The sequence below is a fragment of the Ixodes scapularis genome, unplaced genomic scaffold (genome assembly GCF_016920785.2).
Source record: "Ixodes scapularis isolate PalLabHiFi unplaced genomic scaffold, ASM1692078v2 PGA_scaffold6__148_contigs__length_123643588, whole genome shotgun sequence".
Lineage (NCBI taxonomy): Eukaryota > Metazoa > Arthropoda > Arachnida > Ixodida > Ixodidae > Ixodes > Ixodes scapularis.
The window spans coordinates 59,419,300-59,491,388 of record NW_024609881.1 but is presented as its reverse complement, the minus strand read 5'-3'; the positions used below and the strand labels follow the sequence as shown (position 1 = coordinate 59,491,388).

Here is a 72,089-nt window from a genome sequence, read left to right as displayed (position 1 = left end):
GATTCTCGTGCAGCAGTGCGAGAAGAGAATGCACAGCATGTGGTCAAAGATGCGATCTCCGACAGGTAAAAAAACGTCAGTTTCCGCCTTGGCAGCTGCAATAAACAATAATTTTAAAGCAAAACAAATTCTCCAAGCTTGCTGTATGTGCTGTTGTTCGCTGCAAAAATTACTCTCAAACATGTCTTCTTTTTTTTTTTTTTTTTTTTGCGGCGCAGTTTTTGGACGTTTGTTTCCGGGTTGAGCTGAGTCGCAATTGCCGTCGACGTTGGCGTAACCACACGTTGCATTATGGGACGTTCCCTATAATGGCGTCACGTGTGACGTCACGAGGGTAAAGTTTTCCCGCTAAATTTAACGGGAAGATTTTTCCGTAAGTCTAATGAGGAAATTTTCCCGCTAAATTTAGCACGTAAGTTTTTCCGCTGAATTCATCACAAATATTTTCCCGCTAGAATTGGCGGAAAACTTTTCCACCAAATTTACCGGAAAAATGTTACCATCGTGACGTGACGTCACACGTGAAGCCTCAACCCGGAAAAATGTTTCCGCTAAATTCAGCCGTAAAGTTTCCTGCCAAATTTAGCAGTAAAATTTTACACTCGTGACGTCACAAGTAACGCCACATGTGACGTCAAGTAAATGAATATGATGTCACGTGAAATTTAGCGGCAAACTTTTTTCGCTAAATTTAGCGGGAAAATTGACGTTATGTGACCGCAACTTCAATTCAGTTTCCTCGCTAAATCTAGCGGGAAATTTTAGCTAAATTTATCGGAAATTTATGTAAAATTTCACGCTAAATGGGAGGAAAGGGTACGGAGGGTGAGGAGGGGCATGGCCTACCCTCCGTACCCTCTTATCCATCTCCTCAAGATCTGCGCTGTAATTCGGCATTAAAGAGAATTGTAAACGCCTTTAATTTTTTTTTGTATAAATTAAAAATTTTACCTCAATTGAGATAAAATATTCTACTAAAATTGTCTTATGACAATAAGACTATAAATATTACTTTTTGAAAGCCTTACACAGGATACTAGGGCGCCTGAGGCAAGCAAGTTATCATCGATGCGCAGAGAAGTCTAGCTCGGAATTTCGCACTGTTCCAACTGCCCCTGCTGCAAGCACTCTAAACCTAATGTCTCGTTTTAAGACCTCCTAACTTTGTTTCGTGCTTGTGTCAATGAAAACTTGTACACACCCTCGGAAACACAGTGCTTCCTTAATTTAACTCCGACACGAAGCTGTTAACGTTTACACTTTTTGTGCTATTCCTTGGCCTACGGTCGAATTGTGTGGTGAAGTCTTGACTTTCCGATCACCACCCAACCTGTCGAGTTATCTACCTAACGTCCCCGAATGACACCAACTTGTTTCAGAACAATGTCGGCGTGTAAATCCTGTTGGTTTGGCGGAATGTCAAGCTAAATCTTCGCAAGATGGAAGTTCGTTTTATGCAGCACTGCATGCGAGAACCGGATTTTCCACGCCACTGTGTATATCTAATTGTGAAGCTTCTAATGGCGTCCTTATTCGACAGAGATTTCCTCCACAGAGAGAAGCAAACGTCATTGTGTTCGAGGTCACATGCGCCACTTCACGGATGCTTGCTCATCCCGGTACTCCGCCAAGAGGCGAGGATTGCCCCATGGTTCCGGCAATAAAGGAAGATGGCGTCGAACGACAAGTTCGTTGGCGTGTGCAAAAGCCTTGTGGGAAGCTTGAACTCGCCGCGTCCTTACACCAAAAGCCTCAACGTTGACGGTGCCATATTGCTCTTGCGGTGGACTCACACGACAAAGATTTTCTCCAGGTAGAGGAGCATATGTCACCGTGTTTTGAGGTTATGTAGGTCACGTCACTGACGGTTGCTATTCCCCGTACTCTGCAAGGAGCCAAGGACAAAGTGTTCCATTCCTACGGACTGTCCCATTGCTCCGGCGAGAAAGAAGGATGGCGTCGAAGGGTGAGTTCGATTAGTTTTTTAATGATCGTGAAAAGCATGGCGGATGCTTGAAGTCGCTGCATCCTTAAACCAACAGCGTCAAATTTGAGAGTTCGGCGTTGCTCCTATTCACGTCGTTGAACCAAAATTATTCCCAATATCAGACTGTGAACCTTGGCGTTGTTGGTGCAAGAAGATGATACCTTCAAACTCCTACCACGCTTTCAAGACGCAAGATCGAACTCTTCGTTTGACGCAATATTATTTTCTTGACGGAACGGTAGGAAAATTCCCAGCTCTCGGCGGGGTGGCTTAGAGGATTAGCAAGTATTCTTGACATGGAGCACATGGCGCCGAAACGCGATAACATCTGCTACTTTATGTGTAGAAAACCTTTCTGCGAATACACGTAATATGTGGTTAGATGTTTAGGCAGTGTAAAGTTTAAAAAAAGTTGTGTATTTGCAGGCGAGCTGGTGCGTATTAATCACGATGTTGAAACACTGACTATTAGCAGTGCCAGTAATAAAAAAAAGGAAAAGGGACGAGCGGGATTCGGATGCACGAGCGCGGACAATACCGAACGATTCGTAACGCTTTCTGATTAAATCAGTTTTTTTTATAATCCTACCATGGCGCAGTCGACACCGACAAAAATCACAGGTACGTTCTAGCTGAGGCACACGACCCAAGCTTGCATTTTATTGAACGCCTGCCAAATTGACGCAAGACATGGCCGACTCTACAAACGATATCGCGGAGCGCTTTGAACAGCTTCAAATCGCCTACGAGAAGCTTGAAACTGATATGAGGACGATCAAAGAGCAGGTACGTCAAAGTCAAGAACAACGCCCGACCACGGTTTCAGTGCCGCAAACACCAGACACAGTCCCACATCTTGAGCATACAACAGTCACAGACGCATCAGTCTCGAGAGTCCACGAGGCGAGCAGCCGAGAGCCTGCGATCCCTAGCATCAACGAGCTTCTCGCCATCATCTCAGGGACTCAACAACGGATCGTGGGGTGCGTATTGACAAACTCACGTCCCATCTGAGTCCACTCTACGATTGACACGTCATCCGCCATACCCATTTACATCGGAGATATAGAGGCTAACGTTTCTCATTGGCTTGAAGAGGTCGATCGCGTTGCCACTATTGCACATTGGACGTCATCCGTCACCATCCTGAATGCGTTGACTCGACTCAAAGGACCTGCTAAGGACTGGCAGACAGTATATGGTAAATCAATCCGTGATTGGGAAACGTGGAGGCAAGCAGTCCTCGAACGCTTCAAGAGGAAGGTGACCATGCAAGACTTCATCGAGTATCAGGCCCAACGGAAGCTCCTGCCCAGCGAAACTCTTGTGCAATACATTCACGCCAAGAATGCCATGCTACAAAAGTCGCCGTATAAATCAGTGCCAGAGGACAGAATCTCATTGATCTTGCTTGGCATTGCCGATGAAAAATCGGCGAACCCTCTGGCGTCCCACAATTGCAGGTCGGTGCATGAACTTATTGTCAGAGCAATGTGCATGGATAGCCGACGTCCACTCAAAAAGAGCAACTACGCAAACGAGGAACACCAAGAGCTGTCCCGGAGAAAAGCTGCAAGCTTCGAAGATAATACACAGCGCAACACATTTAAAAGCTACAACTGTAGCAAGCCGGGACACTTCTCAAGAGAATGTCGCATTCCGAAGACACCCGCCACTCTTCGGCCGCAAGAAAGACGCAGCGCACACAGTCCGACGGCGTCCTCTCCAAGACGTTTTGAGCAAAGCGATGACGAACGCTGAAGCCGTACCACCATGTCAAGGAACCTTCATTGCTTCCTACGTTCAAGCGGGGACGACCTACCCATTGTTCGTGGCAGAATTGGTTCAGAAAAAACTGTGAAAGTGTGCATCGACATGGGCGCAAACGTCTCGATCATTCGCTCAACAGCTATTCCGCCCAACTCAAACATCATAGTTCATCCTAATAGATCTGATATAAACGTTATTGGAACACGAGTAAGACCCGAAAAAGTCAAAGCTAGGACAATCGCGGTAGGCACTACTCAAGTTTGGGTACCTGAGGTGTTCGTCAAAAAACTACCTGCCCCTGTCGACATCCTTCTTGGATCAGATTGGAGACGACTTGCCAACGTGTATATTACCTTTCACCCCAGCAACGACGTTACGGTATTTCATCTGCCTCAACGAAACATGCTTGAACATTGTTGTCAAAGCATATGAAGTGAGCTAGCGGGTGAAACACTCATTGCATTGTTCTGTCAACGCGAAGTTTTTATTGCCACAATTCCTGTGAGTGCAACAAAGCACGGCGATAGATTTGTGAAACTAGAAACGCGACCCAGTGCCCCAAACACCAAACCTCTCAAGCACATCGAAGTGGCCGTCAAAGAAATGACTCAAGATGTATCGGTCGATCGACAAAACCAGCTTCGTCACATTCTACTGACATATCGCTCAGCCTTTGTCGATGGCGAGAAAAAAATAGGGCTATACCCCCATTCTGAACACTCGATTGATCTAAGAGAATATATACCAGTCACATCTTACCCGTATACATGCTCTCGTGCTGATAACGAGCTTCTCAAAAGGGAAATCAACGTTCTACTACATCTTTTCGGCTTCTCTGCCATCTTAGCCACCACGTTTCCTCAACGTACCTTGCTGGCTCGTGACACTGATTTTATCTGGACTGAAATTCACGACAAGATCGTCAATGACGTGAGGAGAACATTGACAAGTCTTGCAATAATCGGGAACTTCAGGTACGGATGCCCAACAAGAACTTATGTCGACGCCAGTCACACTGGTTTCGGAGCCCTTCTTGCTCAATTTCAAGAAGAGGGAGAACAAGTAATCGAGTATGCAAGCCGCAGTCTCAATGAACACGACTCGGAGCTCAATTCAAACACTCTCGGATTTGTGGCTCTTCACTGGGCCGTCACCGGAAAATTCGCCATTTTTGTTTGTGCAGAACCTTGATTCACGGTTGTCAGGGGCAACATGAGCCTTACGTACCTTGTGAAACAGGGTACAACCAACCGCAGATTCGCCAGGTGGACACTCGACTTAGCGGAATATGAATTCGATCTTGTACACCGGTCTGGAAAACTCAACGGAGCAGCAGACGCGACGTCGCGATTTGACATGCCGGACACAGCCCTGGAAGGCCTCATCAACAACAAGGCGGCTGGATGCACACTGAAGTGCTTGGCGATTGTGCTGAGTCAGGACTCCCACTTCAGGAGTTCCCAAACGTCTGATCCGGAATGCCAACGTCTTATGCTACTAAGAAACATAAAAAACAGTCTCCTCGAAATTGAAAATGGGATCCTAGTACGAAAACTGATCTGCAGTGGACGCCAAACACGCGAATGGTAGTAAGTCTCGCAGTGCACGACATTGTAATGTGTTTGCGCCATGATAAGGTCGGACATATGGACACAAGAAACACAACAGCTCAGGTTTCGAAGCGCTACTGGTGGTCGTCCATGACCAAAGACGTCCCATGATATGTTCGATTTTGTGACATATTTAGGCAAATAAATCGACGCACAACGGCAAAGGAAGGACGCCTTAACCCAAGACACATCCCTGAAAAACCGAACAAAGTGATCCCGCTTGATCAATTTGGACCAATAGTAGAGAAAGACGAAAATATATTTGGTATGCCTTGATCACGATGTGCGCTACGTCGACGCATCAGCTGTCTCCAGTACGGCTTCCATCCGTTACTTCAACGTCCTGACGAAATGAGGGATCCCCAGATTTGGGTTACCGGAAATATTCATCAAAGAACAAGGAAGAACATTTGGGAGCAGAAACACGGAGAGAATTTACCTACGTCTTGTTGTGACACGCTTTACATCTTCACGAAATTGACCGAAAGCAAACGCTCTTATCGAAAGAATGGTAAGAAGAGTCAAACAAGTCTTACGAAAACTTGTGGGCGATCATCTCGATTGGCTGATCGCATTGCAAGATGCAGTGACCGCCATTAAAGGTCAACTCCGCTCAATTCCGAAACATTTAGGCTTACATGTGATTCCATTTTACAAAGCACTACTAAACAGCTCTAGGTCTTCGAATTCGCGAAATGTGGAATATTATTTGTGTAATGCAAATTTAAACATCAGCTGATACCAAAACCGGAACTTCGGTTGCGTCAGGCAACATTAGTCTCGTGTTGTCAGAGTCATGGCCTCCTCACGTCGAACCACGTGGTCTTGTGACGCTCGGGGGGGAGGGGGGGGGGGGGGGCGATGGACAGGATACCGGACGCAGGCAGGTCGCTTCGCATGGCGTAGACGGTGATGACCGGGGGAGAGGGGGAAGGGGAGAAGACGAAAGAGGAGAGGGGGAGCGGAGAAACAGACCGTTTAGCGCGCAGGGCAGCGCAAACTGGCGCATCCGCGTTACGGTGATCATGTGGACGCCGTTCAGCCTACACCGGGGGGAGAAACTCATGCAGTCATCGTTCAATTCTGCTCTCAGAAGTAAAATCAAACAAAACGTGAGAATGACGTAGTCATGCCTCTGACGTAGTGGCCTAACGTTGGTCGCCCCAACTCCGTCGCATTGACTGCGCTGACGATTGCGCCTCACGTTGCACGCTAGAGTTGGCAGATTTCGGCGACTTGGCTCGCTTGAAGGTTTGCTGGCCAGTTTAATAAATATATAAACGAAATTAGATCGTAATATTTGACATGGGGTCTTCCTATATGATACTGAAGAGGGCTGCATAGTTTTCTAAATATCAAAAATGAAGCGGAGTTGCCCTTTAATGTCACTAGACAGAGCTCGACGTGATACAGCCCTTTCTGGCTAATGCACGGGTGTGATCCCGAACTTCCAGGCGAAGTAAACATTGCGAGCGTTGATGATGACTTCACCGAAACCGAAAGATTGATCAGCCTTGCCAGAAACCGATGCGCTGCAAAGCTCAATTTGGAAGATAGCCAGACGCTGGCGAAAGCCCGGTACGAAGCCGAGAAGAGGGGACCTTATTTAAACGTCGGTTACTTCGTATACTGCATCTCTGCGTGGAGCCCAGGGGTGCTATGTTGCGCCTTTTGGACTCCCAGGAGACTAGAGAGAAGGAAGTGACGTCAACGACACAGCAAACGCAGATGGGATGTTGACAGAAGAAAACGAAATCAACACCGCTTCATTTCTGATATTTAGAAAACTATGCAGACCTCTTCAGTATCATATAGGAAGACCCCATGTGAAATATTACGATCTAATTCCGTTTATATATTTAATAAACTGGCCAGCAAACCTTCAAGTGAGCCAAGTCGTCGAAATCTGCCAACTCTAGCGTGCGACGTGAAACGAAATCGTCAGCGCAGTCAATTGGAGTTGGAGCGGCCAACGTTAGGCCACTACGTCAGAGACATGACTGCGTCATTCTCACGTTTTGTTTTTACTTCTCAGAACAAAATTGAACGATGACGTCATGAGTTTCTCCTCCCGGTGTAGGTTGAACGGCGTCCACGTGATCACCGTAACGCGGATGCGCCAGTTTGCGCTGCCCTGCGCGCTAATCGGCCTGTTTCTCCGCTCCCCCTCTCCTCTTTCGTCTTCTTCACTTCCCTCTCTCCCCGGGCGATCACCGTCCACGCCATGCGAAGCGACCTGCCTGCGTCCGGTGTCCTGTTCCTCGCCCCCCCCCCCCCCCCCCCGAACGTCACAAGACCACGTGGTTCGACGTGACGATGCCATGACTCTGACAACACGAGACGAATGCTGCCTGACGCAACCGAAGTTCCGGTTTCAGTATCAGCTGATGTTTAAATTAGCTTTACAAAAATAATATTCCACATTTTGTGAATTCGAAGACTTAGAGCTGTTTAGTACTGCTTTGTGAAGTGGAATCACATGTAAGCCTAAATTTTTCCGAATTGAGCGGAGTTGCCCTTAAATGGCGGTTACTGCATCTTGCAATGCGATACTCCAGTCGAGATGATTGTCCACAAGTTTTCGTAAGACTTGTTTGAAGGTTCTTACCATTCTTTCGATAAGACCGCTTGCTTTTGGTCAATTTCTTGAAGATGTAAAGAGTATCACAACGAGACATAGATATATTCTCTCCGTGTTTCGTCTCCCAAATCTTCTTGCTTGGTCTTTGATGAATATTTCCGGTAACCCAAATCTGGAGATCCCTCTTATCGTCAGGAAGTTGATGTAACGGATGGAAGCCGTACTGGAGACAGCTGATGCGTCGACGTAGCGGATATCGTGACCAAGGCATACCGAAATTTTTTCTTCTTTCTCTACTATTGGTCCAAATTGATCAAGCGGGATCGCTTTGTTTGGTTCGTCAGGGATGTCTCTTGGGTTAAGGCATCCTTCCTTGGCCGTTGTGCGTCGATTTATTTGCCTACATATGTCACACAATCGAACATATTATGCGACGTCTTTGGTCATGGACGGCCACCAGTAGCGCTTCGAAACCTAATCTGAAGTTTTTCTTGTGTCCATATGTCCGACCTTATCATGGCGCAAACACATTACAATGTCGTGCAGTGCGAGATGTACTACCATTCGCGTGCTTTGTCGTCCACTGCGGATCAGTTTTCGTACAAGGATCCCGTTGTCAATTTCTAGGAGACTGTATTTCATGTTTCTTAGTAGCTTAAGATGTTGGCACTCCGGATCAGACGTCTGGAAACTCCTGAATTGTGAGTCCTGACTCAGCATAATCGCCAAGCACTTCAGTGTGCATCCAGCCGCCTCCTTGTTGATGAGGGCTTCCAGGGCTGTGTCCGGATGTCAAGTCGTCCCGTCACGTCTGCTGCTCCTTTGAGTTTTCCAGATCGGTGTACAGGATTGAATTCATATTCCGCTAAGTCGAGTGTCCACCTGGCGAATCTGCGGTTGGTTGTACCCTGTTTCACGAGGTACGTAAGGCTCATGTTGCCCCTGACAACCGTGAATCATGGTTCTGCACAAACAAAAATGGGGAATTTTCCGGTGACGGCCCAGTGAAGAGCCACAGATCCGAGAGTGTTTGAATTGAGCTCCGAGTCGTGTTCATTGAGACTGCGGCTTGCATACTCGATTACTTGTTCTCCCTCTTCTTGAAATTGAGCAAGAAGGGCTCCGAAACCAGTGTGACTGGCGTGGACATAAGTTCTTGTTGGGCATCCGTACCTGAAGTTCCCAATTATTGCAAGACTTGTCAATGTTCTCCTCACGTCATTGACGGTCTTGACGTGAATTTCAGTCCAGATAAAATCGGTGTCACGAGCCAGCAAGGTACGTAGAGGAAACGTGATGGCAGAGATGGCAGAGAAGCAGATAATATGTAGTAGAACATTGACTTCCCTTTTGAAAAGCTCGTTATCAGCAGGAGAGCATCTATACGGGCAAGATGTGACTGGTGTATTTTCTCTTAGATCAATCGAGTGTTCAGAATGGGGGCATAGCCCTATTTTGTTCTCGCCATCGACAAAGGCTGAGTGATGTGTCAGTAGAATGTGACGAAGCTGGTTCTGTCGATGGACCGATACATCTTGAGTCATTTCTTTGACGGCCACTTCGATGTGCTTGAGAAGTTCGGTGTCTGGGACACTCGCTCGCGTTTCTAGTTTCACAAATCAATCACCGTGCTTCGTTGCACTCACAGGAATTGCGGTAATAAAAACTTCGCGTTGACAAAACGATGCAATGAGTGTTTCACAAGCTAGCCCACTTCATATGCTTTGACTACAACGTTCAGCATGTTTCGTTGAGGCATTTGAACTACCGTAACGCCGTTGCTGAGGTGAAAGGTAACATACACGTTGGCAAGTCGACTCCAATCTGATTCAAGAAGGATTTCGACAGGGGCAGGTAGTTCTATGACGAACACCTCAGGTAGCCAAATTTGAGTAGTGCCTACCGTTATTGTAATAGCTGTGACTTTCTAGGGTCTTACTCGTGTTCCAAGAACGTTTATATCAGATCTATTAGGATGAACTGTGATGTTTGAGTTGGGCGGAATAGCTGCAGAGCGAATGATCGAGACGTTTCCGCCCGTGTCGATGCACACTTTCATAGTTGTTTCTTAACCAATTATGCCACGAACAATGGCTAGGTCGTCTCCGCTTGTACGTAGGAAGCAATGAACGTTTCTTGACATGGTGGTACGGCTTCAGCGTTCGTCATCACTTGGCTCAAAACGTCTTGGACAGGATGCCGTCGGACTGTGTGCGCTGCGTCTTTCTTCCACCCGAAAAGTGGCGGGTGTCTTCGGAATGCGACATTCTCTTTTGAAGTGTCCCGTCTTGGCACAGTTTTAGCTTTTAATTGTGTTGCGCTGTGTATTATCTTCGAAGCTTGCAGCTTTTCTCCGGGACAGCTCTTGGTGTTCCTCGTTGGCTTAGTTGCTCTTTTTGAGTGGACGTCGGCTATCCATGCACATTGCTCTGACAATAAGTTCGAGCACCGACCTGCAATTGTGGGACGCCAGAGGGTTCGCCGATTTTTCATCGGCAATGCCAAGCAAGATCAATGAGATTCTGTCCTCAGGCACTGATTTATGGGGCGACTTTTGTAGCATGGCATTCGTGGCGTAAATGTATTGCACAAGAGTTACGCTGGGCAGGAGCTTCCGTTGGGCCTGATGCTCTATGAAGTCTTGCATGGTCATCTCACTCTTGATGCGTTCGAGGACTGCCTGCTTCCACGTTTCCCAGTCACGGATTGATTTACCATATACTGTCTGCCAGTCCTTAGACTGTCCTCTGAGTTGAGTCAACGCATTCAGTATGGTGAGGGATGACGTCCAATGTGCAAGAGAGGCGACGCGATCGACCTCTTCAAGCCAATGAGAAACGTTAGTCTCTATATCTCTGTTGTAAATGGGTATGGCGGATGACATGTCAACCGTAGAGTGGACTTCGAGGGGACGTGAGTTTGTCAATACGCACCCCACGATCCCTTGTTGAGTCCCTGCTATGATGGCGAGAAGCTCGTTGATGGTAGGAATCGCAGGCTCTCGGCTGGTCGCCTGGTGGACCCTCGTGAGTGTTCCGTCTGTGACTGTTGCATGCTCAAGATGTGGGACTGTGTCCGGTGTTTGCGGCACTGAACCCGTGGTCGCGCGTTGTTCTTGACTTTACGTACCTGCGCTTTGATCGTCGCCAAATCAGATTCAAGCTTCTCGTAGGCGATTTGAAGCTGTTCATAGCGCTCCGCGAGATCGTTTGTAGAGTCGACCATGTCTTGCGTCAATTTGGCAGGCGTTCAATAAAATGCATGCTTGGGTCATGTTCCTCAGCTAGCACGTACCCGTGATTCTTGTCGGTGTGGACTGCGCCATGTTAAGGTTATAAAAAAAAACTAATTTAATCAGAAAGCGTTACGAATCGTTCGGTATTGTCCGCGCTCGTGCATCCGAATCCCGCTCGTCCCAATTCCTTCTTTTTTATTACTCGCACTGCTAATAGTCAGTGTTTCAACATCATGATTAATACGCACCAGCTTGCCTGCAAATACACAATTTTTTTAAACTTTCCACTGCCTAAACATCCAACCACAAATTACGTGTATTCGCAGAAAGGTTTTGTACACATAAAGCAGCAGACGTTATCGCGTTTCGGCGTCACGTGCTCCATGTCACGAATGCTTGCTAATCCTCTAAGGCACCCCGCCGAGAGCTGGGAATTCTCCTACCCTTCCGTCAAGAGAATAATATTGCGTCAAACGACGAGTTCGATCTTGTGTCTTGAAAGTATGGTAGAAGTTTGAAGGTATCACCTTCTTGCACCAACAACGCCAAGGTTGACAGTCTGATATTGGGAATAATTTTGTTTCGACGACGTGAATAGGAGCAACTTTGGACTGACAAATTTGACGCTGTTGGTTTCAGGATGCAGCGACTTCAAGCATCCACCATGCTTTTCACGATCATCAAAAAACTAATCGAACTCATCGCTCGACGCCGTCTTCCTTGATTGCCGGAACCATGGGGCAATCCTCGCCTCTTATTGGAGTGCCGGGATGAGCAAGCATCGTGAAGTGGCGCATGTGACCTCGAAGCACAATGACGTTTGCTTCTCTCTGTGGAGGAAATCTCGGTCGAATAAGGACGCCATTAGAAGCTTCACAATTAGAGATACACAGTGGCGTAGGAAATCCGGTTCCCGCATGCAGTGCTGCATAAAACGAACTTCCATCTTGCGAAGATTTAGCGTGACATTCCCCCAAACCAAAAGTATTTACACGCCGACATTGTTCAGAAACAAGTTGGCTTTCATTCGGGGACGTTAGGTAGATAACTCGACAGGCTGGGTGGTGATCGGGGAGTCAAGACTTCACCACACAATTCGACCGTAGGCCAAGGAGTAGCACAAAAAGTGTAAAAATTAACAGCTTCGTGTCGGAGTTAAATTAAGGAAGCACTGTGTTTCCGAGGGTGTATACAAGTTTTCATTGGCACAAGTATAAAAAAAAGTTAAGATGTCTTAAAACGAGACATTAGGTTTAGAGTTCTTGCAGAAAGGGCCGTTGCAACAGTGCGAAATTCCGAGCTAGACTTCTCAGCGCATCGATGATAACTTGTTTGCCTCAGGTGCCCTAGTATCCCGTGTAAGGCTTTCAAAGGGTAACATTTATAGTCTTATTCGTCATAAGACAATTTTAGTAGAATTTTTTTATCTCAATGCAGGCAGAAAATTGAAGTAAAATTTTTAATTTATACAAAAAAAAATTAAAGGCGTTTACAATTCTCTCTAATGCCGAATTACAGCGCAGATCTTGAGGAGAGGGATAAGAGGGTACGGAGGGTAGGCCATGCCTCTCCTCCCCCTCCGTACCCTTTCCTCCCATTTAGCGTGAAATTTTACATAAATTTCCCGATTAATTTAGCGAAATATCCCCCGCTAGATTTAGCGAGGAAACTGAATTGAACTTGAGGTCACATGACGTCAATTTTCCCGCTAAATTTAGCGAAAAAAGTTTTCCGCTAAATTTCATGTAACATCATATTCATTTATTTGACGTCACATGTGGCGTCACTTGTGACGTCACGAGTGTAAAATTTTACTGCTAACTTTGGCAGGAAACTTTACGGCTGAATTTAGCGCAGACATTTTTCCGGGTTGAGGCTTCACGTGTGACGTCACGTCACGATGGTAAAATGTTTCCGGTAAATTTGGTAAAAAAGTTTTCCGCCAAATGTAGCGGGAAAAATTTTTCTGATGAATTCAGCGGAAAAAAGTCCGCGCTAAATTTAGCGGGAAAATTTCCTCGTTAGATTCAGCGGAAAAATCTTCCCGCTAAATTTAGCGGGAAAACTTTACCCTCGTGACGTCACACGTGACGTCATCATTATGAACGTCCCATAATTCAACGCGTGGTTACGCCGACGTTGACGGCGATTGCGACGCAGTTCAACCCGGAAACAAAGGTCTAAAAACTGCGCCGCAAAAAAAAAAAGACATGTTTGAAAGTAATTTTTGCAACAAGCGACAGCGGACACAGGAAGCTTGGAGAATTTGTTTCGCTTTAAAGTTATTGTTTATTGCAGCTGCCAAGGCGGAAACTGACATTTTTTCTGCATGTCGGAGGTTTGACCGCTCGCTGTGCATTCTCTTTTCGCACTGCTGCACGAGAATCCTTCTGTGACGCTTGAAAAATAGATTTTATGACGCTTAATAATAATTGTAATACTAATATTAATAATAATAATATAACCTAACTTATTCACGAATGCATCGATCTCGAAGATGATCATCGAGTCAGGTCAAAGTCGGCAGGGGCTTCTGGGACGTGACTCAGAAAAGAATCAGCATTAAAAACATTTAAAAAGCTAGTATCTTAGAATATTTTTGAAACTCGAACTTTCTCAATTTTATCAGTTTTGGTAAAGTTTCATAAGTTCTTACATGCGACCCACATAAGTGGGTCACACAGTTGGAGTATTCTTGGTTCCCACCAGTGCCAGGAAGCTGGTGTAAAGTAAGAAATATTCCGACCCAATGTCGTTGCACAGCTCCTTTAATCAATATAATTTTTAGAACATAAAATTTGGAATTTACCCGTGTACCTCCGAATCACCTACTGTCGATATATTGGCAACAACGAGGAGGGGCGGCGCTCATGACATCTAATTTTCTATCCAAGAGCGGGTGACGCTTCCTACTCCACGGCATTGCAAGTTGTGGTAAGCGCCTGTGGATTTGCGAGTTCCGTCTAGTTTAAGCTGTTTACAGCATGCGATGGAGGGTAGGGAGAACGGATGAAGGGCTCAAACGTGCAATTCCAGCACACACACACAAAATCAGCAGAGTGACATCTTATTGGCTTTCGAAAAAAAAAGTGTCTCGCACCCACAAACAATAAGCCAAGATAAGAACAAATGAAAGTTTGGAGGAGCCCAACCTAAGTCTCTGCATCTCAATAGATCCAGTCGGAGCTTGCTTCCTTGTTCGATGGAGTACCTGCGCTCGCTTGAGCACGTGTTCACCTATTTTCACATAAGGACCTTCTGAAGCGGCGATTTTCGAAAGTGGTCTATTCCGGTAAACCATTCCGTTGACAAGCTTCTCTCAAAGGTTGAAAAATGTATTTGAGATAATGAGCACAAGATGCTCAAATATGTAATTAAGAAAAAGTGGTAAGTACTTTTAAGTATATATTTAAGGTATCGAATTATTAACAAAAGTAATTGAAATACAGCGTCTTGAGTTGAGTATTAGAGATAGGCAGAAGTCGATGCAAAACCTTTTCAATTTCAACGCCTAGAGGTTCGAAATATTATATCTCCCGAAGAAAATTAGCTACGACTTTCGCATATAGATGTATTCTTCTCTCAAGAATATGGCTTAACATATATTTTTACATAACTATAAAAATTGTGAACCGGACCATCATTGTACGACCTGGCGTGGAAACACCCTCTGGCCGACGTAGTCCTCGAATGCTGTTTTGATCTTCCCTGCCGGCCACTTTAATGCCGCTTCTAAAGTAAACGAATATGCGGTTAATTCCAGTTTAAAGTTTTTCGCTGTTTTTCTGTGAATAGAATCGCACTTTTTTTAAATTCAAACAAGGAAGAATTCGCGGAAGGCGTTCGACAGAAACCGCTTTCGTACTTCTGCGCCTATCAGGGGCTGGTCACGTGACATAATCATGCCTCGTTTACCATGGCGTTGACATGTGGATTTTGTTTTGTTACGTCATCGTACATACCAGCGCTCATGCCTTGTCGCAGGGGATACGTACACAACAAGCAAAGGTCTCCGCAACTGCCGCTCATGTGGCGTCAGTTCATGCCATGTTTAGTATCCACCGCGATAAGCAAAGCGCTGGTGTATTTTTTTACACGTTTGAATAGGCCCTTTTCAAACGGTAGACTACCCACCATGTGCCCAGCCAAACTCTACGATCTTATGGCGGCACTACGCAGCTTCTCGTCACTAGAAAAAGCGAACGTCCTCGAAGGAATACTCTAGCAAAGGAAGCAATCGTTGCAAACAAGGCCGTCCCTCTATGTCGGCTTTGAGTCACGAAGCTGAGGGTGGTTCAAGTTAGGCGACCTTGTTCTCATATCACCGTCATTTAGCAAAGAAATCGGTGCTATACGCACTGCTACTATATGGCTCTCGCGTTTCAAAGGTGCCACCTACGAAATGAATGCGACTTCCCGAGCACGTCACTATTTTTCTTGGTTTTATATTCTAAATGTTGTATATTGCGGTTGTAAAGGGTGCTGAAGCTTTTTTTTCCTTTTTGAAACGGTTTCTGACAGACATTCTTAGAGTTTCTAGTCTCCATTTCTCAGCTGTACGTATGTAGGAGAATTCTCCAAGGTTCTGGACAAGGTCAACGGCTATCATGCAGTTACCGTGCGCGATGTTGTGGGCGACAAAGAATTTCAATTACGCCTTGCAACACAGCCTAAAAAGGCGTAGGGATTAAATGGGGTTGGGCAATTTTACTGCAGCGATTTTATTCATAGGTGCTTTCACAATCGCTGAGCAATAAGAAGAACAGGTTGTAACTTAATATTATAATTTCGATTTTTGTTTTCTAATTGGTTGTTTAGCGCTCTTATCGGCAAATCTCGCAATCTCATCAGTTGAAAAGCGATACCGAGGTGCTCTTGAGTCACCACGCCCTTAATTTTTGAAGTTGTAAGTGATTGAAGGAGCGGCCTCATAGAATTTAATAGTACAATATCTTCTTTAAGAAAACGTGCTCATTCGGTCCGTTTATTATGCTGGTAGTTTACTATACTAAACATTATTTCTTTAGAGACAAAGCAAAATAAAATTGCTACTAGGCTAACACAAGCCTAGTGTCAATTTGTTTATATTTGTGACATCAAGGTTGCGACGGAAGTTTTGGTATCGTTGTGTAGATATGTCAATTTTAACCTTCTCGAGATTCGTCAGTCACTTAAATTGAAGATCGCCAATCAGGTCACGATTTCCAATTTTCCCCCAGCTTCCTCCTCTCCTCCCTTCTATCCTGTCCATCGTTGCCCGTTTCCTCCTTCCCCAGGGTGAGGAGGATGTTCTGCATAGCAGAATATCGTGTCTGGTCGTCGGCCTTTAATCAGCATCCACATGCTTAGTGCGGACTCCAAACTATGGGGCCGTGAACGCATCCCTGTCTGGTGCCGCGATCGCGTCCTAAAATGTAATCCCTCGTCTTGTGTCAGATGACAAAGTAGATTTGTGTTGCTGTTGCCGGCCTGTTTCCTTGCGATGTCACACCACTGGTGGTTCGAGCAAAAGTACGTGCGTTCGCTTGTACGCTTTGCTGGCCCTTCTAGCGCCTACCACCGGGATCACGACATCAGAGAGCATGACACTTCGTCTCCTGTGACGTCGTTCGTTGCCAAGTTTGGACCACTTTTGTTCTATACTTTAAACTTGTATCAGCCAAGAGCCTCAAAAATAAATAGAAAGCAAAACCAAGCTCAGCATAACGGAAACAGATGTTTTCTTATTCGACAGCGGGTGTACGTCGGCTCTACGTAAAGGTCATGCGCTTTGTTCCTCCCGCTACACGAAGGAATTAACAGAGGGAGTAAATATAGCATACTGATGCAGAACGCAAGTTGCATTGTACGTGCCCGAAACGCGCACTTATGCAATGCTTGTGTTTCGCCAAGCTACAAACTGACAGCAATCCGTTATGGTTGTTGGACAATGCAGGAAATTACTCTTTGCGTTGTTTCTAGCCTCTCGTTTGTTCCGTTCAGAAGGTATTCAGTCTACGTTACTGCATGTGAGTGACCGCCTCAAAACGTTGTGTCATCCATCACCGTAAAGTCAAATTAGATAACCGAAAAGCGAAAAAAACGTTAGGAGTATCTAGAAGATTTTTATATGAACAGGTGCGAAAAACGTTGAGATAATAATGATTATAGATATAAAGGCTGGTAACAAGATAGCCTAGATCCTTTAGTTTTGTCGAGTTTCTTGTGCGGTATGGGGGCACCCTAAGGGCAAATTGAAGTAAAGCGAACTAGGTTCTTTCTTTCGTGATGCGCGAATTGAGGACGCATTCATCCGCTTGGCGCACATGAAAGTATGAATAGCTTAAAGAAAACACGATAAGAATTTCTGGAAAAATCCCAGGACACATCGCGGAGGGGGTGTTGTAGGCCTGTTCAGGTGTGCGTCCGTGTCGACTAGAACGCGTTATATATCCTCTAAGTTGCATGATTAATTTTTTCTTACCATTACGAACACAAAACGAGGTGATCACATAGCCTGTTTGGCTTTCCTTCGATTTCTCTGGGGTTTGAAATCACAAAATATTGAACCGACGTCAAATTTGTCTTCGATTCCTGGATAATTTCACGTGCCGGACATCGGAAAGTCATAATGCGTCCACCAGACGGTGGGAGTGCCACAGTTTTCCGGAAGGGTCTATTGGAAGATTTAAAGGGGCGGGGGGGGAACATAAATCATGGGTTTATTGGCTGTGGTCTGCTTTTACTATTTTATAACACCGAAGTATTGACATTGTACGGGGGTTATTTTATTTTAAATTCATATTCTGTGTTAATTGATTTTTGCTTGTGAATTGAAACTTTACATGAGGGTCTAGGCGCGATTTATTTTCTAAGAATAACACCGTGACATGTGACCACAGATTTTTTTTTCATTTTTTTTTTTTGTGAGCAAGGATAAGTTTGTTGCGGGTATGGCACGGTCAGATGACACTAGTGGTTACGTTCTAGGTGTCGTGTATCCTGCTCTGAGAGAAATCAGAAGCGGAAATCTGAGAGGCGCTGTTCAACTGGCTGAAGAGTATGTCATAGAATTGGAGGAATCCAGTGTTTTAGGGAACAGTCTGTTTTTTGCCGAGGCTGGGAATGAATAGGTGAATCGCGAGTTGGTGAGGAATGTTTATCTTTCTTAGAAAGGTATGAATTTTCCTCAGGTTTTCAAACTAAGCTATATATTAGAAAACAAATATATGCCGCTTCTTCAGCTCGGTAGCATTAAAAAACTAAAACAAAGAAATTAGGACACTCGAAGCTGGAGTGGTTAAATGATGTGGATGTCGGTCAAAAGTTATTTTATACGTTTAACCCTCCATTCAAACATAATTGTTACTGTAATTAATGACAAAATGTTACCAAACCCGGGACCATAAGTGTATATAGGCTGTCCAATGAGATCTGCTGTTCGCACGATATAGACGCTGTTGATAAAAACGTTAAAAGGCGCGAACAGACAGGACGAAAAAAGACGCACGTACGGCACGGCACGTACGAGGTCATTTTTAGTCGTCTTTCGTCCTGTTTTTTCGCGTCTTTTAACCTTTTAATCGATATGAACCAACTGGCCCCAACCAAAGTTTTATTAGATACTGTTTCCTTTGTACTGGTGTAAGTGGCCGGTACCACGGAACAACTGCCTGTCAGTACGGTTATTATCTATTCTGATGAAGACGTTCTGCGTAGCTTGGTTGTAGCGTGTTTGTAGCTCGGGTGTCGCGAACGCCGAGTGCATGAGTGCCTCTCTTGGGTAATTGCTGCTGTTGGCAGCGTGTTTTTTGTTCGAGTCGCACCTCGGGAACTTGACTGGATATGTGGCCGTTTCTGTTTTACATGAGATCGTTGTTAGATTTCGAAGTGTTAGGCGTTTTTCGAGAGTGGGTTACAGATTAATATTGTTGTCAGATGTGTGCGGTTCTTGGGCTCTGGTGGATTGTTTTCTGTTTTAAAAGAATGCGGTTGTGTTTTATAGGAGCAAACGTTGTATACTGGGCATATGTACGATTTCGGTATACAGTTAGTGGTCATAATTTTTAGTTAAGGAATAGTTTTCCTCTTACCTACCTCTGGAACGTGTAGCATGACGGTCTTCATGATTTTTTTTTTATTTCGTAGCATGTCCAACGATCGAAGGACTTTGTATTCGTTCTGCTGTCTGATATAGCGTGCCGGTATTCGTTTTTGCGAGATTCGCTGTCTGCAATATTAGGGACGGACGCGAACTTTCAGAGCCGGCGTGTGCCTGAGTGCCCGTCCGTGTTGTGAGCTGTGGTGCACACGACCAGTTCATAAACCGTGCTTCATCGGTCGCGAGCTTCCCAGTGAATCCACGTTCATCGCTGACCTGCCTGGATTGGTGCCGCCACCATCATCATCGAGGGTGCTCGTCATCATGGGCGACACTCAGCTGAGCGAGTACCCTGCTGGAGGAGCTTCTTCCGGGAGACCGTCCGCCCCCCCCCCCCCCCCCGCCGACTCAAGCCCCCCCGAGTCCGAGCCTTGAGGAAGAGGAGGTGTGGAGACCCTCTTCTGGGCTCCCCGTTTCTCCGTGACCTTCCCGTTTTACCGCCGTCAGGTCGTGGAATGTCCGATGCCTCCGGGAGGGACGGGGCAAGCGCTCCCTCATTCAGCGCTGACGTCGAATGGTCGGCTCGCGGCAAGGTTTCCGATTGGACGGTTGGAGGGACAAAGCCAGGAAAGTATTAAAAAGGGGAAGCGAGAAAGGGTGGCTCTCTGTTGCTGCCTACCTGGGGGTAAACGGTTGACGGAGTGGAGCTCGGACGGCGGGGGCGCTGGCGCGGGGAGTGCGGGCACTACGCCGAATAAGGGACTCGACCAACGGACCGGACAGCGACCCTGGACGACGACGTCCCCATGACGCGGTGCGGATGACTACCGCAGGGACTAGGAGCAGCTGCCATGGTGACGGACGTCCCCGAGGCCTGGCTGTTGACCATTCCCCGACCCCGAACACCTCGGGCAATAAGTGAGTAAATAAAAACTTTCGCCGAGAGCGAAGTATTGCTTTGTCATGTTCATCCGGAAAGAGGGTCTATGGGAATCGGAATTAGATGCCCGCAACACATATCGGAAAGCGTCTGCGCCCGTAATATTGCACCGCTCAGTCGATGTGAACGTGGCCCGCTACTCTCCTGATCCGATACCAAGGGAGGAGGCCAGACGTGGCCACTCTGTGCCGACATAGAATTCGTACACCTGCGACTCGTCTCGAGCGTGCTGTTTCTCAGAGAAATAGCACCTGTGCCGGCAATTTCAGGTCGCAATTCACGAAGGTCTCTGTTGGAATGCGGCTTGGCAAATCTTGAGGATTGCCATCCATGCGTCATAGCGTTGGCGGGTCTTCACCAAGGACCGTCACAACAACGGTGCCACCGTATCGTTTTTTTCAACCGTAACAGAAGACATGTGTTCCAGGATGATTCAGGTGGTCCACTCCACTCCGAAATTCCAAAGTTCCTGCACGATCTTCAACGAAGTCACCTACAACAAAATTACGTATTGTCCTTTCATACAGCAGCCTGGGTAAAGTTTTACGTTCAAGGCCACAGCTACAGATACACGAATACAGGATCATTCCACCGTGACGTGATGTGATCACTGTTGACACGGGGGCCCTTATTGAAGAGGAGCATGATGACGTTCTTATAGATTTTAGGGTGACATGAAATTTATTTGAGGTCGAAGTCTTCTGGCATCGCTCATGAGACACACAGAATTCCAAGCAAGGGACCTCGGTCAATCCTTGACTGAAAGTGTTTGAGCCCATTGAAGACTCCTTGCCGCTTGGAACCGTACAGCGAGGCGACGTCGCTTGGCACTTTAAGGTGAAGTGCCAAGCCTGCGAGAAAATAATTTCGTCATCAAAAACTTCCACTTCAAGCTTAATCTCAGTTGGCGTCTCAAACATAGTTTTAAGATATATTGCAGTATCAGTATTAAATATTTGTATTTCTGCCAACAGCGAAATGTATTCCTGTATTAGTATTTCCAAAGACTTTATGCTTATTTTTAAAATGTATCTCCGATACGTATCGCGATAGATTTTTCCAGATATATTGGAGTATCAGTATTTTTGCTCCTTTTTTCATGTCTCCCAGTATTTGTATTCCCAAATACATTTTTGAGTATTTCTGCCCAACCCTGGTATGGACCTTAATTTTTGTCGACATGATTTATTGCCATTCGCGTTGCGAGCGGCGCTATGATGTTACTGAAAACTATAATAGTCGCGTGTCGCTGTTGCGTATACCATGTGAGATAAAACGCCGTAGCAGGCTCAACGGGAACTTCAATCAGCTTTACTAACCCAAGACATGACGAAAGTATGGTCCTGCTCGAGGAGGCTCGGCGTGATATCGTCGGAGTCTTGGGCTCCCGCAGAGACATGTACCGATCTATCAGTACACCACAGGCCCAGAAAGGTCTGTTTGGACGAAAAGCTGGATGGATGTGCCGGAAAGATCGCGGCGTGCTAAACGAGGTATGACAGAAGCTTATTAAAATGGACCCTGACGAGTATTGGAAACGGCAGTGCATCAGCCTGGAACAGTTTCTGCAGCTCCATTCACGCGTGGAACTAAGAGCCGCGCCACAAACCGAACAAAAGCACAATGACTCGCCAATTTCGTTTTTCTAAAAAATAAGAAAAAAAAATTTTTTTATATGTATTACACTAAATGCTTTTCAAGATAGAGGGAGACCGAAGTGGTTTTGTATTTAAGGGGACACACACCCCAAGGGGGTCAACTTTTGAACCCTTGGCGTAAAATTAATGAAATTTACAGGGCAGGCTGAAAGTCGAGCTAGAGGATGCATCACAAAATTTCAGGTCTGTCGGTTAAATGGGAAGGAAATTAGAGCAGCTTCTATCAGTAACGCGCCTACAATGTTTAGTTTTCTATCGTTGGAAAACTATCACAATATTCAAATCGTTTGTCCGCTAGATATGTAGCGGAATGCCTAGGGGGTGAGGCTATGGAAAGTTTTTTGGAAAAAGTAACTTATTTCTTTAAATGTTTTCTTCTGCAAAATTGGTCAACTTTTTGGTCTTCTCTGGCTTTGACAAAATGGTAACATTTGCTTATAAAAGACATCCGTAAAGAGACAAAACAATTCCATAGCCGCATCTTATTAAATTTGAGTCAGAAAAAGTGAAGAACGAGCCGTCCCTTTATAGCCATTATCAAACGATAGATTGACTAAAATAGAATTTCTAGCAAAAAGCGGAACGGAGAAAAGTGTTTTCAAATCGCTGCAAACCCTACCTTTTCTTTAGCTTCACTGGACAGAAAATAATGTATAAAGGTTAACTATGCATTGTAAACTAATTAAACTTTCTGCGGTAAACCTCTAGATGTTAGTGGATGCAAATATATCATTTTTCAAAATCAACTTTTCTTGTCAATTTTTTTTGGTACTTGTTTTCTTTAAGGAAAAACACTAAAATCGTCTTCGTTTGGCCTCCAAGATACCGAGTATAGAAATTATTTTTCAATTTTGCGCACGGAGGCTGCAGAAATTATTTCTTAAAGTTAATATCAAAGTGCACGGGGCGTGGCGCGATACTAGGAGTTTTCGGAATTCCTGCTCTGACGCATCTTCAGCACCTGTCAAAGCTATCCGCGTGCACTCTTGTTGTGTTCGAAAAGGTCAGATATAGACGTCACGACTGCCGTCAGTGCGGAAAAATACACCTTGGAAGATTCCGATTGCACGCGCTGCCCAAACGAGCGACACGCACTTGACGGAACAAAGATCCTAGTATGACGTCACTACTGGCCGGAGGGTTTTCGGGTTTTCTCATGTTTAGTATAAATCATCGTGGAAAATGAACGTGGTATCCAAAGTCACGGGATAAAAATACTCGAAAATTCTTCTCTAACTCGTTTTTCTTTTTTTTTTTTTAAGAATTGTTTCAGCTTCCCTTTAAAGGATCTCAGCTATTCATTCTCTTCACTCCGCGCGACCGCGGACTGAAATAATATTTTAATTTATTGCAGTAATTTGTTCTGTCAGGAACATAAATGTTTCACTGTTACTAAATAAGTAAAATACGAAATCTTTTTTGACGACTTACGATCAGAAACGTGTACAAGAAGACTCCGTTCATTTCGACCGATCGCCCGACGTGCCTCAATTGATGTCGCGGTCCACGTCATTCATAAGCTGGATTTTTCCGCAGTTTCGGGCGCGACGCCCAAGAAAAAGCCTTGAATGGACCTCGAAGACCACTTTGAAGTTAACTTCAACGATTGATACGAACGCCAAGCGGTTGCGCGTCCTACAAATAATTGAATAGAACCAGCAACAATCACACCAGGACCGATGAGAGCGACTCTCATCGGTCCCGGTGCGATAGTTGCTGGTTCTATTCAAATAGTTTGTGCGACGCGCAAGCGCTTGGCGTTCATATCAATTGTTAAAGTGAACTTCAAAGTGGCCTTCATGGTCTCTTCGAGGTTTTTTTTAAAGAGATTCGCGTTTTATTAATGACGAATTGCACTCGTCGTTATGGCGCGTTCCGGGATGCACTTTTTTGCAGGGCGCGTTCGCCACTGGTCGTTTGAGATCAACCCGGATGTCTTTCGCACGTCCTTTTGGAGCAGCGCCGACTCTGATTTAGGGTTCGGAACGCCCTGATCTCGATCGGCTGATCTTCCCGGAGCCGAGTGGAAGCCGATCTTTGGGAAACGTAACTTCCTGCCTCGCCGAGCATGACGTTAACGGCGGTCGACCGACTTGTGATGGCGGTTTCCGGAAATGAAGATAGCCCAGCGCGATGCGGAATACCGGGACGACATTTGGTCACTCCCGGAAGCCTGTCGTCTACCGCTGGTGAAGTCAGAGGCGCCGAGGCTCCGCACGAATCGGATGCTCCGTAGTAGGTTTAGACTAGTGATCTAAAACGACCAGGCGAATGGTCATTTTGACACGCCTGCGACCGCTTGCAAAGAGTGAACACAGTGGCGTCATCTAACGGGCAGCCCTGGATACCTCACTGTCTCCCTAGAGTTTTGAGTGTCATCCTTAGGCATTACTGTATTATCTCGGATAAAAAAGTAGATTGATTTATAAACTGAAAATAAATGTACAGTAAGGTGCACTCGCACCCCTAACTAAAGCAAAAAGAACAGCGTGCATCCCGTGATGGTGACAAGGGACCAATGTTCCAATGTTGCCGGAGTCAGCTTCTTTTGTACATACTCTGTAGTCTAGAACATTTCGAACATGAACGAGGGATATGTTACAAGATGAGAACGTTCTAGAAGAGGGGAGAAAGATAAAATGAGAAATTTGGCTTGTGGGGCCATTGCCCCGTGCCTTCACGTGGGTGACGAGCGCGGTGCCAACTCGGTCATGGATATGTCAATAGAAATCACTTGAGTAAACGTAGCCTTCGAAAGGTGTTCTGAATTTCCCTAGCAGCAAGTCAGATGCCGCTCAGAAAGTACACGATTGTTTAATCTCAGCTTTACGTGCTATGACTGTTATTCAGTGTATGGAATCGTAGTTTTTTCTATCGAAGCGACGAGAGATTTGAAGAAGCAATTTGTCGAAAACCGCTGGTGTATTCTTCCGCGGCTTCGACGGGCCGGTTTCGTTACATTAACATGTCTCGTTAGCCGCGGCGTTTATGTGTGGCCGGCATGTGACGTCATATTACATACTTATTTTCATGCGTTGATGCAGAAGCCATGTGCTCAGCAAACAATGGCCAGCAGAGTGGCCGCTGCTGTGACGTCAGTTTAAGTGATATTTAGTCTCCACCGCAATAACCAAACCGCTGGTGTCTCCTTTTTGACGCGCTTGAATAGATCCTTTTCAAAAGTTCGTGTACCTACCACGTGCAGAGCCAAACTCGACGCTCTAATTCCGGCGCTTCGCAGCTTCTGCACCCTTGGAGAAGCGAGCTCCTTTGAAAGCATGCCGCAGAGAAGCGGAGAATCCATTCTAACAAGTTGGCCCTTGAAAGTCACCTTTGATTCACAAAATCGAGAGTGTTTCAAGGTAGGCAATCTTGATCTTCTATCACCGTCATGAGTGCGGAGAAATTGGAGCTATTGAGACTGCCACGAGATGGCTCTGACTTTTGAAAAGGGTCCAGTGCCGGTGTCAATGCTCGTCTCGTGCAAAAGCTGTATTTAACAACATAATAAATCCAACTTCCTGTGTGCGTCATTTGACTATTTTTTCATTATCTTACAGTATTGTATTGCTTTCATTATTATCGCAAGGGGCGCTGAACCTTTTCACCCTTCAAAAAGGTTCCTGACAGAGGCATTCTTACATTTCAAATTATAAATTTCTCCATTACGGACGTCTTTATGACGGAAAATGTATTCGGCTACACTCATCATTTTCAGCGTCGCTACTGCTCACGCCGGTGATGTATTGATTCTATTTATGCAGAAGCTTCCGCATGGGGTTTTTCTTAGTGACGCAAAATAGAATTTTACATTTCTCCCTAGATTCAACCTCCGAGCTTTTGGGCACGATAAACAGTTATCATGGAAATTCCGCGCACAATATTGCAGACGAGAAATAATTTGTATTACGGCATGCACCATACCCCCGAAATGCCTAGGGTTTAAATAGGCTTCGGTAGACACGCTGCATTCATTGTATTCAACGATTCCTTCATAGTCGCTGACGAATAAGACGCGCAGGGTGTTGCTGAATATTATAATTTCGATTCTAGCTTCGTGAATGCTTCTTTCGTGTTCTTAGCCTCTAATACCGCAATCCTACTGTATGAGAAGAAAAAATGAGATGCTCGTCAGTCAGCACGTCCTTCACTTAGGTTGTCAATGATTGTAGGAGCGGCCTCATATAAAGATTTGCCGCTATATCTCCCCGATAAAGTACGGGTTGATTTGGATACTTTAATACGTTGGTATTCTATCGGGTATCTCAAATTGCGGCAAGCTATTTAAATATACCACAAAATTCGGTTTCTTAAGCCATCACTCTACGATTTTGTGCAGCGTTGCCCACAGGGGCGGGTATTTTCCTATAAAATTCGCAACGAGCGAACTTACCTGAGGAAAAAGTTAAGAAAGCGATACTCTTAATTCCTGTGGACACCCAGCAAAGCCACCGGTCTTCAAACAATAGGGCGCCCTATTGTTTAAAGACTCTTGACTTCGCTGCGTTTCCATAGGAGTTAAGCCTTTTTTTTCCATTTTTCTCAGGTAAGCTCGCTCTTTGCAAAGTTTATAGAACAAATGCACCACCTTTTAAACCAAAAATTCCGTTTAAAAAACCAGAATTTTTCGGTCGATTTAAAGCGTTTGGCCGCTACCTGATACACCCGGTACTGCAACCAATTCTCATTAAAAACACAAGCAAGATAAAATTGCGTCCAGGTTAACGCAAACCTAGTGATTATATGTTTTTTGATATCTGTGACATAGGAGTTGCGAACGAAATTCTTGTACTCTCAACCACTCTGACGTCATATAAGTTCAATGCCGTTGGTCAGGATCCTGGGGGTGTCGCAGCGGTGGTTGTACGAGCCAAATGTACGAGCTTTCCATTTTAATTTTGCCCGGGAATTCTGGAACCAAGCGCAAGTGTTGCGACATTCGTGAGCGTGACACTTTGGCTCCTGTGAGGTCGTTTGTGAAAAATTCGGGATTACTTTTAAGGCATTGGTGCGATAGGATCCTGAACGCACCAGTCACAAACGAGTTCTAAACGCATCGTACCCCACAGTTCAGCCAGCCAAAGGGCTTCATAAATTGGTAGAAAGCGACACCGGGGTCATCACACTGGAAGCAGTTGTTCGCGTATCAACGTAAATACCAAGCACTTGTTTCCTCCTATTACACCTACAAATAAAGAGACGATGCAATTGTGGCTTTTTAATTTGGAACGCCAATTGCATTGTACGTGAACGGAATGCGCAATCACGTAATGTTTTTGTTTTCCCGGGTTCCAATCTGCCAGAAATCCTTTCAGGTTGTTGGGCCTTTGAGAAAATTACGCTTCGCCCTTTTCTTAACCTCCGTTTGTTCGATTACGTGTACAATCGGAGTTACCAAATGGATGTGACCGTCCCAAAACGAAGTTCAATTCATCATAATGCCGTACAATTAGAGCGCTGAAGAGCGAAAATTTTGACAGATTGCCAAAAGGTTTTCGCAAGAACAGGAACGTAGGCGTGGTACAAAAGATTAAGTTTATAACCATCATTAACAAAAATTTGGCAACAAGGTAATCTAGATTCTTCAGTCCCTTTCTTTTATGTGGCATGGCACTCTAATAGCATATTGAGGTCTAGCGAAGTAGCATATCTTCTCATGAGCCGCATATTAAGAAATGCATATGAAAGGATAAATAGTGTTAACGAAACACGATTGGAAGGTGCCTCCCCTTCCCCTCCTTCTTCCCCCGATTTTCTAAATCTGTTCCGTTCGAACTATTCACATGAGTGTAGGCTTGCTTCCCGTGGTGTGCTTTTATTGCATTACGTTTCCAACGTCTTGTCATTGCAGAAGGGCTTTCTTATTTTTGTTGAGTTAATTTTCCTCTGTTTATGAAAGGGAACTTTGCTGGGAGATCTAGATACGATATTTTTTATAAGGAAAACACCGTGACTTGTGACCGCCGTTTTGTTTCTTCCTCTTTACTAAGAAGTTTGTTGCGAGTATGGAACGGTCGGATAACAGGAGCGGTTACGTTCCAGGTGTCGTGTATCCGGTTTTGATTGAAAGCAGAAGCGGCAACTCAAGAGGCGCTGTTCAACTTTCTGAAGACTACGTCATAGACTTGGAAGAATCCAGTGTTTTAGGGGACAGTCTGTATTTTTCCGAGGCTAAGCATGGAGAGGTGAATGACGAATTGGTCAGGAAAGATTACCTTTCACAAGAAAGCAAGCTTCTGCCTCATTGTTTGAAATTCAATTAATTTACTTAAAAAATAAACATTCAACCTGTTTTTTTGCTCAGAAGATTTTGGATGTGCCCGCTAGTGTCTTCGGAGGTCTCGTACATTTCAAAATGCCGTTCAAGCAGAATTGTCTCGCTTATAATAACGTAAATAACACATATTTGTTTAAATGACGTGCCGACTCCCACGATTTCTTTTTTGCATTCTTTAAGAAAGTTTTACTTACACGATAATATACACAACCATTCACACCAATATTTGTTCTGCGTCTTGTTGAAACTCATTGAATGTAATAAATTTACTGTATTTTAATAAAATGCCATAGCTTGCAAAAAAAAAGCATCAGCAATTCCTCTCCGAGAAGGCGGATGACCAGCGAAGCTGTTTATCACACAACACAGACGTGTCAAAGAACTTTGAACAAAGGTACGACCAGATTTATGGTCTTGATTGGTGGTCATCGTGACGAGCCGGAGGAAAAAAGACACCCGCAATGCGACGGCCTCCTGGCGGAATGTAGACGCGCGCGAAGGGACCGCCAATTCGGGAGGGCGGAAGGAACGGAAACTAGGCTCGCAAGCGCTCTGGGCGACTACAAGGAGACGGCGGTGCGAGAGTAGACATAGCTGACGCGGGTCGCACAAAGCCAAATGTTTGAGAAACGTTTATTATCTACCTGAGAATCTACTGAACTTGAAAATGGAGCCTGAGAATCTAATGAAGATGCATATCCAAGTGGTGAAACATAAGTTCTTGCATAAAATAAAGTGATTTTGCACCAAATTCGGGAACTGAGTTTTTGTTGACGTACACAAAAAATCCACGAAACAAAGAAATAAATAGCTTGGCTATAAATATAACTGTTTAGCATTTCAGCTGCTACTACTATGAATATTACTTCGCAGTTATTTTTCTCATAATATGTTCTTTCCAGATTGATACTACAGACATACGAAATAGTGTTTATGAAAATTCGGAACACAAGGCGTCCTTTACAATTACTGAAACAGACGTGGGAATTGAAATTGTATATACAATTTTTTTTAAAGTATATATTCTTATAGGAACAATAAATACGATTATACAAATGTAGAGGAGGGTATGCAATCGTTATTTATAAATCCTGTATTTGCTAACTGCATAGATTTTCGCGAACGTTTTTTATACCTGCAGTGTTTTTTTTCAGTTTCATAAAAATGAAGGTTTATTAAGCATATTGGAAGTTTACAGTGCCACAGCGTCTAAAGAAGATTATTTATACGAACTTAAAAATAAATATTTAGAACGCTTTCTCCATAAATTGCTTCCTAACCAACCGAATTTTTATTAAAATGAAATGTTTGTTTAGCAATTCACAAACGGTCTGCAACGGGCAATGCTTGGAATATTTAGAAATATTTCACTTTTTTAACAGGAAGGATACCTAAACTTTACACATGGAATTGAGCCATTGCGAATACATGACAACTCCGGCCGTGTCCCTCACAGAATATTTCCGCTACCGACGCCTGAGGAGGCGATCCACTTGGAAAGTAAGTGACAGAATCAAACACTATACACTAGATATTTGTTAAAAATTCGATCTTTAAAGGCTAGACTTCCTGAAGCAAAAATGATTAGAAATTTTGAACGTACGACCGAATTCCTTCCTTCAGCGTTCGCTTCACGTGCAGTGTCAATTCTTGTATGCTCTCAGTTATTTGCTTTTTATACTCTCGATGAATTAATTCACCTCCCGTTTTTTTCTCTCTCAACACATTCTGTTTAAAGCGTGTCGAAATGACCGCATTAATTGATTATCATTGAAAAATGAAAAGGAGAAGTGCTTGCAAAGTGGACGGCCACTCAGTATTTCTTTATTTTTTTTTACCTGCATCATTTCAATGGCTCCTGTATTAGTGATCTGAGTATGTAATCCGATGTTTAGAGTAGTCAGAGTATCAGAGTATGTATGATCTCAAATCGTCCCAATAATTAGCACTTTCTGGGTTAACGGAAGAGGTCAGTGGTTCGGCAATCGGAAAAAAGTTCTTATATTCTTATAGTCAAGTCAACCTTCCTTTAGTGCGTTCAAAGTTTCTGTTCTATTTTTCCTAAATAATTTAATTGGCAGCACTTAAGAGTTCCAAGAAAACATGTTTCTACAAACGATATTTTTGACGCGGAATATACTCACAATTATCAGGTCCCTTATATTTTTACTTAATTATGCTTGCGTCTTAGGTAACCCATGCAAAAATATCACGTCGTCGTCTTTTCTTTCAAACAAAAAGAATTATCTACTTTATTTCGGCATAGTTCAGTTTTGAGGTGACGCCATTTGAATAAACACATATGCGCTGACATCGGATATTATAACAATTTGAGAAAATTATCTTGAAGTATCTTAGCGACTAAAACCGCAAAAACGGGCAAAAAAAAGCGAATTAGCAGCAAAACAGGAAATGATCCTGTATAGTTTTGCTGAAGAAGCATGCCTTTGAAAAGTTATAACCTTTGACTTCGATTACTTTTTACATTCAGTATCACTATGATGTTTACAGTTCCCGTTGAAGGACGCTCCGATGAAACTCTACCGCCAAAAAGTAAGCTTATTTTGTTTGTAAAACATTTAACATTTCTCAGCAAACCTCTCAACCAATTCTAGAAACGCCAAGGAGCAGGCTGCAATTCCAGTTACATGCGTGGCATGCATACTGGCCATTTTATAACCTTGATCCAATTTTCTGTACTCACTAGAAACCCTAATTTTTCTTCTTTAGGTTTTTGCTTTGAAATATTTCGGTAGACGTCAGCACGTGCTGCGCGAGTAACTACAATGCGAGACCGCACTTTGATGATATAATGAATTGGAAAACTTTCAATTGCAAAGACATTTTCACTATTTTGCACAGAAAGCAAGCTAAAATTTTACTCGCATCGTGCATATTGAAAAAAAATTATTACACATTTAATTCTAAACTTGCGAAGCACTGAGGACATGTCACGATTTGAAACCTTCTAGGTGACACTGCAAAGCCACCCACCATGTGGCGACCTGAAATGTACGTCATGTTTGACAGTGTAATACACAAGTCCCTCAATCAAAGCAAGTATCTACAGGCTCGATACATCATAAGGCTAATGAACATCGTGCGTATGGTTTACATTGGTTCTTGTTCAGAACTAGTATAGTAATTCTAGTTTTCATTGACCAAAAAAAGCGCTCATTGAGGCTTTTACTCTCCGATTTCTGACATCCGTTCGATTCCCTTATTTGTTCCACGAAGGTGAATGCAATCTTCAAGACGGTTCGCAAGCCGCGAATAAACCTCCAGCTTGTTGGAATATCCCGGTTTCAGGTGCGTATTCATTGTCCAACCCCCACACATTAGTATCTTTAAATTTGAAAGTCTTGTTATTGTCGCCAAGAGTGCAACACAAATGTAAACTGAAATTTTTTAGAAGAAAACAAAATTTTTGTCATACCAATTCGACTTTTTTATTCGAAACCTTTTGGATCAGATTGCGCTTCGCCAAGGGGAATCGAGTGAGGGGAAAACAATAACTATTTGTTTAACTATAAATTATTGGATGCCTATGATTTAAATAAGATTCATTTGCCATATACCAGATGAATTTATTTTACATTAGTATAGCTATAAAATAGTGTATTTGATGACTAGATGTATTTTTGAACATGACAGATTGACTAATAAATCCGTCAAACCACTAAAAATAATGCCGAAGAATTAATTACAGTAAATTTAAAGTATGCTTTAAGTGACTTTTTTCTTTATTGCCTGGTTGCGATTTCCTCAGACGACTGCTTTATGCTTGATTTCAGTGCGTTATGAGATTTTTTGTTTTGATTAGCGATTCCTTGATTTAAAAAGCAAACAATGCATGTACAACGCATCGCATGATAGAAAAAGGGTAAATTATAAAACTATTTTGGGATTATTTTTGTGGAAATGTTTTTATTCAAAATATTGTAGTGAAACAAGTATGATTTAAAGCACTTTTGAAACCATAAGAAAAATCACGATTTAAATCGTCCAGACTTTTATTCTCCATCATGCTGTTAACTCTCATGTTTTCTGGGTTGGAAGCATTTTGTTTCGGTGAGCTTGATGCCATGTTGTGTTTTTGATATGATACTGCTGCAGGGCAGGTTTACACAATTGTACCGGATGCAAAAATATGTTCAATATAGTGATTTATATAATAGGTAAATATTGAAAATATTATTAGTTACTATAGAAACTTCCACACGTTTAGCAATTTGTATAAAATGGCAACGGACATTGCAGTAAAATAGATAAATTCTCCGGAAGTGATTTACCCTTCCCACTTAGACAACTTTTTTCCGGACTTCGTGTGTTGGTCACGTGTCACAAAGTCAAGGGAAGTCATTTCTTCTGCTAAATTTAGCGGAGAAACTGAATTGGTGTTGAGGTCACGTGACGTCGATTTTCCTGCTAAATCTAGCCGGAAAATTTAAATTTCGTTTAGGTCACGTGACCAAGTCACATGACATCATATTTTCCGGTATATTTAGTGGAGAAACAATATTTTTCTATAGAAAGTTATGTGACGTAATTTCCCCGCTAAATTCACCGGGGTAATAAGAGAGGTGGAGCAAAAGCCAGGACTCGGAATTCACTTCTTCTGTTTTCTCAGATGCATCGTGCGCGCCGCAGCAGTATTGTAGGCGTTACCGAAAAAAAGTAACGAAATACGTTACTCCTCAGAGCAGGTGATATCAAGGCCACTCTAAACATAGCTCTCGCCCATCTTTTGTGTTCTCCTTCGCAGCATATATGTAACATTGCATTAGCAACTAATACTTTTCCCCATGGCATGAAAATTCCAAGAGTTGTTGTTTTGCACAAAGCCGAGGTTTTTTTGAGGAAATTAATAACTATAGGCTAATATCCGTACTTCCATTGTTTTAAAAGTTCTTGAACATCTGATAAACAAAACGCTTATGCAAATGTTTGGATGATAAACATGTCTGTAATGCAACAATACGGTTTTCAAGACAAAAGGTCAACACAAATGGCGCTACTTATTGTCAAAGAAAAATTAATCAACATTTTGAAAAAAAACTATTTACCACTGGAATATTTTTAGACTATAAATAAGCGTTTAATTTCATTCAACATGCTATATTGTTTGATAAAATACCGTTTTAAAAATTCGATTAGTTGCTTTAGATTTAATACCCAGTTACTTATCTTGTCGGTCATAATATACGTGTTTTAAGGGATACCGATCCAAGCCAGAACAAATTTCGCATGGGGTTCCACATGGGTTTATATTAGGTCCTCTGTTTTTTTATTATTTTTATTAATCATATAGTACCTATTCTAAACACTCCTGAAAAAGTTTTGTATGCCGACGATACAAGCTTATTATTTTCTGGTCCATTTTTACGTCATCTAGAAGTTACTGATAACACAGTTAAATGTTACAAAAATAAAATATGTAATTTTTAGGCCTCGAGGTACACCTGACGATTGTGAAATTTTTTAAAAATTCCAAGACTCCGTGATCGAGCGTGTAAACGTTTAAAAATTGTTAGGAGAAATTTAAGCTGGACACCTCACACAAATAAAAAGCATGCAAGAATCTTGAGATCTATGGGTATTTTTTACAGAGTTAGATTGCTGGTTCCATGCTGGTTACAACGTTTGATGTACTATACTTTAGTTATATTTTCATCTCCATTACTGTTTATTAGTTTGGGGTTCAACAACAAAAAACTATGAATAGGATGTTTTTTTGCAAAAACAAAAGCAATAGTTTGTACAGAAAACCTTCAGCAAACTGACCACACAGCACCGTTCTTTTGGAGCGAAGATCTTAGGCGCCCGTTTCTGGCTTGAGCGGCGTCGGCGTCGCCGTCGCCGTCGGCGTAATCATGAGGTCACGTGACCCCGGTGACATCACGTGACTTCACGAAGGTAACGTGCCCCCCGTGAGGTCAGGTGTCCCCGTGAAGTCACGTGATCCCCGTGAGGTCACGTGACTCCAGTGAAGTCACGTGGCCCCGGCGACGTCACGTCACCCTTGTGAGGTAACACGACCCCGTGAGGCCACGAGGGTCACGTGACTTCAAGGTTATGCCGATGGCGTCGGCGTCGCCGTCTCCATCGGCGTAACGGTGAGGAGTAGCAGGCAGGATGAGGAGGTGAGGAGGAGGGAGGGGTATACGCTCCCCTCAGTACCCTTCCCACTCCTCCTCAAGAGCTGCGCTCTAATTCTGTTTTACAGGGTGTTGCCCACTCTAACGAAAATTCTTGTGTCTACTTTCCCGCACTACATCCGGAGATCCAATCAGCGCAACTTACGGAGGCAGCTCAGCGAATGATGATACCGAAATATATGTTTAGACTAAAAAACGCAGTCCCAGTTGTGACATTAAGCAATGCAAGCCTGACGTTTTGCATTGATTAATTTCACAATTCAGACTGCGTTATTTGGTCTAAAATTATGTTTTGGCATCGTCATTGGCTGAGCTGCCTGCGCAAGTTGCTGTGATTGGCTCTCCGAGTGTTGTGCGGAAAGTAGACGTACAGGCTTTTCCTATTCTGTATGGGGCTTTAATATTTTAATCACAGTTTTCTAATTACTCAAAATAATTAGTGACCCCACCCGTTTTTTTGTGACGCACTTCTCAGGAAAAGTTGCAGTCGATTCGTTGTACCAGTGTGTGAGGTGTGCGAAATAAAACCAAGAAACGTTTGTCGCAAAGAGGTGGTATCCCTCTAATCGAATGCAAAAAAAAAAATGGTTCCGAACAAGCCTGAAATCAGGGAGGGGAGGGGGGGATGCTCGTGTGGGCTTGTACACATATCTTATATCTGATGGTATGTTGTGGCCCCGAACAAGGTAAGAAAAAAGCGTCGGCCTGTGTTGCGAAGAAGGGTTCCTATGGTTTGGTGATGGTAACAAAGAAACCACTAATTTCTGCCATGACCTTGCACTATTTTTTAATGTCGCGATCGCATAACACCGTGTAAAGGAATAAGAAAACGAAGACATATGTCTCAAAGTGATAGTGCCAATCAAGAGCAATTGGGGATTTATCTGTCTAAATCAAAGTTACGAAATCGCTTCTTTTCGCGCCGTCAAAGCCGTCGGTTTTATTTCAAAGTAACCATTTGTTTTCCATTTCAATTTTGTACAATATTTATTTGTGTCATTACAGATGATGCTGTCAAAACAAAACTAGCTCCTTTCTAATTCGTTTTCGTGAAGGTCCGCATGTTTCATCTATCAAGAAACATTATTGCCTCCAGAAAGTACTACTTTTCGATGATAACCAAGCACCCTTTTCAACGGCGGTCTAATTTGTGATTGAAAAACTAAAAAAAATATAAATATCTTTGTTTATTTCTTTATGTTTACAGACGAAAGAAGATGAGTATTTTGTTGTGGAGGAAGACAATATAGTCTCAGCGGGTGAGTCAATAAACGGCTTTGGACAATTCACCAAAAACACCACGTTCCCAAGGCCTGCCGATTTCTACCTGATGCTCTTTGGGTAAGCAAGATCACGTAATTCAGCCTGAGGTCGAGTTGTGCCGCGAGGCAGAGATAACATATCCTAGTTCCTTATGCCGATTCAATGCTCCGGAAGGATGTGTGATAGATTAAGGCTGTTGTGCGACAATTTTCGGGCTTACAATAAATGACGCACTGCTTAGATCAAATCATTGATTTCCATAACTTCCAAAACACGGATTAGCCTTCAGTTCCACTCAAAAGCAATCGTAGAGTTTTTTTGTTTTTTTTTTTACAGAAACGAGCTTAGTTAGCTTCTTCAACTCTTTGCCGGAACAAGTGGCCACATGATCTTCCATTACGGATTCAAGGCAGGAAAGTGGCAAAACCTTGGTGGAGGCCGGAGAGAATTACAACAGGGTGTTTCAAGGAGAGGCCATGCTCTTTAAATCAACCGCGAAATTCGGTTTCTTAACCTATCGCGCTACGATTTTGTGCGGCGTTGCCAGCAGATGTTTTTTTTTTTCTCTTTTTTGTAAAATTCGCAAAGAGCTAACTTACCTGAGGAAAGAGTAAAGAAAGAAGAAGGCTTAGATTATATGAAAACGCAGCGAAGCCACCGGTCTTCAAACAACACGGCGCCGTTTCGCACGGGAGACGAGAGGTGGCGCAAGCTGTCGCAACGCCAAATGCCGCCAACGGACGAGCATACGACGTCTTTATGAGACAAGGAATTGCAGTTTCTTGTTGTTACCGCGCCTATTTTTGTTCCTACGACTGTCGCGGCCTGCAGAACGCGCGCCGCTTTTGAATCGAAGAAATCGTCTGCTAAAAAAGACGCCCCCTCTCGGCGCCATATGCTCGTTCGTTTTCGGCGTTCGTTGCGCCATCTCTTGTCTCCCGTGCGAAACGGCGCCATGTTGTTTGAAGACCGCCGGCGTCGCTGCGTTTTCATAGGAGCTAAGTCTTTTATTCCCTCACTTTTTCCTCAGGTAAATTCGCTTTTTGCAAATTTAACAAAAAAAAAAAAAAAGACAAACAATTTGCGGGAACGTTGCACAAAGTCGCAGCGCGATAGGCTAAGAAACCGAATTTTAAGGTCGATTTATAGAGCCTGGCCTCTCGTCGAATCACCCTGTACAGTTGGGCTATTCACTTCACCCCAGTGATTAGACGTAAACTACTACTCAAATGTTCCTCCAGCTGTTTATTCTCACGAGCCTAACTCGAGTGATTACGCAGTGCTCGTGTCGAATACTGGAGCCCCCTTCGACACTTTACCTCATATGATGTGATCCCCGTAACTACGTCATTAATTCTTACGAAGCAGAATAACATTTTACCATGACGGGGAAGCCCCTGTGCTAGTAGTGTTTCCTGGGACTACAATAGGGTATATCGGAACGTTTTCGGAATGAATATGAAATGAAAACAAAACCATTTCAGTTTGTGGTATTTGAAAACAGAATCCCCTCGAGGATGAACGCACTTGATGCAAGATCTTTCCAGCTTTTCTATTCACTCTTGGAACGGAATTTCTTCGAGGCCCTCAAATACACAACTTAATTCCTCTGTTACCTTTTCAATCGACCGAAATCTCTTTCTAGCCAAGACATGTTGAGTCTCGGGAAAAATACAAAGTGTGAGGAAACTCAAACTTCCATTCTGTTTTTTTTTCCTAATCGGAGCAAATACCGAATGCAGATCATTTGCTATGCATTAAGAAAATGTGACACCCATTTTGCGAAAAGCTTTCTGTTTTGGATTCAATTCATTACGTAAAATATTATATACTGGGTGACTAGAGATGCCGACGGCTTCCTCTATTTTACGCACTTTCATTCGACGACGTGCTAAACGTTTCATCTACAGTGTATGATGTGCTGACCGTTTCACTGCGTAGCGAACCTGATTCTTCGCTTAATGTGTGCTATAATGCTGGAGCTTGGAAACCCCCAAAACTCACTGTTGAAAACAAAGGCGATAAATCTCAAGGGCATCAAAGCTGAATTTATTTTCGTGTTTGTCTTGCACACACACACACACACATATATAGACGATGAAGGGGACATCGTGAAGTATAGACGTCACAATATATATATACATATATATATATATATATTATGACCACTGGGCCTTTGATTTTATTTTTTATTAAAAATGCACAAGGTTGTTTCACTTGAACGCTCCTCAATACTAGACTATTGGATAAATCGATTTGATATTTAAATTCAATTCATTTGAAATAGTTCGATTCCGAAAGGTTTTCACTCTATTCTTGTACAAGAGAAGGTAACGACGGCGCACAGACGAATGGCATAAAGAACCCAGGACGAGCACTAGAACAACGAACCTTAACAAAAAACCGATAAAAAAGTCGACTCGTTTATAAACAATATACCCATATTCTAAAATTGGGCGTAGTAAAGTTTTGTAAGCGGGAAGTTTTTTACTAGGTGAAAAATGCCCGAGAGGGAGTTGTTTTAGCCTTCAAACCGTGACCTGCAAAGCTTTGATATGTTTTTCTTATGTCATCCGTATCATTCGTACTCCTGGCAAATAAGTGTTCCATTCACATTATGCAAACACCATCTAGATTACTGGTTCAAAGCAATATTACATTTTTATGTATTCTTCAAAAAAGACATGTTTATTTTTATTTTGGCATAATTCAGTTATTAGGCGGCGGTATGTAGTTTTACACATATGTGTTTATATGTGTCTAACCAATACGTGTTCAAGAAAGGACACATATGCGCTGATATCCCTTTCCTCTCTGTCTTCGTCTTTCTGTGCGCTGTATTTACCTTATCTAGTGATAAACAAACTCGCCTGCATCGCCACTTTTGCTACCCTCGTGCTTCGGTCCCACTCGTGCCAGCAAGCTTTTGTAAAGAGCATTTCAATCCAAAATTGTAACATTCCCTTTTTTTTATGCGTCGGTTAAATTGACTTTACGGCAAGGCGACAAGAGAGGTGTAAAGAAGTTCTGTTGCCCCTCAAAACGAGGGGTAGAGGTGCATAATTTTGGCTAATATGCGCTGCATGCTACAAGTTATTCATGTATTATTTCTGAGGATACCAAAGCCCTTTATTTATGCGAATCCTACTGATCTCAAATTGTCAGTATTATGCTGTCATTACAGCTCCTCTGCTACGTCCCCATTGCCGTGTAACTCACCTGCCGAGACTGCATAAGTGTAGCTTTCACAGCTTTTCTAAAAAAAGGAGCTGTAAAGCCTAAAAAGCACAAACTATATGCACATACGCCGTTTCCCGTGATTAATGTTCATAGCAGCAGGGATCCGCATAATTAGTATTTTCATATTTGCATTTCAGGCGCCGCTTAGGGACACGTAACAAGGAGACTAAGAAATTATCTCATAATCTTTACGGTAAGAGAGCGGGGTCAGAAGGTGCTCCAGACCACACATTTATGCTGAATCTTGAGAGAATCGGAGTTTCACCTGTTATTTCCGAGAGATGTCCAACGAATAACAAATGATATTCGCCGTTTCTGCCAATCGGTAACACGAATTTACTGAGTGGGATTTCTACGTTGGTAACCGTCTTCAGAGAAGATGGCCTTTACTGAATAAAACTAACATTGTTTGCTTTGAAGCAGTTGGAGAAAATCAAATTCAAATTGTTTTTAAAGCACGTTTTTGCCACTTAATTCACAAATGAAATTTGACAAGAAGGGTTGTCGTCAGATGATGATCATAAATATCACATTCAACGAATATCTCTTGAAAATTTCACTTATATTCGTGATGAGATTTCTACAACACCAAACGCGAACACCAACAAATTGTGACCTCCAAACGAAGCTCTAACCGTGCAACCTGATGCCAAAGTTTTAAAACTCACTGTTTGCAGACTCAAAAGTTAGAAACAATTTTTTTAAAAATTTTACACTGGCAAATGAGTCCCGTTTTCGGTATCCGACTTCACTCATTTTCATGCGTTGCTGGACTTCGTCGACTGCTCTCGTCTTGTTTTGAATTTCCTAGAACTGTTCATAACCTATGAGTCAGCAAGTTCTGAATCTTTGGCATCAGGTTCGAGCACCGAGCGCGACATTTGGTCAAAAACTGAGCGTTTAGTTATTCGTAATTTAGCTTTGCGCTGAAAAAAGCAACTGGAGATGTTTCATTGCGTGTTTTTTTTTTTTTTTTGCTTGTATCTTTCTGAAAACAAATTTTCCCTGTAAGCACACCGCCCAACTTCTAGATACGGACTTTTTCCTTGGCATTCGAGACTTTTGCACAAGCGGTCACGCCTCGGCTAATTTTTAATTTTAAGTGGCTGAACGTCTCATAATTCTAAATACTTGCTTTTCCAAAGAGGGCGGTTTTCACATCGCAGAGTAGTCTTACAGCTTCAAAGAAACATTATTGAATATATTTGGAGTGCAACAAATGGATTATTATTTCTAGGTCGCGCCTATTCCGGAGCGGTCTGCGTGAAAGGCTGGAACGTGGGAATTTCCCAGGAAGTACCTCCTCTGTACTATAGTTTTGCTATAATAGCCCACGAAATTGGGCATTTGTAAGTATCTTGTCGCTTCCTTTATAAACACCCGTGCTCAGCGTATCACCCGAGAAAAGCTTTTTTAGTTACCGTTAGTGAATCCCATGCCTTTTATCATCGCTACGGACAATGCGATATGAGCCGAGAAGAAGCGTGACAATAATGAGCCTTGCTTTGCGTTTCTTAATCTGTCCCTGATTATAGTGTTAACCATTAGATGGTTTTCTTAGCATGAACATTATCTTCACAGGCTCGGGAGCGCGCACGATGGAAGTGGTCCCTTGACAAATGTCCGAAATCATCCTGGTGCTCTTGACTGCAAGTACCCAGAGAAATACATTATGAAACCTGTAGAGCCTTATGGACCACCTTTTGCGTTCTCGAACTGTAGTGAGAAGGGTATGCAATTTGTTTTGAAGTACGTATTTGTTTGACCTTTCTTAGGCGCTTGCATCATCGAACCTTTATTCTTCTTTTGACCCGTGACATTTCCTATGCTATTATTTCACCCTAATTTTGAATGTATCGTTTCCCAGTTGACGTGGATGTTACTTCCAATTATAGTTACTTGAATCGTAGTTTACTTAAAAGGTTCCTGAATCCACCAAACGAATAACGACGCTAAAATGTTACCATAATACAGGCACCATGTTTCTTAAGCTGCCAGCGATAGTTGAAAGGAACTCGCAGCTCACCCCCTATTGAAAATTCTCATTTGTATGAGAAATTTCTGTGTCCAATAAACACATATGGATCATACAAGATATATAAGAACATATAAGAACCGTATAAGAACCATATAAGAACTATATAAGAACTATATAAGATATATGAGAACATACAAGGACCATATAAGAAACTAGTGGGAAGTTTCTTATAAGTTTCTTATGGGGTTCTTATCTATCTTATATAATTCTTATATTGTTCTCATATACTTCTTATATGGTTCTTATATGTTCTTATATATCTTGTATGATTCATATGTGTTTATTGGACACAAGAAATTTCTCATACAAATGATTTTTTTTACTAGGGCCTGTCATTGGAGAGGCGACGAGGCAGCAAGTTCACAACGAAAATACATAGTATTGTGGCTCTGCTGTTATTTTCGATATAAACTAATTATGGTCATTATATCCACTTTAAGAAACATCAAAGCGTTTAAAAACGTAGCTGAATTCATTAAACGGGACAAATAATTTTTCTTTTTAGAGCCCTAGTACGTCCGTCGGTTGTTTTGTGTAAAAGAACTGAACCGAAAGAAACATTACAAGGTTGATTGATTTGACGCCCTTAAGGCCCGGTCACACTGAGGCAACAGTGGGACAACTCCATTCGGCAACACGAGAAAGACGCGTTTCCGGTGATCCTCTCATATCGGGGCGACAAGAACAGCAGGGCAACATGTTGCTGTCAGCCGGAATTCGTTTTGGCCGATTTGTTGTCCGACCACCCTATCACACCGCGCTGACGGCGGGCCCAACGCTTGGAACACTCCGCCATCTTGATTGTTTACCTTCGGTCGTGTGTGGCGAGGCGCCGCTGGAAATGCGACTCTTCAATGTGCTAGAGCATTCGAAGGGCTGGAAATTGCCACGGACGACATCAACTGGTGACTGTGGTTAGATAACTTGACACAGGGAGTATTTTCCACCCTTTATTTTATGAAGATGATCTTCATTCGCTTTCAACGATATATACCTATACGAGGAAAGTGATATTGCCGATATATGTTAGGAATTTACGACACCGTATAAGGTATTTCTGTTCAGTTTTTTCTCTCACGCAATTCCTATTTCAACTGTAAAATTGAGTTAGCACCTGCAGTTCACTAAGGCGTCTTTTGTAGCCTGGTGTTGAGCTGAACTGACAGTGCTTAAGAACTGGAACGCCGACATGATCGGCCTTCATAACAATAGGTAAAATGAATACGTTTCCACGCTGTGTTATGTACTGTCTGACAGACTGGCGCTTATCAACTCGTGGCCACCCGAGGAGCGTGAGCAGTGAGCGCTCGAGGCTCGGAGTGCGTGGGCAGACGAACGCCGGGCTCCGAATTGGTTTAACCGATTTGACCAGCGGTCTTTTGGGAACCGACTCAATGTAGCATTGGCGACGAGGCGGACGACAAGTTCAACCGGCAACGTTCTCAGTTGTTAAAGAATGACAACGACACAGGGTAAGCTCGAGGAGTTTCAAAGAACGGGATGGACAGCCTGGTCGGAGCGCTTGGACTTCTTCTTCCAAGCAAACAAGATCACGGACCCCGAGAAAAAGAGAGCTCTGCTGCTGACCCTGTGCGACGCGGAACCCTACGAGACCGTACAAGCCCTAACGGCCCCAAATAAGCCAGGAAAGGTGAGCTTTGAAAACATCATGTCCTTGCTCCAGCAGCATTAAGACCCACGGCCTTCGGAGCTGTTCAGCCAAAGCAAATTCCAACACCGCGATCAACAGCCCGGCGAGTCAATCGATACCTTTGTGGCTGCTTTGAAGAAATTAGCTACCAACTGCAATTTTGGCGTTTTGACAAGGCCAGCGGTGGCGACAACAAGCGCTGGAGCATCAGCAGCCGTCGACCCGTTGGTATCGAACCCAACCATGTTACCAGTTGACGTGATGCTCAGAGACCGCTTAGTCTGTGGCGTCCAAGATGAGCGTCTACAGCAAAGGCTTTTCGCAGAAAAAACGCTGACGTTCAAGCAAGCTTACGACATGGCAACACGACTTCAAAGCGCCGTTCAACAGCAGCAGGAGCTTAAAGCCTCCACGGCCGACCAACATAAGTTTACATCAGCGCAAACTGCAAAACGCACCTTGGAGGCGGAAAAAGTGCAAGCCGAGCAGCAATGCTACTGTTGCCATGGAAAGCACAGGCAAGGCGCTTGCCCATTTAGTAAGGTGTCCTGCCGGTTCTGCAGGATGATAGGACATATTGAGAATGCATGTCGGAACAAAGCGAGGGCGGGCGCACGACGCTCAACCCATCACATGAGCTACGATGAAGATGACTATGCCGACGATGCACAGGTCAGTGGTTGTGATTAAAACCACCGGTTCGACTTACAGGAATTGAATGTGCAACACGCATAAGGAATCGTACCTAAGTAACTCGTAACGCTCAAGGTCCAGTGAAGACCATTGGAGTTCGAGGTCGACTCAGGAGCAGCATTCACAGTTATTAGTGAAGAGACACACCGCAAGACCTGCCCATGCATCTAAGCCTCCTCGCTTGCAGAAAGAGGATATCACACTTCGAACGTTGAAGGGCGAAGGATTGTGTGTTCTCGGGTCTGCGGAAGTGGAAGTTAGACATAAGTCCAAAAAATACCTTCTTCGGTTGATGGTGAAAATTGGAACTGGGTGCAACTTGATGGGTAGAAATTGGTTCCCAGCGCTGAAGATACAAGTCAGCGTGTTGCACCATCTTTCGCTAAGGCAAGAGGTGCGGAAGGTGCTTCGAGCACACGAGACAGTATTCAAGTCCGACATCACGGGGTACACTGGTCTACCAGTCCAGCTGGAGCTCATAGAACCAACTACTTCTAGATTCCTCAAGGCACGCACCATACCTTTTGCTTTGCGCCCTGTTGTGGAGTGTGAGCTAATGGCTCTGTAGAAGCAAGGAATTCTTGAACCGGTCCAACATTCAACATGGGCGACACCAGTGGTTGTGGTCAGAAAGGCTGATGGCTCGGTGAGAACTCTGCGGGGACTATCGGAGTACGGTGAACATCCCAGCTAAACCGGCCGCTTACCCCCTGCCCACCCCCACGGAAGTGCTGTCAAACTTCCGGGGTGGCACAGTGTTTTAACGTTGGACCTCGCTCAGGCGTACCAACAGCTGCGAGTGACAGACACCGTGGTCGAAATGCTGACAATCAACACATCAAGGGCTTGTTGCGAGTAAAAAGACTTCCCTTTGGAGTGGCGGCCGCGCCGGCAATCTTTCTAAACGTCATGGACATGGCATTATCAGGCATCCCTGGAGTCGCTGCATACCTCGAGGACGTTATCATCAGTGGGGCAAACGCCAAAGAACATGCCTATCGACCAGACCAGGTGCTGACAAGACTAGAGAAAGAAGGACTAAGATTAAAAGAAACCAAATGTCACTTCGGGGTTAGAGAAGTCAAATTTCTGGGTCACCTGATCAATCCGGAGGGAATTCATCCCACACAAGGCAAGATTCGCGCGGTGGTGGACGCTCCAGAGCCGACAAACAAGGCAGAGTTGCACTCTTTCTTGGGACTCTTAGCGTTCTATGACCGATTTCGGCAAGATACAGTGACGATAGCGAAGGAGCTTTATAGCCTACTGGAGCGGAAGGCAGAATGGCGATGGGAGGACAGACACCGTAAGGTTTTCAAAAAATTGAAGCAACTAGTAGTGCAGCACACTGTGCTCACACACTATGATGAAAGGAAACCATTACTGTGTTCATGCGATGCTTCACCATATGGTGTGGGTGCCGCGCTAGCACAGTGGGACTCAGACGGCCGAGAGGCTCCGATTGCCTTCGCGTCCACGACGCTAGGAACCTCCGAGCGAAACTATTCTCAGCTTGACCGAGAAGGCCTGGCCATTGTGTTTGGGGTCAACCATTTGCTTCAGTACGTCGCAGGACGGAGTGTGATCATCTACACAGACCACCAGCCTCTGCTAGGCCTCCTCGGAGCTGAGAAGCCTATTCCTCAAGTCCTGTCACCGAGGATGACCCGGTGGTGAGTCAGACTGGCAGCTTATAACTACGAGCTAAGATACCGACCAGGAAAACGCCATCAGAATGCGGACGCCCTTAGACGACTTTCACTGTCAACCACTGAAAATGAGCCGGAGGTTCCAGGAGATATCCTGATGTTTGAAGCTTTGTCCCGTCCACCACTGTCCGCCAAACAACTGGCGAGAGAGATCGAAGCTGACAGCGTCCTTGCGAATGTATACCGAGCCATCCTAGGGGGTACACTTGACCGGTTACAAACACCGGAGTACTCGTCGTAAAGAACCAAAAAGGGCAGAGCTGCCGAACAACAGGGGATGTGTAAGTTGAAGAGCACGAATCGTGATTCCTACACAGCTAAGGAAAGAAACGATGGCCCCGATGCACTCTGGACATCGCGGGATTGTGGCAACGAAAGCATGCGCTCGGAGCTATGCTTGGAGGCCCGGAATAAACACTGATATTCAGACAGCAGTTGCATAATGCAGCATCTGTCAGATGCACCGAAAATATTCGCCCAAAGGGCCTATCCCTGCCTGGACTAGGCCATCAGAGCCATGGGACACCCTTCACGTGGACTTTGCAGGTCCGGTCAATAGTCAGGTCTTGCTGCTCGTAGTGAACCCGTTCACCAAATGGCTCGAAGTGCGGGTAGTCCGCAATATGACCTCGACCGAAGTCATTAGGAAACTACTGGCCATGTTGGCAACATTCGGCCTGCCGAGGAAGGTTGTGTCTGACACTGGCGCAGCGCTGGTGTCGGAGAAAATTAGAAGGTTTTACCGGAACAACGGCATCATGGCGGTTACAAGTGCACCGTACCATCCTGCCACTAATGGACAGGCGGATCGCAAGGTACAGGAGCTAAAAATCGCTCTCGCCAAGAGAGGGAAGGAAGAAGTAAGGTGTGCGCTAGCAAGGTTTTTGTTTAAACAACAAAGCACCATCACATCGCTACGGACAAAACGCCAGCTTGGCTGATGTATGGAAGGGACCTTCCATCAGCTTTGGAACGACTAAAGTGTGTTGCGTTTGAAAAACCGGTGAGGGCGGCCGAATCCTCTACCTTTTCTGGAGTACCTGAAATAACGACCGGTTCCTCGGACCCACATGAGCTTAGCGCGGGGCAGGCAGTTTGGACGAAGAAGTTTCCAAGTATTCAAGGTTGGATTACTGGGGTTGTCGAACGTCGAATGGGCCTACGCTCATGGATTGATCAAGGATTGGTGCGCCGTCATCGCAACCATACACGAAAGCGATGGACAAACACCGAGGTGCGAGAAAAAGCGGACACTTGGCCTCCGGTCTGGAATATCGAGGTTGACAGCTCGGCTGCAACGGAGCCACTAACGCACAGCTCTGACAGTCAGGCCCAACCAACAAGATCACATCCGGGAGCTGGCGACAAGCCAACGACTTCTCCTCAGGAACCAGTGTAAGCGTCTTCGACGGCCGGCACTAATCCCTCTTCGGGTACTCCCCCGGCCACCAGAACCCGACGACCTCCGCAACGCTACGGGTACCATAACTAGTTGGAAGAGGTGTTATGTACGGTCTGACAGACCGTACATATCAGCTCGTGGCCACTCGAGGAGCGTGGGCACTGAGCGCTCGAGGATCGGGGTGCGCGGGCAGACGAACGCGGGCTCCGAATTTATTAAACCGATTCACCAGAGGTCTCCTGGGAACCGACTCAATGTAGCACGCTGCATACTTGCTTCCGCCTGCTACGTGATCGCTTAATTCCCTAAAACGTCCTGGGTATTTCAGAATCAATTCGGGTGTCTGGTAGCTCCTGTTTTCTAGTGCCAAGCAAGCAGGCTATAAAATTGTGTTCTTCGACTGCATTTGTAAAGTACGACGGAATCAACCAAATGTGTGTAAATGAACAAAATGAAGCGAAAAAGTGGATCTTTTTTGAAGACCTAGGCGGCCTTATAAAAACTGACTCGAAATGATTTGGAATGGAGTTAACCCCAAGCACCACTTCGAATCCCTTTCACTTTACTGATTCCTCGGGAAACAACCTGGATGCTAATGACGTCTGCGAACGATTTGGCAATTTATTTAGAGAAATGTTTTCTGATTAGTAGAATGTTTTCTGACGAGACCTTTCCCTTGTTAGGTATTTCACCTGAAGATAGCATACTAACACACATGGCTTTAATTACTATGCGTGCTACTGGTATTCAGAAACTAATAGAAATTTTTCGACCAAGTTCAGCTCCAGTACATTATATTATTTGAACGAAAGTGCTTAGGCTCTGCAAATAAGAAGCTTCCTCCCTTTCTGTGTTTACTTTTCCAACAATCCTTACGTATTGGTAAAATTCCTGAAAATTGGAAAGAAGCAAAAGACACCCTTTTTTTAAGACCTATCAAACAAATGAGTTGACGAATTATAGACCAATCTCTCTGACAAGTGTACCTAGTAAGCTGATGGAGCATGTGATTTTCTCGAATATTATGGATCATTTGTCGGACAACAACTTGCTCTTTGTAAACCAGCACAGTTTCCGGCAGTATCATTCTTGCGAAACCCAGCTCTTTGAATTTGTCCCAGACCTTCATCAGAACCTTCACTCTAAAATTCACTCATGCAATTTCATGGACTTTAAAAAAGCATTTGACCAGGTAGCACATCAACGACTTCTTTTAAAATTACGCGCTTTGCAAATAGAGCCATCTGCCATACAGTGTAATTGAACTTCCTCGTCGACCGCTCGAAAGTGTCTGCTATGAACTCGAATCCTCATGTCATCGGAAAGTAAAATCAGCAGTACCACAGGGAACCGTGCTGGGCCCACTACTCTCTTTTTCTACGTAAACGACTTGTCCTCTACTATCCAGTCCACCATCCGGCTTTGTGCCGATGATTGAGTGATTTATTGAAAACCATCTAGCATTCATAATTATAATGAACTTCAAAACTACTTAAGTAGAATTAAAACATGGTCTCTAATGTGGCAAATGAAGGTAAATATTTCCAAAAACAAAATGTCAAAATTTTAGTACTACGCGAAGTCCAGCAGAGTTTAACACACATTCTCTTCGATGGGGTTCTTGAAAATGTGCATACATACATATATCTACAGGATCATGTCACATCAAACTTGTCTTGAGAAGCCCAGATAAATCACATAAGTGTAAAAGCGAATCAAAGCCTCGGTTTTTTAAGTCGAAATTTTCATATAGCCAACTGGGAAACAAAGCTTGTAGCATATACCGCCCTCATTCAATCTCAACTTGATTGCGCTTCTTTAATATAAAAACACCACATCAGTTTTATTTGACACAAAAAATAGAACCATTGCAAAATAGAGCCACAGGCTTCATTCTTAAGAACTACACTCGCCCAAGCGTCACCTCACTAAAGGGAAATCTCGGAGTACCAACTCTTGCACAAAGAAGGAAAATCTAAGGACTTGCATCATTGCATACTTTGCACTACCACTGCCCATCGAAGAGAGAACTGTATTGCCGGGCTACACCACATATTTCAACGCGTACTGACCATTCGCAAAAACTTCATTTGGTCACTTTACGAACAAGCCTTTTTAAATTATCCCCTTTACAGTTGGCTACATACGAATGCAAATCGCCCATTGATAATATTGTAATCATCAAAGAATCCTCTGGTTGCAGAGCTTCTCTTACCAATTACTTAAACGCATAGCAACCGTAACACCTGCTTCATTGTTTTATTTCTTTTCTGTTTGTGTTTTGGATAATGTTGTACTTGCCCCCTTTATGTAAAACCCAATGGGCGCCTCAAGGGTATAATAACTGAAATAAATCAAATCAAATCAAAAACCATTATCATAGCGGTCCTTTGAATGCTTTTATTTGTTAACCTTTGCTTTCTTGCGTTATTCTAATAATACTTTATCAGCAGTTGAGTATAGACTTGCCATTCTATTTCACTAGCAGTAATGTGAGTTGGTTCTCTCGGTAGTTCCGATTTCAACACCAGTCTGAACGTTGACAACCACAGCTGTGACCATTTCGACAAGCACTTGCCATAATTATGCAGTAAAAACATTAATAAAATTATTTTAGATGCACGACAGCCTTAATTATTGTTGGACAACGTTTTTCAAGCCTTTATTTCAGTAAGCTCATAAGAAAACGACGTTGATAGGAAACTAGCTCTCCCCTTAAAGCTATGTTTGTTGTCTTGTTGTCGGCCCGAAATTCGCCCAGCCAGTAATCTGAGCAGCATAGGTTGTCCAGGACAAGTTGCTTCTGTTTTTGTTGCCCAAAAGCTCTCATACCAACGTAACTTTTTTGTTGTCATCCATGCTGTGCTACTGTTGCCGCGATGTGACAGGGTTGTCGAACAACATGGGGAGGAAGCAACAAGTCGCACGGTTTTTGGACGACATGTTGTGTTGCTGTTGCCGTCGTGTTGCCTCAGCGTGAAAGAGCCCTTAGAATTTTCGTAGGCACGCATTTTGGATAATCACTCCAATTAAAGAAGCATTAGTATATCGGCTGCCTTATGCTAGTGGAAGGATACTTTTCTCTCTTTCTTCGTGTGTGTTCATTAAAAATTTAAATGTTGTATTATTAATTTAATTTCATAAATCAGGAAAACATTCGTTATGAAAATATTAACTGGAGAAGAAGAACAAGGGTGACAAAGGACAAACACGCATCTCCAAACACAGTTAATTTCTTCCAGCTGTGTTGAGATTTGTGTTTGTCCTTTGTCCCCTTGTTCTTTTTCTACAGCGATATTTTTAATCATGCTTTTTTAGCTCGCTTGCACATTTGCATTATTTTCATTATCATAATAAGCCTAATATGCAGGCCATTTCCTCTTCCTTTATAAAGTCTCATTTGTATGAGAAATTTCTCCCTTCAAAAACCAGATATATAAGACATATAAGAATATATCAGAACTATATAAGAAATATTAAAAAAAAACTCGTGAAAAGTTTCTTCTATGCTCTTATATGTCTTATATAGCTCTTTTTACGGTTTTTATATGGGTCGTATATGTTCTCATATATCTTGCATGATTCATATGTATTTATTGGATCCAAAAAATTTCTCCTAAAAATGGCTTTTTCACTAGGGTTGTTGGTGTTCGACCGGCGGCAGCTGATAAAACCCATTTGCTCTACTGACACCTAACTCCTGATTAGTTCAGTTGGTAGAGAGCTCCAATGGAAATAAAGATGTCCCTGATTCGACACGTGGACCAGGCGGATGTTTTCGGTCGCGCACCAGTCACCTAGCTGTGTTTGGAGATTGGTGTTTGTCCATTGTCCCCGTTGTTCCTCTTCTCCAGGGAATATTTTCATTATTCTAGTTCAGCTCGCTGGCACCCTTGGATTAATTGCGTTATCATAAAAACATCCATATTTCTCCCATTACACAAACCCAGATTCCGATATATTGTTGTTTTCAGACATATAATGATCGATTCTTGTTTATTTGCAGGCTACGTGGAGAGCAATGCTGGAAAACACAATCCGACTATGACTTTTTAAACGTCACAAAGGAGGTTGCGGACCGTTTCCTCACACCGGAGAGGATTTGTCAAAGCATTTACCCTGAGCAATACTCTTCGGCCGTGAGCATCACTCCCATTCCCCTCTGTATACCTTTCCTCTCTTTGAAATCCGCTCCCCTACCTCCCTCTCGAATATGCGCGCATCGTGCTGAGGGTCTGTCCAAACAGGACACGTTTTGTGCAGGAATAGCATTTGCTGTCGCTGCAAATGAATGGTTTCCTTCCGTTACTATGTGCTTGCAAACGCCGTTTTTTTTTTTTTTTTTTTTTTTTTTTTTTTCGGGGGGGGGGGGGGGGAATGCAGTTGACAACTTGGGTCCTTGAAGAGAGGTTTTAAGTGTGCCCATAACGCGGATCCGGAGTCACACGTTCTGCTGGCTGTCGTCAAGACCCCACTGTTGTTGGAAATCGCGTCTTCCGAACGATGGTGGACGATAGTGGGGAGCCGATGAGGAAAGACGTGCTGTTTGTATGGTTGATACCCTCACTAAAAACGTAGGTGCTCGCAGCAAATTTCACGCTTTTTAAAAACGTGCGCACTTCTTTTTTTTTTTTTTTGCCGTGCACGGCATTCTTTTTCTATTTAGGCAACCCTTGAGTCGTGCGCTACTCAACACGTTTACAATCAGAAAAGCTACCTTTCATGTAACACCGATTATGTCTGCGCTGTGTCATGAACCTACGTCACACCTCAGGCTCCCATAGAGCTTCGCTCTTTATGGTTAGAAAAGTACCATCTCGATTTTTTGTCTTTGTAAGAGAGAACAATGACTTGTTTTAAAAATGTTGATTCACATTACCTCACACGCCTCTTAGGTATTACACATATGAGGTCTAGACCGTTGGATATGAAACCTAGACATAAACGAATGTGAAATCGCTGAATATGTACCGGAAATAAAACCTACTGCACAAAACATTATCTTTCATAAAAAATAATACAAGTACGACTAAAGTTTAATGTTTTCACCAAGTTAGGGATCATACAGGCCCATAGGCATAAGACATGTAAACACCTCCTTATTGCTGACCGTCAATCTCAATTGAAAAAGCCATCACTTGCGAAGACCATTAGGCCTTTGCTGTAGTGTCTGTGGTTATGTACACGCAGGTTTTACACAGATTGATTTCTAAATAATATTGAAAACTTAATCAAACATTTGTCCCACAGCAAATATTTGAAGTTGACTACTTTTCTTGCTACAATTATTTTCAGAGTATGAAGAACTGCGTCATAACGTGCCGTAATAAGGTGGTGATCGGCAGAAACTACCAAATAAAGGAAGAAATCCACTTCGCTCCATTTGGCTACCCATGCGGGGATAATGGCGAGGTAGGATATCCCAAAATATTTTTTTTTTTTAGTTTTCAAGTTGCTTGGGGGGCATGGGTGTTACTGATGAGTGCAAAGAAGGGAACATGTCAGTTAGGGGAGCTAGAATACCAACAATGTAAGAAACGCATTACGTGCCGGGTACTGAACATCTTACCATTGCTCGGTAGCCAATGAGATCTCGGCATCAGTGGTTAATTAAGAACGTCGAAGAGCCGATCACGCTCTCAGAATCAAAACCATAATGGTCCACACCCGGCGGTCTTTCAACTGACAGCGACTTTATGTGTGCTTCAAGAACGGCTTACCAGTATATACTCTGCTAGGGAACACTAGGTAGACTGTAATGATAGATATATTTTAGTTAGGTCGACTCTTTAGAGTTGCAAGTAGTATCCGGCTCCAATCAATCTTCAGTAATACAAGCCTGTTCTTTTCATTTTTCTTCATTTGTTTTAAAAAAAGGCCGTGTTTGCTACAGTAATACAGTCTGCCATTATTAAAAGTGCAAAAATATGATGTCGCCCCAGCGACCTACCAAGTAAACCTGGGTCACCCAGAGTGGATAGATTGTTGGACAAAAAATTTGAACTTCTCTTTGTTGCACCATCAGAGGAAGATAAGCTCCCCCACTCTCCTCTTCCCTGGAGTTCCCTCTGGCATTGTGGAAAGAGTGAAGGAGTTCATGAGAGGAGAATACTGTGCAATTTTTAAAATCTACTTTTTTGCAAACCATTTTTAAATACAATTTGTGCCTTTTTTGTAAAGGGTTATGGGGCCGGTTCACCAAAAAGATGGTTTTTCAATTTATGGTAAAAATCGGACAGTTAAAATTCGGCATCGAATGTAACAAGATAACTAAGCCTCTGACAGCTTTGAAATACAAGCGGTACATCGATATTTTTTTTAGAACTGAGATACAAATTTATATTTCGCATGTAGCTTGAAAGAAAGATACAGATACTCAAAAGTTACTCTAATATTCTATCGGGATATATGTGTACCGCGACACTGTCCAGTTTTGTCTATCTCCGATTTCACATTGAACAGAGAGGATCGCCAACAAGAGCAGTCTTTCGAACTGCGTACAAGATAAAAAAGACAGCAGATTGACCAAGCGCCGCTCACCATTTCAAGCATTCTTAGTCTGATGTTAATTAACAACCACTCTTTGACTTGAAGCTGAAATGAATTGGAACTGTGCTATCTGATGACTCGTTCAAAGCAACCAAACCCATTCGGCATGCCACATGTTGCTCGCACACATTATAACCGGACGGACAACAAATAAGCAGAGTTCGCCGCAAAATACAAACAGCACAAACCGACATAAACGTGATATTGACGCAGGAGGCGCTTTATCTATGTCAGTATATAGTTCGTATGCGTGTATGTTTGTTTTCTCTTAAGTTGTTCGCACATGTACAGACAAATGTACTACAACTAAATGTGTTCAGACATATCTTCTTGCTAACCTTGTCAGATATTTGTCGACTGCTTATTTTTAACGTATATTTTGCTCCAAAAACTGAAACCAGACCAGTACGCGTAATTTAGAGATCCTACTTTAAAACCTCTGCGTGGTGCTTTGAATCGCGTACCAAGCATAAATTGACGGCTGGCTAATATTCCTCGGTGTCTCGCCACGACAAATTTGACAAATCTGAGATGAAAATCGTTCCCTCTTTTTCAGGGGTGCTGGTTCGGAAAATACACAAATATTGACCGTGAGGTCTCTTAAACTGTTACAAGGTGGAAAATTACGGTCTCAAATATCCATGCCTCTGAAGGAGTATAAATAAAAACGTTTCTTTTTGCCTTTCGCATTCAGTGTTATATGAGAAAAGAGTCACAATAAATATATGCATTCACAATATCTTTTTACAATAAAATGCCTACCCTAGTGAAAAATACACCAGCTCGAGGGCTGGTGTGACTAGATGTTACACCAGACTTTTTCACAGATGTGATTTGGGACGTTTTCTGGTGTGACACCAGAAACCTGGTGTTCTGTTGTGACACCAGAAATCTGATGTGTGGGTATGACACCAGAAATCTGGTGTTCTGATGTTACACCAGAAATCTGGTGTTCTGGCGGGACATCAGGTTTTGTTGTAATATGATACCAGACCACCTGCTGACTGGGTGCTGCTTTACTCACAAAAAAGCGTACAATGATAAGTTTGACAACAAAGCTGCTGCCATAATTATTTTATTCATAAAAGCAAAAAAAGCGCTACAGTAAAGATTCTGAAGCTTTACTGTTGTAGGGAGTTGGCCGTGATCAACTGGAGTTTGTCCGGAGCCACTGCCGTGCGTCGAAGAACCGGACGCCCTGTCGTTCCGAAATTCTTGGCCTTTCAGCTTGCGGTTGACTCGTGTCTTAGTTACGCTGATCCGTTCCGCATACAACTCCGCACCAGAAATTTCCTCTTCTAAGGCATCATATTCGACAGACAGCTCGATTTCCTTGTCCAGCTCTTTCAGGGAAGCCTCCTTAAGTAGAAGAATATCAAATGTTTCTTCGAGCTCACCGATGTCGGTTGGATCCGTGGCCAGCAGACGCCAGTCTCGTTGATGATCTTTGTTGTGACGGCTCGCAGGGTAATCCTCTTTCGCTTCAGGTGGTCGACGCCCTCCTCGCTCGTAGTAGGCATTTCGGCCCCGAAAATCGTAATAATTACTAGCTTCCTTTGTTTCTTTGCTACCAAACCAAGCTCGTCGGAAGTAAGGAAAGCGCACCAACACATCTTTTCGGATTCGACTCACAAAGAAGACTTCTTTACTTTCTCAAACTTAAACAAGAATACCGGCGGAAAGGGAAAGAGAAACCCTCGAAGAGGCGAGCCGGCGAGCGCCCCAAGCTGCTCAAGGCCGCCCGGGAAAGTGTTCGGGACGAGGGGGACACTTCTTGAGCACAAAGGAGCCCGCTGCGGTGTCTCCGGCGACCACCAAGACGGGAGGAAACAAGGCACCCCGTCGGGGGACGGAGCGGCACACAAACTAATAGAAAACACGCGCGCGGACCGGGGGGAAAAGTCAACAAAAACACAACTCTGGTGTCACATCAAACTGCGTGGTGTGCACACCAGGCTGCCTGGTCGGCGCATGAGTCCTTGTGATGTGACACCACACTCCCTTGGTGTAACCATCAGGCTGATGTGCGGGTACACCAGCATTTCTGGTGGGCACGCCGGGGTGGTGTGCTCGATACATCAGCATCGCTGGTGGGCACACCAGATATTCTGTTGTCACACCAGGATTCTTTAATGTCACACCAGGATTGCCTGGTGTGTTTTTCATTAGGGTATTATAACGTTTTATGAACTTCATTTAACTTTAGCTGCTAAAATAACTCGAAACACAAAATAAAATATACAGGGACTAGACCTTGCGGGTTGTTTTTCTTTAATTTTATTAGAATCTAAGATATTCTTCGCTGGAGTCATTAGTCCAGATCCTGATATCTGCCGCGCTACAAATCAATGAAGAGCGAGAGCACTGTAGCAACTTGTATCAGATCAATCGAGGCAAATCCATTTATTTATCAATTGCCACACAATGCGCAACAGCATGTACAAATAAAGACTTTGTTTGGGTTGCGCAGGATAGCTTTTTGGTTATCGCGTATCTTCTCTCACGTGTCAGAATATTTCGTCGACATTGGAAGCCAACGTCTTCATTACGTGACATAAAAACAAGTGAGCAAGCGGTAAATCAAAGGAAATGCTATCGCATTTGAAGGAGTCATGGTTAAATTTAAAATACAAAGATAGTTCTAGAAAAAAAAACATTTTTACATTTTGCACAAAAAACTACGTATCTCAGAAATTGAAAACTACGTGAATAAAACGAATTCAGACGCATTCAAACGCCGCTGTGTGTAGGAACCTTCTTTTTTGTCGACACCTTTTCTTGCCAATCGCGTTGCGAGCGGCGATATCACAGTACGAAGATCACTAATCATTGCGTGTCACTGTAGTGCACCAAGTGAGACAGAACACTGTGACAGACTGAACGCAGAGTTCAATCAGCTTTGCTAACCCAAGACATGACACAAGTGTGGTCCTGCTCGAGGAGGCTCGCCGTGAAAGCAACGCTATCTTGGACTCGCGCGGGGACGTGTTCCGATGTTTCAGTACACCACAGGCGCAAAAAGGTCTCCGATGAAAAGCTGGATGGATGTGCAGGAAAGATCGCGGCGTGCTAGACGAGGTCTGACAGAATCTTTTTGACATGAACGCGCAGCAGTACCAGAAACTGCAGGCGTCAGCCTAAAACCGTTTCTGCATCTCCCTTCAGGCCTGGAACCATGAGTTGCGCGAAAAACGGGACAAAACACAATGATTCCCCAGTTTATTTTCCTCAATAAAAAACAAAAAAAAAAAACAACAGCACGACCTTATGTTGATACCATACTAAACGCTTTTCAAGTCACACGACTCTCTGTTCTTCAGTCTTTTCCCTCTGCGCGCCAGTGGACAGAAATAATATTTCATTTTCATAGTAGTAATTGGTTGTCTCAAAATACATTAAATTTTCGTTGCTAATAAATAAAAAAAGTCACGAAATTATTAAGGGACTTACAATCAAAAAAGAGGATAAGCGGACTACGCTGATTTCGGCAAATCAGCGGACGAGCCTCAATTGATGTCATAGTCTACCCATAAGCTGGATATTGTCGCTATCTAGGGAGCCAGTCCTATGGGTTCCGGGGTGATTGTTGCTGGTTCTGTAAAATAGTTTATGCGACGCGCTTGAGCGACATCGGGCTAAAACTTCGTTAAAATTACCTGCAAGACACCTGACACCTAAATCAATCATTAACCTGTTGGAAAATCTTGATAATGGAAAGATGTTGGAAAAAGCCTCATACAAGCGAGTTGTAATATGAGACGTTCTATACCAGCGAAAAATCCGGCTCCATCATAGTGGATTTAGGCGGAACGATACACGTGGACGGAACCATACAAGCGTGTCGTTTTTTGGGACATCCTATACCAGCCTAGTGGATAATGTCGGAACCATGCTGGCGCACGCAACCATACAAGCTTAACGCAAACAAATAACAATTTCTCGAGGATACCCGGTCGATGCAATCCCTTTAGGCAAAGACTAACATTTTGAACTATTCAACCCATCATCCTCTCAGTTCTCTCTTCTCATAGTTATTAAGCACCTCATCCGACCTTTTTATCCCATAATCCTTTCCCCTGTGCAAAGTAGCCAGCTAGGACAAAAGTCCAAGCTTACCTCTCTGACTTTCACTCATCACTTTGGCATTAATAATAAAAAGAAACGTAATATGGGACATCCTATTCCAGCGAAAAGGCGATGCCAACATGATGGAGCTATGTGAGAGAATTCACCCACATGGCTCCACCATGCCGGTATCGCGTTTTTTAATGCGAAAGCATTAACTGTCTCATGGAGCGACCAGACGTCATCAGCTTTGAAACCATGCAAAACGGTACCTTAATGAAACCACGCGCAAAGCTAGCCAACGGCCCCTTTGACGCTTCGGTCCCATTAACTGGCGCGTGTTTACGAGTCTCCCATTGGCCAGTGCTCCTCCGTTTGTGTGAGGTCCTCCTGACTGTGCCATCACACTGTTGTGTTATCACTGATCACCGCGTTCTCTCGCCTCTTATCAGTTGTACGGCACGTGGCAATATATTCGGCGCATGGTATAAACTAAGAGGTTCGTTCTGCTGCGAACTACGTTACTGTCTGTTCCATCCTCGCACCGCAAGGCACACGACAGTTTGAACGATCACGCACCCGATGGTGCTGTGTGTCCGCGAGGCAGCGGCTTCACCGTTCCACGCCCAAGGTCAGCGCGTTGAACGCCGCAGATTAAAAAAGGGAGCGAAGACTGGCGTGCGTGCTTTCGCATTCACAACTCATAAGAAGTGCTTAGGAGTATCTCAACCCTCCTTCACTGGTATACAAGGCGATTTTTAAAGCTTTACATAATTGTTTAAAAAATCGTGAACGCTACACTTACGGGTTTGTGCAGGTGAGTTATACGGCCAGGGAGACGTAGAACAGGGGCCTAATCGTAACGATCAGTCGGATAATTACATACAACTTGTTAATTAACTTTTAATCAGTAAAAATTATCATAGTTTTATTTATAAACTTGCTGAGAGTCATCGAAAACCACTAAATCAACTCTTTTAGAAGAATATAACCCAGGGGCTGCGCTTTACGCGTTCTGTAAAAAACGCTTCTTTTGGATGCGTTTCCAGGATTCGGTTTCTTATCGGAGCGCACCTCTGCGCCTACGGTCCTGTTCCCCAAAAGCGGTTTGCTCGACTCGCAGCCGGGGCCGCGGTTGCGGCCAAGAGGGATTTCTTTGTCACGTGAGCAGCCCCATGGGGACACGAAGTACCTAGCGTCCCTGCCTAATGGCTCAGAAATACGTGTAACTTCGAGCACAAAAGTCTAAATTCGCTAGTAGAAACTGACCGTAGAAGCTTTCAACTTGAGTCCAATTAACCACCCCTTTATACCTTAGTAGCGCCAGGTAACGTTACGGCCCAGAGGAGGTAAATATGAGCCAAAACAAAAAAAAAGGACACGCAAGGTAAAAGCGGTGGCAGTATATTTATATACCTACGTCAGCATCGAACGCCTTAAACTTCCGCTGTAAGCGCCTTGCAGGTGGGCGCATTTTGGTCTTCTACGGATGGGAAAAGAGGTGTGAAGGTGGCGGAGGAGGTTATACTAAGCTCCGCCTCCTCGGGGGGGGGGGGGGGGGGGGGGAGAAGGGGGGGGGGGGGGAGGGGATAGCGGATGTAAACATTCCGGCCTCGACAATGGCGGACGTGCTGTAGCAGCTGTGGCTATAGCCGCGAGTCTTTCGCGTTGTTGCTGGTTAAAAAAAAAAAAAAAGGTAAAAAGAACGTTTCGCTTCTGCCCTGTGTGATTTAGATGTCGGCTATGATCAGGCGCTGTCCAGGGGGCAGTGTTACCAGGGGAAATAAAAACGTGCTGCGTCTTAGAATGTGGTGGGCGCCTTCACGACGGTGTGTAGCATTTTAAATTTTTGGGAGGATTGACAGATTGAGAGCTCTTTCATGATTCGGCGGATGGTGGTGCGTGTTCGTTCTTAGTTGGTGGAGCGATTTGTCTGGTTAATTCCGATAACAGACGACACTCTAGCTCATTAAATAGGTGCGTGGTGCTCTGCACCTTGCACCCTTAGAGGGACAAGCAGCTCATCGCCGTACGAAAAAGGCCAAGAACAGGTCTGGTGATGCCCTTACATGTCCGGGGCCGCACGCGCGCTACACTGAAGGAAGCGGCGTGTTTTTATCCCTGTTTGTTAAGACAGTAAGCTCAGAAAAAAGAGACTTGATCAAATACAGGGGGCTAATTGAAGTCCATCGCGTTACCCCCGAGGAAGTGTTCCCCTGTTTAAACAACAGGGCTTAGAAAGATAATATCCCATAAAATTTCGCCCCCAAAAAAAAAAAAAAACAATAATTACTTCTTGGTGTCATCAAGCCTACGACATAACTTCCGCAATACGCTCGACGCCGCACACGAAAGGAGGGAAGTTAAGGACGCTAACCACCTTCGTTCTCGTTTGTGAGCAAACAAACCTCGGCGCGTTGGCTCCCTCGCTCGTGAGTCCTTTGGCTTCTCTCCTCGATACGTGTCTCCTCGTTGTTAGATAAAAACACATTAAACCGCTCGAGTTATTTCGTCTGACCTCTCTGAAAAGCGAAGTCGAGCTCGCTCGTAAAGTAACACAGCAGTTGAATAGCAAACGACGTTGGAAAGGAGCAGACGACGCTCAGATAGTGGGTCTCGGCGACCCACTATCTTTCCACTGCAGCCAATCAGAGCTCGGCGTTCAGACGTCAACGCACCCCCAGCGCAAGAAGCAGACGATATTTCCCTCCACATAAGGTAGGAACGACGGGACTTGTCACGGCGTGAAACTTCGAAGTTCAGATCGTGCCAGGAACTGAATTTTTTTTTAAATATATTTTGCGCGAGTGTAATTTTTTTATTATGATCCCTTTTATAAACTGTTCAAATCATCCACTTGCAGGACTGCGACTTACACGGTTCTGACCACTGATCTCAATGACTATGGACATTTTCCGAGAAGCGTTCTGCGCACGCGCGAGCGCCCGATGCCAAGTGGTGGAAGTCGTCACGAAAAATCAAGGAAATTCGGAATGAGGCTGGAAATCGACGAGTAGAACACGTAATTGCAGCATATATATAATTTTGTTACACAAAAAAAGAAAGTGGACGGAAAGAAAAACAAGACGTTTGGGTGGACGCTACGGATTTCCCTTTTTAAAGGCGCGTTGGGCACGCAACGCTGCTTAGAGAGCGAACCAACTGGTAGCCTAGCTCCCATTATCGATTGGTAGCGCAGGTAGGTCACTTCCTCGATTTTTAGTTCGTGCAGCCACCGCCTGGTGCCGGCGGTATTTGGAAAAGGTTCATTGCTGGATCGCGTATCCCCGCATCTTAGCTGTAGCGCGAGTGCGTCCACCGGACGGCCATCTTGCATGGTAATTTTTTTTTTTCGTTTTGCTAGAATTTTGCTGCGGTTTTCCAGCGTGCTATAGGCACGTTTTTCGTCGTCATTCGCCGAAGACGTTCTTTAATATCCTTGGTGAGGCGTGATACTTGCCGATGAGAACACGTGGACAGTTTTACGAAAGCGCAGTGCCGCAGGAAAAAAGGCGCAACTCGTCGAAAGCAAGTTTCGCCGGTGTGGCGGCGTGTTCAAAGCTGTCTCGGCATACCGAAGTGCTGCGTCTCTGTGCTTTCGCACGCTTTATACCGTTCAAGAATCGACGCCGAGTGAATGTGTTTTGCGAATGCAATGTGCGTTAAGCCGCATGCGCCGTCTCTATCAGCGTCTTACTTTACTGTGACGACTGTACACTTGCGGCACTCGCAGTCCAGAAACGAGCTTAATCCAGCGTCCAGTAGCGACGGAAAAGGGGTGAAGGTACATCGGTTTTTCGTCCTTAGACGATTTACAGAATACTGCGCAAAACAGCTTCTCATCACAAATCAGTGCTGGTTCATTGTCAGCCTACTTAATTGCACTTAACGTTTGAGCGAGGCTCGCCTAATTTTGATTGGTCAACAAATTGCACATGACCATATGGGCCGCACTTCAAAGATCTTATTTCTCGCCCTCTTGTACTTTTGCTTTCGAGAACCCTCCTTGCTCCACAGCTTTGCTCTATTCGTGCTCCCATCCCTACCGAAAAATCCGGTATAACTTTCCCTATCCGGATTATGAAACCGGAAATTTGTTACTGGAAACCCGAAATCCAGATTGCTGACAAAGGAATAATTTCTGAAAACCTAAATTCCAGATAGAGTCCAGATAGAATCCAGATAGATTTCCGGTTCCAAAATCCGGATAGCGAAAAGTTATACCGGATTTTTCTGTAGGGATGTGATCCATTATAGTAGATTTGTAACATAGCCATGGTGAATAGTACATAAGAACACGTACAGATTCCCCCGCCCCCCCCCCCCCCCTTTATTGATAGCAACGCACCGGAACAGCTGGAGTATCCAGAACTCCGTGGCCGATATGTATATATAAATTATCTCAAGGCATCTACGCGCGACACACGTCCAGAACTTTGGTGCGGCGTCGATTCTTGATCCGTTTATGAGCGTGCGAAGGCAAAAAGATGCAGCACTCGGCGTGACAAGGAAGCTTTCATCACGGCGCGAGACGGGCGACATTTGCTTTCGACGAGCTGTGCCTTTTTCCAACGGCACCGCGCTTTTTTAAAAATTTCCACGTGTTCTCATCGGCAAATACTGCGCCTCACACATGATCTTAAAGAACATCTTCGGCGAATGACGACGAAGGAGAAGAAAACGTGTCTATAGCACGCTGGAAAACCGCAGCAAAACGCTAGCAAAACGAAAAAAATTACCATGCAAGATGGCCGTCACGTGGCCGGCCTCGCGGAGCGGGGATGTGCGATCTAGCAATTTCCATTCAGGTCAGTGGTTTTTACTGCTTGTCCCACCTTTTGAATCGACACACCGGGAAAAAAAAGATCAAGCCAAGTTAACACGCTAATACAATCGTTTCATACTGTACATTAAAAGGAAACCATAATCAAGCCAAGTTAACGGGCTAATAGAATCGTTTTATAATGTTCATTAAGAGGAAACCGAGATTAGACCATCGATATGACTTCACACGAACGAGCCCGAAACAAGCATCCTTTCCCCAGCAACTACACTTTTATGCGTTTTTAAATATACAACGCTCTTGCTACGACTCTTTTAAATAACCGGAGATGCCAATTTAGAACCAATACACACTGCAGTCCGAGTCAATATTAATAATAAAAAAAGCCAAACAGTGAGTGCGCAGGAGAGATGGTGGAAGTTGATCATGACGTAGAATACCCGAGACTGTGGTAAATGCTGGGAAACTTGGTCGAAGGAAAAAGACAGGGGAAGAGAAATAAATAAAAGGATAAAAAAAGTTTCTGGCGCTGTTTGAACTCGGAACTTTCACGTCGCGACGAGAAGTCTTGGCGCTCTGACCTATCGACTACAGAAAAATTGAGTCTCCAGCTTTGCCGCAGGTATGTAAATAAACTGGCACTGCGTTTTTCTCCCGTGACTTTTCCTTTCTATAGGCTAATATTTACTTCCTCTGGCCGTAACTTTACCTACCACTCCTGAAGTACAAAGGGGCGGTTAATTGAGCTCCATTTGAAAGCCCAGTCAGTTTCTGCGAGCGAGATTAGACTTTTGTATTCGAAGCGACACGAACTTCTCTGCCATTAGGCAGGGACGCTAGGTACTTCCTTGTCCCAATGCAGCTGGTCACGTGACATAAAAATCCCTCTTAGCCGCGGTCGCAGGCGCGGCTGCGAGATGAGCAACCCGCCCCAGGGGCTTAGACGCGCGACCACACGTGCGCCCTGCTTCCCTCCATCCTACGAAGGAGGCGAGGGGTGGCTTCGCACTGCGGCCACTGGGCAGCAGGATCGAGGGCGCAAGGATGCGCTCTGATATATGAAATCCAACTCTAGAAACGCGTCCAATTTTAGCATTTTTTTCACTCTAAAAAAAGGGTGTAGCCCTTACACCCCTAGTCACATATTCGACACCCCAAAACTTCTGTTCGCCATATCGCGCGTTGATATCGAGCTGACGGCCCCAACTTTTACGAGGGGCTTGATGACGTTGCGATACAAGATATTGAACAGTTAAAGTACGCATCAAAGAGTGCAAACAGAAAACACCAAGGTTTTGTAGTAAGGCCAAGAAAACCCCGAAAATGTTTTTACAGCTAGGTACACTTACGTAAGCTTTTGTAATAAGTTGTACAAATCGACTATCAAGCCGCTTGTGAAAGTTGGTATCGTCCGTTCAACGTCACTGCTCTGTACACCCATCTGACGCTTAGGGTGTCGTATATGTGACAGGGGTCTAAGGGCTACACCCCCTATTTTTAGAGTGTAAAACGCCATTATATGCTGCCTCTTTGTTTTATCTTCATAACAAGTGTCAATTTAGTGTTGTTGGATAATGCTTAGCAAGTTTCTAATTTGAACAATGAGTCTATTTTCACTAATTAAAACTTCAAGGAACATATTATACTTAGAGGAAGCTGAAGCGTTTTTTTATTTGAGGAAACGCATTTCAATCTTCATTTGACCTCCAGGATCTCGAATATCAATATTATTTGTTAATTTGGTGGATCGAGGCTCCATAGAATCATTTTCAAAGTACCGCTGAAGGCCCTCTTTCCCGGAGGGTGACGTCAGAAAAGGAGGTTTCGAAATCTCGACTTTCACGCATCTTCAGCGCCTATTAAAGCTATGCACACACGTGCTATATTTAAAAGGGGCACAAAACTAAGTCACGACTTGTGCCAGTATGGGAGAATATACCTCGCAAGCTTGCGATTGATCCCGCCGCCCTCAAGCGACACTCGCTTGGCGGCCGAAAGATCATCTTATGAATTCACTAGTTCAGATTCACGATATAAAACTAGGCTACAATCACATCTAGCTAGTTTTTTTGTTTTTTTTTTAAAGAAGTGTTACGCTTCCTTTTAATAAGCCGACTCAGCATTGCAGTTAGCCCTTTATACTATGCCCCCCTGGCCACATAACTCACCTGCGCACACCGCGCAAGAGTAGCTTTTGCGTTCTTTTTTTTAAAGAAATCTGTAAAGCAAAAAAAAAAATAAAAAGGAAAACACCATACAATGTCCCTTATTACTATGATTGTATGGTTCCTTCGCCGCTTGCATCGTTTGGGAGAGACTCGCGGACAATGTCAGCGAGTTTCTACATCAACGAGTACTTTCAAACAAGTATGATGTTTGCATATCAATAAGCTCTCATCCGAGGTCCCCGAAGCTTTCCAAAATCTTTTCCTTTGCTGCGTGCAATCCTTTCTAGAAGAATTGCACGCAGCAAAGCTTAACTTTTCTCGAAAGATGATAAATACAAATTCAATACTGAACAAAGGTGTCCCTTGAGCTCTTGAGGTCAGGGGTTCTTAACTTGCTCGTAGAGGATCAGCACAAGCCAGATTTGTCCTGCGAGCACACCTCCGTAATAAAATTTTAATGAACATAAGATCAAAAATGAAAGGCGTTTACAATTCTTTGTGTTGCGAAATTAGAGCGGAGCTCTTGAGTAGGAGGATGGGAGGGTACGGAGGGGAGGGTATGCCCCCCATTCTCTTCTGCTCCCTCTTATTTTGCGGGAAGTTTGCCTAGTTTAGCATATAAATTGACACGCTATATTAAGTGGGAAATTTACCCGCTCAAATTATCGGGAAATCTTTCGCTAAATTTCATGCTAAATTTAGTGAAAAAATGTTTGCTAAATTTCCCGGTAGATATAGCTGGAAAAATTGTCCACTAAATTGAACTGGTTAATTTACCCCACTAAATTTACCGGGAAATTGACATCGCGTGACAACACCACTTCAGTTTCCCTGCTAAATGTAGTAGGGAAAATGACGTCAAATGACTTGTTGTCACGTCACCAATGAACAATTTCAGTTTCTCAGCCAGATTTAGTGAAAAAATTGATGCCACGTGACCTCAAACATTTGTATAATTTCCCGCTAAGGTTAGCGGGCAAAGACTCCGGCGCTGACGCCGGTAAACGGGTGCCTAACAGATGCACTCTAAAAATCTAAATTCCTTACATGAAATAGACTGAAACTTAGAGATAAGAAAAAGAAAAGAAAATCTATGATACCGCTCTAATATCATTCCTTTTCTTCGTTCTCAAATTTTTGGTTTCCAGAAATGTTTATCTCTTTACTCATAGCCAGAGAACCCTTCAGAGATTCAGCATGAATGCAATAAATCAATGCAAACTAGACCTTGTAAACCATAACTCACATGAAAATGAAAAGAATATTTGCCACATAGTCATGCTTGACTCGGTCGCTCAAATCTCTAAAAAATTTGTGGTGGGGAATGCTCTTGAATAAAACTTCTAGGCTGTGAGTTTGGCAATTTAAATATTCAATAGGAACATTGTATGCCACTGAGCTTGTTTCTGATACATTCGAAATGGCGCAGCACTGTGATTCTTGCATAACTAACAAGAGTTTGCATTTATTTAGCATGGCAAGTGCCATTCTTATGTAGATACAGCCTCCTTTAACAAATTTTTCTTTGTAGAGATTTGTATTGGTCTTGCTAAACTCGCATGACAGATTCGGTTCCTTGAACTCTAACTCGGCATCAACCCATTTATATATTGATGTAATACTGAAAGACAAGACATACGGGCATGAGTACGGCTCGACAAGTTGAGATGTGTCGAAAAGTGCTGTCGAAAACTCAAGTGTCAAAATAAAAACTTAATTGTTAGGTAGAATGTGGATACTATTATGGATATGGTCGTGAAGAAAGCACATTCAATATGAAGAATATGTGTTAGCCGCACACTCTAAGAGACTTGTTGCATCTAAGCTCATTCAAATTACTTCGGAGAACCAAGCGCTGTAGTCTCGAGAGGGAGTTCGGTGGATGAGTGTGCCTAAAATGAGCATAGACGGAAAAAGCAGTTTGATAGAAGACAATGAGCATTACATAAGCAAGTGGCATGCCATTATTACTGTTACAGAGCTGACTGTTTCTGATAGATTTAAACAAACTGTCAGCCGCGACATTTGGTGAGTTCGCTCGGTACATTACAGGGTTTGTATCTCTCAAATGCTTTGCGAGAAAGTTGAAGAACTGGAAGCATGTAGCGTACTTCCAAAAAACTATTTGCAGAATCTTATCTCAGTATTGCAAAGAATAAAAAATGTTTGCTAGCGCAGGAGTTCAATAAAACAAATACAAAGTTTTGCGGATTCATCTTGCCGAAGTAAACGTGTAAAGTTCCCCTAGGTACAGCTAGTCATTACGCACGATTGTGCCCGTTGCATAGCAAACAAAATTTAATTTGCGACCAACAATATTTACAGGCTTAATCAATTCTGAATAAGTGGAACACTTGAGATCATAGATTGGTCTCACCATGAGTGTTTGCAAACATCCACGTAATAATTTCCATAAACCTATATATTTTAGGAAAATACGTGGTGCGAGCTATTTAAAACTTCATAAGACATTTTAACACTAATAGAGAGCCTGCAGTACGACACAACTTAAGCAGTTTTCACTTCAATATGAAGAGGAATTACACATATGGGAACCTTGAAACTAGACCTGCATTGAATTGTTTTTTTTTCTTTTTTTTTGGTTGAAAATGCTATGCTCTGTTCACTATATAAATCTTTGCATAGCTGACAGTGTGCAAGTTCCTGTTTTTTTTATATTTCACATCTCCCGACTAATGGGCACGATAGGTACATAAAATTTATTACTCAAACATAACAGAATGATCATTTTAAGAATTTAGGTACAGCACGAACGAAGCCATCTGTGAGAAGTTATTTCTGTGACACCGACGAACCTGTATCCGCCGGCTTTAAGTTTGCATGGTAATCATGTCAGCAGACTTATTTTTGTAATTGGAACTTCATCAAACCCAAAATATGAATACGCCTATCGGATTTTAGGCTTAGATGTGCTTTTGCTGTTTCGCTTAGGGAATAGGTTAGAAGAATGTTTATTTCGAGTGACATGCCTAACACCTGGTGGCACAAGGACTCCCCTGTCACGAAGCTAACCGAAAGTCACAGGCAGGGAAATACTGCGATGTTCTTGTTGCTAGGATTACCTTTCCCATGGTTCTGGCCAGACCACACAAGAAGATTGAGTCCGAGCTTGTGGCCAATAGGATCTCCAGATCTTGAGGCACCCAAGTAGCTGAAAATATACACAAATAACACTTAAGTACTTGGCAGATATACATTATAATGGCTAGCATATTTGTTTGGGATCAGCACATGTATACTTTCTTTTTTATTCTTTGTAATTGAGGCCTATAGGATGGCGACAAGCCCGCCGTTTTGCGGGCTTGTCGCCATTCGATAGGCCTCAATTATTTCTCTCCCGACTCGCTCGCAGTGGCCTGCCATGGCTGTCGTGCCAGCGAAATTAGGAGCGCCGCCGAAACATTTTCTCCCGCGAATGACGATCGGGTGCTGAGAATCCGAAGCAGCTCTTTCGGCGTCCATTTGATATTCTCGGAGTCGGTCGTTGAGGCATCGCCCCGTTTGCCCGATGTACCTGGCCCCGCAAGACAGGTGGATCGCGTACACTTCCTCTGCTTCCTCTCCTTTCTTCAAGATTTTCCTTTCACGTACTCTCACGGAGCGGGCGGGCTTTGAGCATGAATCCGATAATAAATGTTGTTGAAGTTGAAAGATTTTCCTGTCTGTATCGTCCCTTTTGTGTCTCCACTTTCTAAATGTTTAAAAAGTGCCAATGCTCTAAAATGGTACAAGTTCCGGGATTTCCTTTTCATTCCCCAAGTGTGATGCGGCATACGCGCAACGGAGCCCCGGTCGTTTCCGCTCTTGGTTATGGCTAGGATTTGACAGTGCTCAATCACAATGCAAGACACGCACAGAGCCACTCTCGCTTTTGCAATGCGCCGCCTAATAATGATATATGTTGAGGAGACGTGCGCACATCAGTCTCGCGCAGCGCTAGCTCGATGGCAGCACTTTCTGAAAAGGCGCATCCACACCGGGAATGTAAGCAGTCGCGCGATGCAACTAAATCGCATCGCAAAAAAAAAGTTCGATGCCTTCCTTGGGGAGTCGCTTCTCCAAAAACTCTCGCCCCGAACTCTGTTGATTGGCTCAGCCTCTCCGCGACTAGATCGCATCGAAAAAAGTCTGGTCAGCAAGCGACTGCTCAAATCGAGTCGCTTTTGACCCCCGATGGTCGCTTTTACGATGAAAGTTATCGCGCGACTAGATCGCATCGACCGTGTGAACGCGCCTTAATGACGAACCAGTCTCACGGCACGTCCCGATATTGGCGTGTGTACCTTCGTGCGAGTTCAACATCCGGCACAAGTTGCGTTTGCAAAGCCTGGTCCACCCGCGTCAAAACATTCAGCCAACCTTCGGACTGGAGAATTCAAGAGACACCCAAAATAATATAAACTGCAGGGAAAGACGATGAAATATAGGGCGCTGCCTTCAATGCCGAGGGCGCGCACTTCTTGGACAATTGCCCAGTGTGGGACGCTGTTGAAGGCTTTTTTCACATCGATCGTGACGACTGTTCTGATGTTAAATTTCTGTGGAATGGGCTTTGGAATAAGCTCTTAGGAGAGTGGGATGAGGCTTTCCTGCGTGCCCATGCCAGTTCTGAATCCTGTCTGCGTCAAATGAAATGCTTTCTGCCGCTCCAGATACCAGGAAAGGCGGCCAAGTAGCATCCTCTTCACCAGCTTGCAGGCGCAAGACGTGAGAGAGTTTGGACGGAAGTTGGCTAGGGAGGTCGACTTCTTGCCGGGCGTAAGAATTGGAATAACCGTAGAGTGTTTCCGCGGGTCTGGAATGATGGTAGTGCGCCACACTTCGTTAATGTCTTCAAGAAGCCGAGTTTTTGTGGCTTCGGGAAGGTTTCGGAGAATGGCGCTAATTATTCCGTCCGTACCTGGAGCGCCGTTTTGTTTCTTGTGGAGCAGAGCGCCCTTCATTTCTCCTCTGGTGAAAGGTTGGTTCATGGGGTCCTTCTCATTGATCTTGACCCTTTCGTATGGGTCCCCCACAGCTGGTGGGGTGCTGGTCGCCGCTGACCGGGGGAAGAGCTTGTCTCTAGCCTCTTGTGCCAGCGTATCAACCGTCTTGTTTGTCGTGAGTGCGAGCGTGAGGGTCTCTGCGCGGTCCCTTGTTTTGCCCAGCATGGCTCTGCTGACTGCCCATAGTTTTTGAGCGGCTGTTTTTTTTTTGTTTTTTTCCCAGAGCGAGACACTGAACTTTAAACACTTTTGCTGATCCAGCTGAGGCGCCTATTTTCGGGCAGCTACCGTGGCTCTTGTGACCTCCCTCAAGGCTCTCGCGGTTTTCGGGCCTCTTTTGTAGCCTTGTAGAGCCCTCAGCCGCCGAGCCCAGAGATTCAACAGGTGAAGGTCAGGGGTGGAAGTGTCGAGCTTTATTTGTTTCTTCGTGGTCGCGGTTAGGAGGGCCTCCTTGATGGACTCGAAGACCGTTGGTGCTGTACTGCTTTGGAGTTTGCTCCAGTGCAGATCCCAGTTCACGACATGTGCGAGCCCTTTCCCGGGCTTGGAGGCCGCCGATCCGTTGAGAGCCAGGACTATGCTGATGGGTAGGTGATCGCTCCTGAGAGTGTCGGCCTCCGGCTTCCAGGTGTGGTTGGCCATGTGTGGGCTGTTTGTCCAGGTGAGATCTGGGGTGGTGTGTTTCTGCCGAGCGTTGCAGCTCAGCGGTGTCTTCCTCCTGGCGGTGTTCATCAGGGTGTAACGGTGGTGGGTCATATCATCCAAAAGATTTTGGCCTGCCGAGGTGTCCTGGGCGTAGCCCCACGCTGTGTGTTGGAGGTTGAAGTCTCCCCCGACTATCTTCTGCTCTTTTGGGTAAAGGCCGTCGAGGTGCGCAATCCATCCGTGGTCCCTGGGTTCACTGACGGAACCCGAGGTCGGTAATACACGGACACCAGAATGACAGGAATCTCTTGCTGGGTAGTTCGGACGGCTACCAATTCCTGATGTTCCGTGCGCCATTGTTGTATGTCGATCTTGTGCTCCGGCCAGTGTTATTTGAGGTAGGCCTTGGCTTGTCTGTCAGGGCCTCCGAACTGGCCCGCCCTAACGGACGGTTATCGAGGGATTTGCGTAGGGCTTATAGCCGGTCAGCTTGACGGCGGTACAGTAGACTTTTTGCAGTAGGTAGGCGTCTCGGCGTTCCTGTGGTTTGTTATGATGCTTGGCTTTGAGTTCTGCGGCACGTAGCCGCAAATTTCGGCAGTTCCTTTGAGTAAGGTGTACTTCCATGCTGGGGGGTAAGGGTTGCTCTGTACGGCTGGGCCCATCTGGGTAGCGATGACCGTGAAGAGCTGGAGCAGCATGGCAGGGTCGATGGTAATCGTTGTAGGAGGAGTTAGCTGGTGCGAAGGCTGTTGACCGTCTCCCCGCTTCTTGCGGTAGTCTTGTCGTTTTCGCTTTGAGTTGTCTTGAGACCGCGGAGGAGAGGCACGCCGTCGCGTTGCCTCTCGAAGTTTGCAGAGAATATCAAGTCTCCTTGGGCAGTATTTGTCTGTAGCCAGGTGTCAATTCTTTCGGCACATTAGGCAGAAAGGGATGGGGGAAGGGCAGGTCAGGTTTCCTTGGTCGTCCATTGTCTCTTCGTGGGGCTTGCCGCACGTGGAATAGACCTGGCGTTCTGGACAGATGTCCGGCTTGAGGCCGATCTTATGACAGTTGCCGCAGGTCTAGCTCGTGCCCTGTACGGGTACACCTACAAGACGCTGCGCCTGCACCAGACGTGTCTGGGTAGATGGGCTCCCCGGAAGGTGATAAGTGCAATATTGCCTCCTCGGCTCATCGGCCGAGCTGCCACTACCACAGTCCCCTCTGTCTCCAGGCCTGCCAACAGTGAAACATTGTCTTCTCCCTGGTGGATGCCAGAGATGACACCGAGGATTTGGTGGTCGCCAACTGTCTTGTTCGCCTAGATGGGTAGAGGGGGTTTCCCAGTGATATGTATTTCGGTAACGCCAAGAAGGGTTTGGGCGGTGGCCTCGGAGTTTAGCATGATGGTTATTGTGTTAGTTTCGTTTATGGTTTTAATGGAGACCGTACCCGGTGCGAGCTTGACGGAGGCGGTGATGGCCTCCATTAGCCCTTTTCCGGGGAGAGTTGTGACGTCTGTCTTGGTCTTTGGATGCAGTGTGATTATGTGGTTCTCTTGTGTCTGGGGTGTAGGCGGGGACTCTACGGCGCGTGTGTTGGATTTTGCGCCTAGGCGTGCTCTCTCGGCCGCTTTTTCAAAAGCTTTGTCACCCATGGGTGGGGCGAGTTGTGATCGTTGTTAGTGTTCTTTTCTCTGTTAGCTGTGAAGGTGAGCAGCGACGTTGAGGCCGCGGCAGCACTGTCAGAGCAAGAGGAAAGCCCACTTGGGGAATGATTTTGGGCAGCTGTTGCCGCCGACGGGGTCATTTCTGACGACCCCGTTTCCATTTCTTGGTCTCCGGGCGCGTAGTGATCAATCACGACGTCGGCGTTGTTGAGTTTTTTTTCTTTTATGATTTTCGTGGCGGGATGGTGGTGGTTTGCCCGTGTTGGCCTATTGAAAATTCCATCAAGATACGTAATTTGGGACACTGACCGCCAGTCAGCAGCCTTGGTGGAACGTGATGGACCATCAGACGTCATCTGATGGTCCATCAGAAGACGTGTGACTGCCACTGCCAAGGGAATTTCATCAACAAGGGCAGCATTTATATAAGAGTAAAGTTATACGCACTCAGAAATATCGCCAAATCCCTCGATAAAACAAAATGTCCGAGAAAAAAAAAGCAGGACCACCGCGGATCGAATCCTCGACCACTTGCGTACCCAAGCGGCACAAGAATATTAGGCGAGTATCTACACAATATTGTTGGCAAATACTCAGAATATACGGCTCTTTCCATCCACACGATGTCTAGACAATATCATTTCAAAAGCGGGGCAGTACCAGCACAATATCACTCAAGTACCGCCACCGCCAGGCTGAGTACCCACCGGACGACGAGTATATCTGTAGAGTACTAGCAGCGTCGGCTGAGTGCACGCCGGACGTCGCGTGTTAATCCAAGGTCAATCGAGTTGTCGGAGTACCCGTCGGGTATCGCCAGTATATCCATAGAGTACTTGGAGCGTCGGCTCAGTACCCATCGGGTACCGCGTATGTCAATCGAGTTGGCGTGTCGTCTGAGCATCTGCTGGATATCGAGCGTGTACCTAT

The 72,089-nt window shown here is 44.5% G+C and overlaps 1 protein-coding gene across 1 annotated transcript; it reads left to right on the top strand.

The window, feature by feature from the left end:
- Nucleotides 1-25,517: 25,517 nt before the first annotated feature.
- On the top strand, nt 25,518-53,445 carry LOC115317266 (venom metalloproteinase antarease-like TtrivMP_A). Its single transcript, XM_042294778.1, has 14 exons — nt 25,518-25,599; nt 27,904-28,061; nt 29,041-29,133; nt 29,521-29,638; nt 30,650-30,691; nt 31,111-31,238; nt 31,376-31,447; nt 35,504-35,637; nt 38,937-38,992; nt 40,037-40,148; nt 40,381-40,548; nt 50,299-50,431; nt 51,588-51,704; nt 53,398-53,445. Exons 1-14 carry the CDS (start codon nt 25,551-25,553, stop codon nt 53,443-53,445), a joined length of 1,428 nt encoding a protein of 475 aa, XP_042150712.1. The 5' UTR covers nt 25,518-25,550.
- Nucleotides 53,446-72,089: the final 18,644 nt, after the last annotated feature.

What these genes read in the sequence shown, in the direction of transcription:
- LOC115317266 (XM_042294778.1), top strand. Translation starts at nt 25,551, where the DNA reads ATGTATTCGGCTACACTCATCATTTTCAGCGTCGCTACTGCTCACGCC. An exon ending in CAGACGTGGGAATTGAAATT is followed by an intron (nt 29,134 to 29,520) that starts GTATATACAATT and finishes CTTTTTTAACAG; the next exon opens with GAAGGATACCTAAACTTTAC. An exon ending in TTCTACCTGATGCTCTTTGG is followed by an intron (nt 35,638 to 38,936) that starts GTAAGCAAGATC and finishes TTTGCATTTCAG; the next exon opens with GCGCCGCTTAGGGACACGTA.